Raw genomic sequence first — 71,491 nt, forward strand, 5'->3', positions numbered from 1 at the left:
AGAAATAGTGGAAGGTCCCACTTTTTTATGTTAGAAAAATAAAAAATTAGAATAGGGTTATTTTAATTGAAGGACAAAATTACCATTTAAATTTTATACTTAACATCGTCCACTTAAAAGTGCTGGGTATATATTTTAAAAACACAAGGGGTCGCACTGTGTTTAGGGCAAACCTCAGGGAGTCACAGTGTAATTTTTCCTAAAAAAATTGATGAATTGACATGACATCTAATAAGCAATAGGTTTCACAAACAACTACTTGGTCAGTTAGTTGGTGGCTTGTCGATTGGAGTACATGCTCCCTAGAAGGTCAAGGGATCGATTCTCCTGATTTGTATATTATATAGGGATGTAAACTGATCGGATTCGGCTCAGATAGTACTATTTTTGCATCCACATCCGTTTAGCTTTCGGACAGATTCAGATAGTACTAAACGGATACAGACACGGATACCGAAACGAATTTTGACTATTCATTTACACCCCAAATGATTATTATACCAAAAAAAGGCACCCCTCCCACCCTTCCCCCTTGATAGTTGGTAAAAAGATCCATTAGATATTGATTTGAATCATTAAGATAAGGATTGAGTCAATTTGGCTTCACAATGTAAGTTGTTCTTGTTCTACTTCAAATTGCGAAATGCGCATCGGAAATATCACTTTGTGATATGTTTTAACCAATAATAAACTTGATATGTATATGACTTAACATGGTTTCTTACAACAACCCATTAAAAACCATCCAGATTTTCAAATTTGGGGTTGGTTACTCTTACAGAATTTGGTCCTGATTCATGGTTAGGTTGCACCATTAACCTTAATCGCATGGCCAACAATCCTGGAAAGTGTTGCAAATTTGAAGTAGCATATACCTTTGAAACAAATTCGTTCGTTCATTTGTTTGACCTTGATAGGCTAGTGTGCAAGATCGTCATTTTCATCATGTTTAATTGCAAGTTTAGGCTATGTTTGGAAGCCAAAAAAAAAAAGAAAAAAGAAAAACATAAAATTATGATGATGTGATAATCGATTGGGAAAAAGAACTGTTAGGGAGTTTGCATCCTATGCCCAAATACATTGATGTGGGGGAGAGGGGGGCAAAAGGATCGGCCCACCCCCATGAAATACGTAAATGGCACCCCAGTTGATGCCCCTATGCACGCAGGAGCCGTGCTCCAAGACAAAGAACACTTCGCCTAATCGATTTATGTATTTTCTTTCTCTCCTTAATTTCACAATTTTTTCTTGGCTTTCAAATATAGGCTTAGTGAGACGGAAGAACACATCCTAAAAGACAAGACTTCTTTTTACCCTTTTTCACATTGAGTTTGATGAAAAAAAGAACTATCAACAGAGTTCGTCATTGGACAGGAAGAACAAAGTCTACCTACGTTACGTTTCTTGGTCTTTCTTTGATTAGTAGATCTTTAACTTGTTGGGATCCCGGAGGCTATCTCTTTTTTTTGATAGCTAAAATAAAATCCCCCTCTATTAATCCTTATGGTTCCGTTTGGTTGCAAGGAGAATTAAAGGAAAGGGAAGGAAAATTTTCATACTTAAAAAATGAATTTTTATAATCATTATCCCATGTGCCACCATGTGACAATATCAATAACTCCAAATTATTTCATATTTGGTTATTAAATTCCCTTTTACTTTGCATCCAATTCCCTTTGATTTAAAATGTAAAATAAATATTATATGTAAAATGTATCTTTACTATATATAGTAAAAAAATTAAACAATTTATACAATCACATGGGATAATGATTACAAAAAATTTTTTTTTTTTGTTTGAAAATTTTCTTTCCATTTCTTTTAATTCCCCTTTAACCAAACAGAACCTATGTAAATACCTTTTTCAACAATCAATAAAATATTTTACCAAAATTTTGAACATTACAAAAAAAGAACAATCTTAAAATAAAGAGGCCCAACTGATACATGAAGTTATCCAAAATCCCAGAGTTAGACGTGAACTATTCACAAAACCCCCTCCATGTGATACCCTTCTTTTGGCTGGACTTACACTTATATATCATTAATGACAAGATTGATGGCTGGTGTTATGCTTAAGCTGGTTTTTTGTTCTGACAAAAGAGTGGAAGAAAGGATGCCTTAAGACATAAGGTGAAGATATGAGGATCAATTGATCAAACACGTGACTTTTTAGGAGCCTGTACTCTACCATCAATGCACCAATCAATTACAACAAGAAAAGAAAAGAACAAAGAATGACTTAACCGGTATATAAAGAATGACTTAACGCATATATGAAGTCATCTAAAGTGCGATTATTCTCCACAACAAGAAAGAAGAAAGGGTTAAAAATTATCTTCCTTTGGAACTCAAAAGAGTTTTGTCAAAATATTTTTTTTTGAGTAAAACAAAGAATGTTGTCATTAAAAAGAAAAGAAAAGAGAAAGAATTATTTTAAGGATTAGTACTTCACGTCAACTTTTTAATTATAAAAAAGTACTTTAAAAATTTTAAAAAAAAAAATTGAAATGGAGAGCTTTAGCCAAAAAGATATGAAACCGAGACTCCCTCCCTTTGAGATCCCTATTCTTGCTGAATTCCCTCCTCTCGAAGGAATATGCAGTGTTCCCTTTTAGCTGATTTCATACCCCTCGAAGGAATGTGCAGTGTTCCTTACCTGTACTTGCATGGCTATTATATTCCTACCATGGATTTAGTAATCCGATATGGTATCGGTCTCAACCGATTCATACAATATCAATTTGAATTGGCTTGTATCAATTTTGATCGGACAAATTTGTCTCTATTTTTCAATAAAAATCTAATTTACAACTTTGATTCATATCGATCGACCGAGATGTCGATACAATTATACAAATCGGCTGATGTAATACCGATTACTAAATGGGACCACTCAGATAGGGGTTGGATTTCAATCTGACGGTTGAAGATTTGATAGCATCAAACCTTAAGTAAACGTTGCAGAGAGATTCTAATTGCACGTGTTTGTACTGGAACGCTTTGCGGGGATATCGCCGGTCCCACTATGGCCTGTGCGGGTGGGATCCGAACATTGCTTTCCAGAACAAGCGCCCATACAGCTACCACACTTATGGGTAACAGCTAAGGTCAGCTTTCATAAATATAGATACGGGATCCCTACCTTCCAAGGTCGGCAGGTCCCGTGCAACATATACTTAACATCTGATTTACCAAAAATAAAGAAGTTACTTACCATTTCTTCCCTTTCGGAAGACAACAGTAAGAAAGGGGGTGTCAATGTGGAACCGAAATAAAAAACAGAATCCAGATCCGGATTGAATAACTTGAATCGATTCCGACCAAATAAAATCTGGTTAACTCTTGGATTTGAAAGATGAATTTATAATTTGGTTCGATTCGGATTCGGATTCAGATCTAGCTACTAAATCAGCGGTTCTAACCAAATTACCCTCCTCGTTAAAACCCTAATAGCGTTTACCTTTTAGTTTCTTACTGTCTTAAGGTTTAAGCCTACGAACCTCTTGTCTGTTACGCTGAAGCTACAGTTTCAATTTCAATAGAAACCAAGAGCTGTAAACGAGGTGGCTAATGATTTTGCAAAATCGGGGTTGTTCGATTAAGACTGTGCTTTAGAGATGATATTCCATCATGAATATTTATTTATCCACTTAGGTATAAAGTGGTCTCTAGTCTACATGAACCATAGCAGCCATTGTGTGTTTTGTTCTTAGCCCTTGTATGATGTACTGTTGCTGTTTTGTAACATTATTCTTTGTTTTTGGTAAACTTCTTGTATAATAATTCATGAGACTCAAATGTATCTAAATAAGAACTAGATAAAGTAACCATATAAGATCGGAATAAAAGAAGGGAAAATTACATGATTAGCTATTTTTGGGTTTTCATTTACAAAACTATCCATCCTATGTTTGAGTTAACAAAATAGACAAAAACAAGTTAAAGTTTACAAAAACTGGACAAAATAGTGTCTCTCCTTTCCACACTTATTTTTTTAGATATTTTTACCCTTATCATTGCCTTCTCGCACAGATATCCTCCGTTCCCTGTAACCCTACCCTTGTTCCAGCCACCGCCATTCTCTGCTACCCCAAGTAACAGAGAGAAAAAAAAGAGATTTTTTCAGAGAAGACCTGCAGATGAAGGAAGGAGAGTCACTGTTTTATCTAGTTTTGTAAAATTAAACTTATTTTTGTCTATTTTTATTAACTCAAACATAGGGTGGATAGTTTTGTAAATGAAAACCCAAAAGTAGCTAATCATGTAATTTTCCCATAAAAAAACGGCATTGTAACTAGATTCCAACCAAATCGGTCAGATTCGATTAGAGTTTTCAATTCTAGAACTGATCACGGACTTGATTCGAATCTGTATCCCGTTCCCATTACTTGGAATGAACCGAATACCCGGTTCCGGACACACTTACCAGAGAGCATCATTGATGTCTCCATGGATACGTCCCATACATAGATTCCCTTTCCCTTAAAACAATTAATGTTGTAATTATATGTTCCTGCTCCGCATTCCATGGTATTAAAACTCCACTATGTTCAGGTCAGGATTAGGCGCACCTCAACATCACAGCGAAAACACCGAAACCCCGAGACCGGTGTTATGGCTACCTTATCTAATTTTAAATAATGTTAAATGATTAAAATGCCCTTCCATGGGAAGCATGTCAGCGCTCAGCAGTCAGATCCCACTAACGTCACAAGGCCCACCCACGACTGTAAATAGTGCCTAACCAGACATCCGACTTCCAAGCCCAAAAGTCAGCACAATCAGAAAATCTCCGACCGTCAGATCTCTAAATTCCTTGTACATGGGAATGAATCGAACGGTCAATGTCTTTTGTTTGAAAGCCGTTGGTTCCATTAATAATGAAAAATGGAGTTGCTAAAAAAAAGGGTTAGAGAAGAGAAGATGGAGATTGGGAGAATTGGAGAGGAAGGTGACTGTACCTGTGACCCACAACGTTGCTTTGCAGCAATGTTCTTTCTTCGTCTGCTTTAAGCCTTTAACATCTCCCGTATTCCCGAGAAAAAACCAGAGCAGAAACAAATTTGAAAGTCTCTAAAATTTCAGATCCTTCCCCAGTTTCTCGAATCTTTGTTTTCACAGAGAAAACTGCTTTACAGCGCCGGAAAATCGGTTTTGCGGTTCGGGATCTCTTCTGATTCTCTTCTTCTTGGGGTAAAACTTCTCTTTCTGAGCGTCGGCAAACCGGTGTTGTTTGCTATCAAGGTCGCTCGATATGACTTCAGGAGGGCTTGTCAGCATTGAACCTCAAGAGCTTAAGTTCCCCTGTAAGTTTTATCTCTCCTTTTTTTCATTATCTGTTTGCTTCGCTCCCCCCGCCCCCCTCTCTTTCTCCGGGGTTTGAGAGATTCGCATTTCTAGATCTATTTTTCATCGCTAGGGTTTGAGGTTTTTGATTATTTTTTTTGTTTTCCATATTGAAAAGTCGAACTGAAGAAGCAGATCTCATGTTCACTTCAATTATCGAATAAGACGGATAACTATGTTGCTTTCAAGGTAATCCGTTTTAACCATTTTTATCATCTCCCCTATTGATTTTTGTTTATTCCTGTTGTGTTTTTTCTCTTTCTCTCTCTCTATTTATTTCATTATTTGCGAGCAAGCCTTTTGTAAAAAAAAAAAATGTAATTTTGATAAGGGGGATTGGAAATTATGAATATCTCTTGTGTTATTGTATTGTTTGGATGCTCAAATTTAAAATTGGCACTCACAGGTGAAGACGACGAATCCAAAGAAATATTGTGTTCGGCCAAACACCGGAATTGTCTTGCCTCGATCCACTTCCGATGTGATAGGTCTTTATCTGATTACTCTCTCTTTTCTCTCTTGTAATTTTGTGAATGACGATCAAGTCTGTTTTTTAAGAATGGTTGACGTTTTGATGATCAGTTACGATGCAAGCACAGCGGGAAGCTCCCCCGGACATGCAATGTAAGGACAAGTTTCTTCTTCAGTGCGTAGTCGCAGGTCCTGGAGCTACTGTAAAGGACATTACACCGGAAATGGTAAGAAAACGTTGCATATGATTTTCTTCCTTATGGGTTGGTGGGAATTATATTGTATGGTTTATAACTTAATCTTGTGTCTTTTTAAAAATTTCTTTTTTTCTGCAATTGGTTTTCCCTTTAGTTCAACAAAGAGTCAGGTAATCAGGTCGAGGAGTCCAAATTGAAAGTTGTTTATGTTTCTCCACCTCAACCACCATCGCCTGTTCCAGAAGGATCTGAAGAAGGTTCTTCACCTAGAGCTTCTGTCTCAGATAATGGAAATGTGAATGCTCCTGAATTTGCTGCTGTAAGTATCTTACCAGTGTTGATATTTAATACACTGTAAATTAGATTAAGATAACGGCAGGATTTGATGGGAAATGTACCATACCTCAAAAGAGTTAACTTCAATTAACTGAAAGAGATTGATGACCTGCCTCCATAATTGTGGTTCAGGTTTCAAGGGCACATGTTGAGCCTCAAGCTCATATTTCAAGAGGGTACGGCGAGTCTCAAGACAAGGCTTCGGAGGTGAGTTTTCACTGTGTGCTTTTCATTCTCTTTCTTCTGGGTATTGAACTTATTTTGGGAAGATCAGTTATTCAACATGCTGGGTCTTCAAATTTGTTAGGTATGGATCACTTTTTATTATAGGAAAGACTTGATGCGTATGAGCACTCCATATTTGTATGTAGATAAGATATTCTTTTGCGTGTTTTGACTTTTGGCTCAATATGGTCTTGGAAAGGTTATCATAATGAATTTCGAAGTTTCGTGTATTTGGGTTCTGTTAATGAATTATTTTGAAAAAGTGTATTTGAAATTTTATAAGCGTTAAGTGGAGTTGTATTTTTGTCCATCTCTATATGCAATTTTCATTTACATTCTGTCTTCTCTTTTCCATTTTATGTTTACAGGACCATCTGAATTCAATTATTTATGGGAAAATATACCATCTTTTTTGTTCATCCTTTGTAGTTCAGACACTTTACCTAGTCCATTGATGGAAGTCTAGAAATATTTGTTGTGAATGATCCTATATTTGCTGGGATAAGCTAGTAATTCTTGAGTTGATTACATCTACATGTAGGGTTGGCTAAATGAAATTTAATTGCATCCAGTGATGCATGTTTAGGGTATCTTGTTTACTGCATTCCCAACATATGTTCTATGAATGATTCAGAATTGTGCATGGCATTTAAAATTTTGGGCTAACACGATTTAAAGAAATTTTTTGCCTACCTTACAAGGAAGTAACTATTATTAATTTTTGGTCCATACTGACATGTGTTAGACACCAACATGTGTCCACACCAACAAAAACTTCATATGTTTCTTTTGTTTGAAGAAAAGGAAGAAGAATGGACAAAAACTTCATGTGGATCTTTTGTGAGAGAGAGAGAGAGAGAGAGAGTATTATGTGTAGTATCAACAAGAATACCATGAAAGAAGAAAGAAGAAAATTATGTGTACTATCATGAAGAAGAAAGAAACACAATCATAGTATGTGAATTTATTATTTATTCTATGTCTCGTGGACTCTTCAAATAGGAGCTATATTTGTTAATTGAGCTGAACTGGATAATCAAGCTATTGTTGCATATTTCATAAGGGTCATATAATATCGTAACCTTTAGGACAGAGCAGGACACTGGGTTAATCTACCCATTGCCATCCCTTGGAAATTCCTATCTGGGTATATCTGTATTACTGTATATCATTTATCTTGATACCCCTGAATTATTTACAACCAGTGGCCTCAAAAATGATTATCTCCTTAGTTATCTCGGGCACTCTACATGCTGGCTTGGCATTGTGGTAAAAACTTTAACTTTTCTCTCTTGAAAGGCTCCAAGAGACCTCAGGTAGGTTCCAAAGCTTGGGTCTTTTTCAACGAAAGCCAATTCTGGCCATGGATGAATTATGTGTGCAAATTCTTTGGCAGAACCCAATTCATTCCTACTGCCTTAGAAGGTTCTGTATCTACTTGCGGCTGATCTGTCTTCTCTGGCTAAATGATTGATGTATTTCGGCATGCTTGTCTTTATATCCACAAACATTTTTTGTTGTTCCAAGTTCTGGTATTAATCCACTTGGCACTTGTTCACATAAATAGGTGCTCAGTATGTTGAATTATTCTTTTTATAACACTGAAATATGTTTGTTGTGGTTAATGCATTCCAACGCTTATTAGCATATTCATACTGTATTTACAGGCAAAGGCTCTGATTTCAAAATTGACTGAGGAGAAAAACTCAACAATTCAACATAATAACAAGCTTCGTCAGGAACTGGTGAGGGAATTTGTATGCCGACTTCATCTTTTAGGCTTCCCAAATTTTCAGTGATTTTTCTGACTTAAAGTTCTTTATTTAATGTTGTTTGAAATGTTTGGATGAAGATTGTTATATGCCTGTAGGTTTGTACATTTTTAATCTGTATAAATTTGCTATTGATGTTTTCTTGCTAATTCTATGCTCATCGCCTCTTTATGCCTTCTCATATATTGCTTCTAAATTGTTAAATTAGATTTTATCCTCTCTTCTGTGTGTGTGTGTGTGTGTGTTTTAAGGGAGAGGGTTCACCATGATGCCATCGTGGGGAGGAATCTGCACGCCACACCAATGGTGGTGCAGAGAATTGTATCATCTACATGGGGCCCACATGGGTCGGAACAGGAGAAAGTGTCAGTGTGGGCCCCATGAATCATTATGTGAGAGGGTGTATGATGAAATCTGCACTTTGCCATTATGAGCTTCTTTTTTCCTTTTTTATATATCACTTTCATGTCAAACAGAATTGCAGATTTAGGTTTAATATGATGCAACAGGTAATGAATTGTAATTTATTTAGGGAAAAGGTTCTTTGAGCCACCTGGGCTGGCCGTAGGGCTGTAAATGGATAACCGAAAATCCGAATTCGATCTGCATCCGTATCCGTTTAGGGGCATCCGTATTCGATTAGAGATATCCGAAAAAAAATCCGAATACTTCGATAAAAATCCGAATCCGAATACCTAATTAGAAAAAATTAAGTAAATAATGATCTTGAGGGTTTTTGAAGGTTCAACAGGTTCTAGAATATGAGGAGAAGAGAATCATGATCTAAAACTATGGATTGAGAGTGAATTGTATCCACTAGGGGGAGGAAGGTTCGGATTACACAAGGCAGAGGTGTAAACGGATGGTTGAAAATCCGAATTCGATCCGCATCCGAATCCGTTTAGAGGTATCTGTATTCAACCAGGAAATATCCGAATCCGATTACATCCGAGCCGAATCCAATCTGTTTACAGGCCTAGGGCTGGGTATGGTAGCACCTCTGTGTCTATCTCTTTCCTCCTCACATGAAGTCATCTCGCTGCCCTCCAATGTGCGATACTGTTTTATCACAATTCACTGGTGTGTTCCTCTATGCTGCTTGCTCAGAGAACCCAGTCCCATTTATTTAATAGTTGGTAGCTGTGATCAGATTTTTGATATATTATGTTTTTTGCCTATGCTCTTTTCACCCTCCCTACTGATTATTAATTACATACATGGTTGTGACATTGTATAGAGATCCTAATACAGTCAAGTTATTGACATCTAGATCTGAATTTGGGAAAGGTCCCACTTGGATAGAGCTACTATAAGAACCGGGGGCGGGGGAGACACTTAGGCTTTGTTGATTTAGCAAAGTGCCAATGCTTTTGGGACTTGGAGGAAAGCCTTCTGCTACTTTTTTCTCATTATGGTTATAGCTTGTGTAGCAGTAGTTTTTTTTAATAGTTATTTTATCTTTTGTTGTTGAGGCGTCTTACAGAAAGCACTTTTCTCATGGTAAACAACCATGATATCAACCAAAACAACCTGAGGAAGTCCTTGGCCAAAGTGAGAAAGCATTTTCCACATGTGATGAAACATAGTTTCAGGGGTGTGGTGGGGAGGGAGCTGCCTTCTTCCTTTGTACCTGTGATTTGTAGGAGAATTACCCCCTTTGAGAATTGAGATTTCTCATACATCTACTGTCGTGGTGCTGGACATGGCTATAATTTTTTCTCAATAATTGACAATTTTGTTCCCCAGACTAACTACTATAATTTTAACATTATTGCAGTTCTGTTTTTACTTCTGCCCTTGATTTCTTTTAAAATGTTTTCCTTTTATTTCTCAATTTTGTTTTCTTTCTTTTAATTATACTTTATAATGCAGCTAAATATTTGTGTGCATGTGCCCAAGGTTTTAGGTCTCGGTTTCACCCCTGGTTTAGCTAGGCCTCAAAACCAAGTTCTGCCGAGATCTCGGCGAGTTGGTGTATTTTTCCCCGTCTTTACTTGGTTGTGGGTTTCGGTGGCAATATGGCCAAGATTGGTCCTGAAACTTGACAGCCACTCTATTTTAGGCCTTCTAAACACATTGGAAACATTAGTTTTTACAAATTCAAACCTAAAATGGTACTTTGACTTCGGACCCTAGGTTGGTAGTCTACGGTGTATGTGGGTCTACCCTAGGCTATTCCACACAATATTTAAAACACATATAATTGAAGTAGAGGTATAAAACAACTTAATTAAGCATTAGGAATTAAAAAAATCAAACCATCAACCATTTAAGCATTAGGCATCATATTCATAATCATACATGGTGACGCTTTGAGGTTTGTTAATAATTGTTAGAAACTTGGAAAGAGATAGATTAAACAAATACAAGTGTAAGTGTGTAACAAGTCTTACCATTTGAGAGTAGCTAGTACCGAATCGAGTGTCAGGCCGGAACATCAAAACGACTATGTTGTTGTCGAATCAAGCTCTGCTTTGATTGAATCACAAACGTTGGCCATGACATATTATGTTTTCTTGGAGGTGCCCTGAGTGGTTATGTTGGGAATGATCGTAGAGAATATGAGGGTGTCCATGGTGGTTACGATCTTGGGGAGAGGAACGAGGAGGGGATATCAATCCTAGAATTTGCAGTAGCTTATGATCTTTTCATTGTGAACACTTTCTTTGAAAAAAGAGAGGAGCATTTAGTTACCTATAAAAGTGGGGATCATACCAGCCAAATAGACTTCTTCCTAACAAGAAGGGCAGATAGAATGGTGTGTAAGGATTGTAAGGTTATCCCTGGGGAGAGCCAAACTACCCAACATAGACTGGTGGTCCTGGATATGTGCCTCAGTGCACGGAAACGTAGGAGGGAACCTATGTACCCTAAGATAAGGTGATAGAGATTAAAAGGGGAGTCCCTAAGGACATTTACTGATGATGTGGTCAAACAAGGACAGTGGGACTTTGAGGGAGACACCAATGCAATGTGGATTGAGATGATGACTTGTATTGAGAGGGTCGCCAAAGAGGTGCTAGGGGAAGCGAAGGGTAGTTGTTAGGCCCCTAGGGAGACCTGGTGGTGGAACGATGAGGTTCATGCAACCATTAAGACCAAGAAAGATTGTTTTAAGACATGGCAAAGAACTAAAGAAATAGAAGATAAAAAGAGGTATAATGATGCCAGAAACAAAGCTAGGAACATTGTGGGGATAGCTAGGGCGAAGAAATATGAGGATCTCTATATCAATCTAAACAAAAAAAGAAGGGGAAGAAGCTATTTATAAGATAGCTAAGATGAGAGAAAGGAAGAGTAGAGATTTCGACCAGGTGAGGTGTATCAAGGGTGATGAAGGAAGAGTGTTGGTAAGGGATGAAGACATTGTGAAGAGATGGGATTATATTTGTGACCTACAAGACACTATATGTCAAGATATGTACGAAAAGTTAGTGTGGTGGAAGTTAAAGAAGCCTTAAGAAAGATGAAAACAGGCAAGACACCAAACCCAGATGAGATTCCGATTGAAGTGTGGAAAACCCCAAGAGATTGTGGGGTATATTGGTTAACCAATTTGTTTAACAAGATTATGAACACAAGGAAGATGCCAGATGATTGGAGAAGTATTGTAGTCTCGATCTGCAAAAATGAAGGTGATATCCAAAGCTGCAAGAACTAGACTCATAAAGCTAATGAGTCACACTATGAAACTTTGTGAGAAGGTTATTGAAGCTTGTTTGAGAAGAGAAACTCATATCTCAGTGAACCAATTTGCTTTATGTCAGGTAGATCCATGCTAGAAGCTATTTACTTATTGAGGAGGCTTATGGAAAGATATAGAGATAGCAAGAAGGATTTCCATATGGTCTTTATTGACCTAGAAAAAGCCTATGACCAAGTCCTTAGAAATTTAATCCAGCATGTACTAGTTAAGAGAGGGGTGTCGAGTAAATATGTGGGTGCAATTAAAGATATGTATGAGGGCGTGGTGACTAGTGTGACATCTGTGGGAGGTCAGGGCAAGAAATTCCCAATTACGATTGGGCTACATCAGGGATCAGCCTTAAGCCCTTATCTATTTACGCTCATCATGGATGACCTAACCAAGAGCATTCAAGACGAGGTCCCGTGGTGTACTGGTGTATGCTCTTCGCCGATGATATCGTTTTGGTGGATGCGACAAAAGCAAGGATTAACGCTAAAATAGAGCTATGGAGATCAACCTTGGAAACTAGAGGCTTTAAGATTAGTAAAACGAAGACGAAGTATATGATGTGTAATTTTAGTCATACTATGATTGATACTGACATGGTGCGAATTGAGGAAAGAGAGATACCGCAAAGTGACTATTTTAGATATCAAGGGTCAACCATAAATAAAGAAGGTGACATAGAGGATGATGTTTCACAGAGGATTAAAGTGGGATGGATGAAGTGGAGAGGAGTGTCCGGAGTGCCGTGAAGGTGACATAGAGGATGATGAATTTTAAAGGACTGTTGTACGACCGGCCATGATGTATGGGGCAGAGTTGAGGATATTAAGATGGATGTGCAAAAAAACTAGGAAGGATAAGGTAAGGAATGATCATATTAGAGCTGACTTGGGAGTTGCCCCGATCAATGACAAGCTTCGAGAGAGTCGTTTGAGGTGGTATGGTCAATGGAGGCCTAAGGACGCCCCAGTAAGGAGGAGTGATTTGATCCCAATTGAAGGAGGTAAAAGAGTTAGGGGCAGACCTAAAATGACCATAGGAGAAGTTGTGAGGAAGGACATGCATAGTCTAGGTCTTGTACCAAGTATGACCTCTGATAGAGCCTATTGGAGGGCAAGGATCCATGTACCAGACCCCGTTTAGCTGAGATTCTCCTGACTTGTTGAGTTGTGCCTCTTTCCTCTTACTTTCCTCTTTCTTTCTTCCTTTTATTTTCCATCTTTCATTTGACATTTTCCATTTTTCATTTCTCATACATTTCCCATCTCTTCTTTCCCCTTTTGTGTTTTGGCCTCAGTTCCCTTACTTTATTTTGTTTGGATCCATGTAGCCGACCCCATTAAGTTGGGATAAGGCTGAGTTTGTTGTTGTTGTTGAGATGCAATGCAACTCCCTCTTTTGATGTTGAAGCTTCAATCTTGAATCTCCAAGCTTTAATTTTCAGTTGAGGTGAGATTTGCCTAAAAAAAAAGGCACCAAAACCATCACCTCCAAGTGTTTTTCCTTCTCAGCAGACCGGGAGAGGCAACATTTTGAGTTAAGGTCAAAATCTCGCCGAGAGGGTGCCTTTTTTATAGTTTGGTTTGGTCAAGATCAAGATATACCACGAGATCTCGGTGAGATACCAATATCTCGACCAAGATCTTGCACAAATCCTGTATCGCCTACCTTCTCGTCTCGAGACTTCACGAGACCGACATATTTTCGAGATTTCATACTATGCATGTGGCACATTTAGTTTCCTTACTATTGACTTGCTTTTCAAGGTGTGTTATATAATATTGTAAAACAGGCAAAAATCCATCTCCAAATCCACAAATTGTGGTGTCTCATCGTGTCTTGAATACAGCCCAATTTAGAACTTTGAGTGAGTTGTTATAATATGTGAACGTATTTATTTTCCTTGTTTGCATCTCATTGAAAATGGTTTCAAAAAATGAAAATTATGCTGTAGTTGCCTATGCATTCATTATTCAACAAGGAAGGTGCCAAATGATATCCTGTTTCTTTGCCTTGCGTGCTGCATGTTTGCTTGACTTTTGAACTCATACTTAGGCCCCTCTGACAAATAAGCTCAGTAAGCACTGCCTTAAGTTGTCGTAGGTGATGGATGCATAAATAGTTGGCATATTGTAGAGGTCACCAAGGGGGTTGTATTCTTCATTTTGGATGTTAAAGTGATGAGTTTCTGTGTCTGTGCTCGGAGAGATCACTCTTCCTCTTGAAATTGCGTTATTTGAATTGAGAAATAGACAACTTTGGTAATTGAACTTGTACATGAGTATGTGATGTCAGCTGGAGTGCGAAAGAAAGGAACATTGGCCAATTAATAACAGTTCCAAGCTCCTATTCATTATTTTTGGAGGTTGAAGAATGTTTCCATCTTTATTTGATTTATTGTTGTTTTGAGTGAGATTTTTCAATTCAAGAGTGAAAGAAAGGAATTCATAATTGCTCAGAGGGCATATCTGGTACATTGACCTTTTGATAAGAGTTACGGGTCCATGTTCACCATTTTGGAATGTCCCCTAGTTAACTTGTGTGGTGGAAAGTAATGAATTGAAGATAGAGCATATATATCATTGTCGATGTGAGTAGTGTTATGACAAAGAAAATGTGGTGTCCCTTGAGAGTTGAGAATTTGTTGGTTAATTGCTGGCTGGTTGGATTGGGTTTTTCCTTTGGAAATTAATCTGATCTCTGATTGATACATTGCAAGGACGTAAAAATATGATACTGATGAATTTAATGATTGATAGGGGTTGTGTTATGAATCAAAATAAAAGAGTGCAGGGAACTGAGAGTATTATATGATTATCTTGTGTGTGTGTGTGGGGGGGGGGGGGGGGTTAATAGTTGCCATGACTTGAGTTATTTGCTAATGTAGAGTATGTTAGTTGTTGGTTATTATATGCTGGTCTTGTAGTGAGCAAACTGCGCAAATTGTATGAAAAGAATGTAATGGAAGAATGTGGCATTTAATAAAAAAAAATATTGATTGGTTCTTTGTTATGTCTTTTTGTTCAATGCACAGAGAGGTCAAGGATGGTTCTTAACATTCAATGATTCTATTGTGCAGGAACTCTTGAGGCGGCAGGGCAGCAAGAGCGGTGGTGGTGTCCCATTCCTGTATGTTGTGATTGTTGGCTTGCTGGGAATTCTTTTGGGTTATCTTTTGAGGAAGACATGACCAACTATTGAGTGTTAAATCTTTTGTCATCATTTTCCCCCAATTTGTTATTTCCTTCTCCCTCGAAACCATAAAAGAAGAACCCAGAAGAAAAGTGAAAATGACAGGTGAAGGCGTTTTTAGTTGTATTAACAGTCTTTGTGGCCTTAGAAAAACATGATGAAGCAGAGTTTATGGGGTTTATAATTGTTAATTGTTAAGCAGGAACTGCGACAAGGAATTGTGTGGCTAACTACTGCTTTGTTAACTTCCTATCTTTTGTAACTCTAGAAAAATTCATGTTTCTTGTTCTTAGTTTTTTTTTTTTTCTTCAAAAATTTCCTTGGTTAGCACTTGCATTTGAAGTAGTCAGTCACATCTTGAGAATGGAAGCAGAGCGGTTGAAGAGCTGCAAATGAGGATGTGGGGGGAGTATAGTTTTGGGAATTGGGAAATGCCTGGAAAATGTGTGAAGGCATTTATTTATATTTTTTGATGAAGAACATTGAAAACTATTATAGAAAATCTGAAAGGGGGAGCATTTCCCCGGGAAAGCAAAGTTTACAAGAAAAGGAGGCAGGTGCACCCTACAAACTTGGGATAACCCCAAAACTGAGGCCCAAGTAAGCTGGAACTTCACAACAGAAAGAATGGAAGCAAGAACAAAATATCCTTGACAATGGTCCTACCAGGCCAATCTAAAGAGGAAGCTTCAATATTTAGTGCACAAACTACAGCTTGTAGTCAGAAAAAATACCAAGAGCAGAGAGACAAGCTTATAACCGAAATAATTCTATAACGAATAGCTTCAGCTTCTATGGTAGTAGCAGAAAAATTAACACCAATCTTGCATTTGGCAGCCACAAACAATCCTGAGCAGGTCTTGATGTCTGTGGGATGATTCCTCTGCGAAAGTCGTATGGTTCTGAACTCTATTCATAGTTTGAACATGCTTTTAAAGGCTGAGTTATTCCTATCTTTATAAAAGAAGTTTGAGAAAAGTTTGTTCAAATGGCCAACAGGAAAGGAATTTCTGAGGGAATGTTTTATTTTTGCCGAAAGGCTACGTTTGGATGCTAAGAAAATAAACAAAATAAAAGACTGAGACAAAAAATAAGGGTGTCAATTTGTTTGGTTTCAGTTATTCGATTTGGTTTAAGAAACAAGTGTAGAAACCAAAACTGAACCGTATCGATAATAGGAATACATTTTCAAAACCAAAATCGAATTGATTTGGTTTCGGTTTTTATTCGATTTTGTATTCAGCTTCTTAGTGGGTTTTGATTAGGGATGTGAATGGATAGCCGAAAATCCGTGTCCGATCCGTGTTCAAATCCGTTTAGGGGTGTCCGAATCCGGAGTTTAAGTTTGTGAAAAATATCTGAATCCGTCCGAAAGATAATCGGATTTGGATAGTTCCATTTCGGATTGGATAATATCCGGATAATTTACTATCTGACTGTAAAATGCGGTTAATGTAATATTTTTGTAAAAATATATGATATATTACTATATTACCCTTATTCTACACATTTTTATAAGGATATTTTGGTAATCGGAGTCGGAAATCCATGATCGATATTGATCAGATTCATTTACTAATCGGATAGTTTATCAGATCAGATAATATCCGGATATCAGATAAACTCCCGAATTTGGATATGGTATTAGTTTTTAAAACTCCGTCGGATATCGAATCGGATACGGATATGTCATTTGATAAATGGATTCGGATAGTAGTAAATCAGAGTCCAATCCGATCTGTTTACATCCCTAGTTTTAATTTGGTTTCATATTTGGTTTAGGTCCAATTTTAAATGTTTGGGCAAACTTTTTTACATCTTCACCAATAAAAAACTCTTATTTGTTAGGATCATAGTCCACCAAACTTTTCACAAACACTAAAATGGAAAAGAATTAATCATCTACATTTAATTATAAAAAAAATATATATATAATTTTATACGGTTTGAAAATTGGTAATTCGGTTCAGTTTAACAGTTTTAGGCATGAAATCAAAATCGAACCCAGCCAAACCTAGAAAAGATTCCAGCTTTGGAAACAAAAAACGAAGCGATTTACTACGGTTCGTTTTAAACGGCCGGTTTTGATTTCGGTTCTAAATTGACACCCTTAGACAAAAATAATGACAATACAATTATTGATTTATGTGTATATCTTTCTCAAAATCAATTTTTTTTTTTTGAATTGTTTCTTTTCTTTTCTTGACATCCAAACATAGCCTAAAGGAAGAGCGATATAGAAATTCTGATACATATTTTTGGGGAATGGCCTCTTGTCAAACTTCGAAGGCTATTCAATTAAATACTCTTCTGTGCATTGACATGAATCTCAGTATATGTCCATACATGTTTACCATGCCAAATTTTTTTTTTTTTTGGATAGAAGAAGAAATATATCAAAGTCAAGATAAGATACTGTTTAGAAAGTCAGAACTTGAAGCAAACACCCTGATATAGCTCCAAGAAGGAAGATGAAGAAGAAGAAACCCTGAACTTAGGATTTGAATAGGGAGCCGTAGGTTAGGATTTATATTTTTCCCATCCTTAGTTATTTTTCTGTTTTTTAGATTGAACCGGTTTAGAATTGGTTGCATCCAATTGGTTCAATGGGTTTAATGGGTCTAATTTAAGTGAAGAGCTCCTATTGGTTAATAAGTTCTTATATCCTATTGGCTAATATGGAATCTTCTTTTAAATTAGTTGTTTTAAGTTAAAGTCTTTTAATTTAAGTTAATAAGGGTAGTTAGGACGTTTTATTGTTTTAAAGTAAGTAAATTAGAGTAGAACTCTTCCTTCCACGATTTTAGAAGGAAGAGACCTTAATTTGTACTAGGATTTGGCTTAGGCCTTTATTATAAATATATTGGATCGTGGGAGGCTCCCCGACATATTGATATTTGAAAAAAAAAGACTGCTATTGTTGCTGGCCGATTGCTGCTGCTGCTCCTTGCTCTTCAAAAGTGTTTGCATCCTTGTGGGTACATCAAGGTGGAAGGATGGGTGGAATCTTGTGACTCCTTACGCCGTGACGACTGGGAGGGTCTCTCATTCGAAGGTGGTCTCATCCTTCTTCAATCAAGTTGTAAGTTTGAACCTTAATCTCTGTTTTTCATTCATCCTCCCTCCCCATCATTCCCCTTTTGTTTTATTTGAAGCCTATCGGTTTTCCTTAAACCCTAGATCATCTAGGTTATCTTGAACACTCACCCCTCATCTGAATTCAATCAGATTCAGGCCACAGCCCCCTTACACTCTTGCCTACACTCGATTCCAGCTGCTGCCCCTTCCCATCACTCTAAACCCCAATTCCTCATTAATCACCATAAACCCAAGAAACCCTAATTTCTGTTTAGGCATATTCAACCATCAGAAATTCCCCATATTGCAGCCGAATCTTCCCCCTAATCCCTCTAACACTCGACCTCAACCCCAGCCCCTGAATCCTACTTTAAACCCTAGTTTCGACTATTTTCCTTAATTTTAAAACTCAAAACCGTAACCCTAATTTTTGCTGGAATTTAAAACCAATCCAAATTCAGATATTTTTATATCATAATGACCCCCTAAACCTGCAGATTAAAACCATATAAACCCCATTCCCAAATTCCCATCCTAAAGCCTAATTTTGCCTAAAACAACCCCTAATCAGCCTAAACAGCAGGTTTAACCAGAGCTTGATTCTACTTGGCTCCTAATGGGAATATCTCCTATTCTAAGACTACATTATTTTGGTATCAGAGCCATGGATGAACATGGCAACCCGGTGCTGCCACAACCCTCCGACCCTATGGCAGCAATTTTAGAGATGTTTCAAAAATTTACTGCTGACTAGAAGACCTTGTTTGAAGACTTTAGAGCTGAACATAGAGCTATGGCTGAAAGGCTGCAAGTAATTGAGCATAGACAGCCTACACTTAATGGGGACAGTAATGTACCCATAGAAGAAGATAGGTACCAACTCCATTCAGTGGTACAGAGGCTGCATGACAGAGATGGGAGCCCCAGAGATGACTACAGGGGTTATAGAGATGGACACATAGGTCACAGGGACAGATTCAGAGCTGACCGAGATGGCAGGGATGATAGAGATCATTACAGAGATCGTCGGGACAGACCTAGATATGCCCGTGAACCTTCTTGGGAACACAGAGACCACCACCGAGGCTACAGAGATAGAGATAGAGAAGACTGGGATAGAGACAGAGTTCGGCAGCCTACTTTTGAAGAGTATATGAGGTTCTACTTCACTGGAGACCAGGGTACTAATCGACAACATACAGGCAACCAAAAGGTGAAGCTTGAGCTGAAAGAATTCGATGGTAACTCTGACCCCCAGGTGTTTTATGATTGGCTTGCTACAATAGAAGACTATTTCGACTGGTATGATTTATCTGAAGAAGGGAAAATAAAGTTAGTCCGTGCTAAGCTTGTCAGACCTGCACGTGAGTGGTGGAGAACTGTTGGAAGAGAGATGGACTTCAATGGTATTGCACCCAGCATTTGGGAAGACATGAAATATGACCTGAGCAGGCAATACTTGCCAAGGCACTTCAGGTCTCAAATGCAGGATAAATTCAACTCCCTCCGCCAAGGAACCATGACTGTAACTGAGTACATGAGGCAATTCAATGCCCTTTCTTCCCACACTGGCATTAGGGAGGAAGGCATCCAAATGCTTTCCAGGTTCAGATTGGGTCTATCAAGTGAGATCAACAGGACAAATGGAGTGGTTGACGTGGTAGATGTTCGCGATTATTTTGAGAAGGCCTTGAAGGCAGAGGAGTTATTAGTTTCATGTAAACAGTCGAGTTCTACTTCCAAGCCGGCCTACATCAACAATAACACCTCCAAACAAGGTTCCTCTACAAGCAACACCTCTTGCCCTGCTGTTCCCCCATGTGTGGGTGACAAGGGCAAGGCTCCTATGGGCCGAAATAACCCTTTCACTTGTTACTACTGTCAAGACAAATGACACATTGCTAGGGACTGCCCACATAAGAAGAAGCCCATCAACGTGGCTGAAAAGGAAGAAGGAAAAGGAGAAGACGACGACCAAGGCGCAAATTGCATTCACCCACTCCCTCCTGATGATGAGTATGATGTGGCTAATTATCTTGATGATGATGAGTTACGAGGTGTTCATGTGGTATATCAAAAGGCTGCTGTCCATCCAGAACTGCAACCTTCTTCATCCTCCAAAGAGCTGCTGTCCGCATACAAGATTGTACCATCTGCTGAAGATAAAATCAAGCAACTCGATCTTGATTTGGAAGACCATTCTGTGATCTCCAGTCATTCATCAGGGATGAATGCTTTCAAGACGGGGAGAGTTGATGCAGCTCCAAGAAGGAAGAAGAAGAAGAAGAAACCCTGAACTTAGGGTTTGAATAGGGAGCCGTAGGTTAGGATTTATATTTTTTCCATACTTACTTATTTTTTTATTTTTTAGATTGAACCGGTTTAGAATTGGTTGCATCCAATTGGTTCAATGGGTCTAATGGGTCTAATTTAAGTGAAGAGCTCCTATTGGTTAATAGGTTCTTATATCCTATTGGCTAATATGGAATCTTCTTTTAAATTAGTTGTTTTAAGTTAAAGTCTTTTAATTTTAGTTAATAAGGGTAGTTAGGACGTTTTATTGTTTTAAAGTAAGTAAATTAGAGTAGAACTCTTCCTTCCACGATTTTAGAAGGAAGAGACCTTAATTTGTACTAGGATTTGACTTAGGCCTTTATTATAAATATATTGGATCGTGGGAGGCTCCCCGACATATTGATATTTGAAAAAAAAAGACTGTTATTGCTGCTGGCCGATTGCTGCTGCTGTTCCTTGCTCTTCAAGAGTGTTTGCATCCTTGTGGGTACATCAAGGTGGAAAGGTGGGTGGAATCCTGCGACTCCTTGTGCCGTGACGGCTGGGAGGGTCTCTCATTCGAAGGTGGTTTCATCCTTCTTCAATCAAGCTGTAAGTTTGAACCTTAATCTCTGTTTTTCATTGATCCTCCCTCCCCATCATTCCCCTTTTGTTTTATTTGAAGCCTAAACCCTAGATCATCTAAGTTATCTTGAACACTCATCCCTCATCTGAATTCGATCAGATTCAGGCCACAACCCCCTCACACCCCTGCCTACACTCGATCCCAATTGCTGCCCCTTCCCATCACTCTAAACCCTAATTCCCCATTAATCACTATAAACCCAAGAAACCCTAATTTCTGTTTAGGCATATTCAGCTATAAAAAATTCCCCATATTACAGCAGAACCTTCCCCCTAATCCCTCTAACACTCGACCTCAACCCCAGCCCCTGAATCCTACTTTAAACCCTAGTTTCGGCTATTTTCCTTAATTTTAAAACCCTAACCCTAATTTCTGCAGGAATTTAAAACCAATCCAAATTCAAATATTTTTATATCATAATGACCCCCTAAACCTGCAGATTAAAACCATATAAACCCCATTCCCAAATTCCCATCCTAAACCCTAATTTTGCCCTAAAATAGTCCCTAATCAACCCAAACAGCAAGCTTAACCAGAGCTTGATTCTACTTGGCTCCTAGTGGGAATATCTTCTATTCTAGGACTACATTACACCCCCTTGTTAATTTAATTTCGAAGATGGTTCTCCAGATTGCTCAAAATTCCATACGGCAGTGGCCCCAAAAAATATCTTGATTTGCCTTCTGAATTTGGAACATCTATCTAAGTTGAACCTATTTTGAGACATCCAAGAGAAAACCTCTAAGCGAATGCAGGGCTGGAAGAGTAAATTGTTGTCTTATGCCTGAAAGGAGGTGATGATTAAATCTGTTGCCCTTTCGATGAATACATTTGTGGCATCTCACTTCAAGCTCCCGGAGGCTCATCATAAGGCTATTAGGCAGACTGCTACTCATTTTTTCTGGAGTGAAAATGAATTGAAAAACAAGATCAGCTGGATATCTTGGAAACGCTTGTGCAAGTCCAAGGAAAATGGGGGCATTGGCTTTCGACGTCCATTGATGCATAATAAAGCCCTTCTTGGCAAGTTGGCCTGGTGTCTCTGGAAAGACCCCTCCTCTTACTGGGCTACTTTTATGAAGCAGTTGTACTATCCTAACACTAGTGTTCTTGAAGCAAGAGTAGGTTCTAACCCCTCTTGGGCTTGGCGCAGTGTGATTGAGGGACGTAAGGTGCTTTTGGTTGGTCTTGTATGGGTTGTTGGTGATGGTAAGAGTATCAAGATTTGGGAGGATGCTTGGCTCCCCTCTTCTCCAACCCTTTGGCTACAACATTCCAATAATAGAGAGCAAAGGGGCGAATTTGTTTCCGATTTGATTGATCATGAGAATAGAACTTGGAAAGTGGATATGGTGAATTCCCTCTTCCATCCTGTCGACAGGGAGGCTATCTTCAAAATCCAACTTACTCTATTCCCTTTCCAGGACTACAGGGTATGGGGAGGAGCTAAGAATGGTATTTACACTACAAAGTCAGGGTATCATTTTATTTGCAATCAACAGGATATTGTACTCAATAACCTTCCCTCTTCTTCTAACGATGGGTTGAGAAACCATATTCCCAGTTGCGTATGGAAATTGATCTGGAACTGCCACTCCTTATCCAAGATTAGAAATTTTTTTATGGAGAGCTTGTGCAAATGGTATTGCTACTGGTGCAGCCTTGGTTAAGTGAAAATGCTAAATCAATCCTGAATGCCTTGGGTGTGGAGCCGAGGAAGAGAAGACCATATCATCCTCGATTGCCCATTTGCTCGGGCTACTTGGTTTGGGTCTCGTCTTTCATACATCCCCGCTTCTCCCTCTCCGAGCCTTACCCAAGTTATTAGCAGCTGGAGTTCTCTTCTCTTAGTAAAAACTCAGCCTGGAAAAGAAGTCATAGGTCTGTCATCCTTTATTTGCTGGAATCTCTGGAAGGCTCGTAATAACCTGGCCTTTAATGGTAAGCGATGCTCTCCAAAGGATGTTTTGTTCTCTACTAAGAAGAAATTTATGGAGTTTTCCAATCATCGAGCTGTTGAGGGTGATCTAAGCAAGCTGCAAATGGCCCAGGCCCCAATTTGTGGAGCTAATATGTTATGGGTGCCTCCTCCTGAGCATAGTAATAAATTAAATTCACACGCTTCTATGACAGAGGGGAAAAGTGGTACTGGCTTTGTTCTGTGGAACCACAGTGGAGAGCCTTTGAGTGCTTGTTCTGATCCTATTTTCTTTGGCTCGATCTTGCAAGGTGAAGCCTTAGCTATGAAGGCGGGCATTCTTCAAGGCTTAGCAGAAGGTTATGACAATCTTTTGGTAGAATCGAATAACCAAGTTTTGGTTTCCTTTCTCAGGGATGCTTCCTCCGCAACAGCTTTTCTTGAGATTTCGCCACTTGTTGAAGACATCAAGTTGTTAATAACTTACCTTTTGTCTTGTTCTTTTCACTATGTGCCCTAGGAGATTAACAACGTGGCTGACTCCTTGGCTAAGAGGGCGGTTTCCGTTGTGTGTCAGACTACCTGGCCCATATCCACTCCTTGGTTTTTTGACCTTTGCACTTCGGATGCCTTGTGTTTTTCACACGCTAATAATATATAGTTCTCCTCTTACCCCAAAAAAAAAAAAAAAAAAAAAACCATGTTCCCCAATATTACAAAATTGAATTGTTGAAGAAAGTAATTCCAGCTGTTCAAAAATATATAGAGAGTTTCAAAAATAATGAGAGGTGAGGATCTTTGATTATGATTTTCAATTCCTACGAAACATTCCAAACTGTTAGACCATCCATGAGAGAAAACGAAAGTTAAACCTTTTAGAAGTTCTCTGGCTTCTGTTTCAATACAACTGTATGTGCAAGTTCAACCAAAACAAAATTCCTGTTTGTCAAAACACCAAAAGTCCATCCTGACTTGTTCAACTTTCTGTTATGGTGACCTTTACATATTAAAATAGTAAACATTTTTTTTTTTTGGGGTAAACATTAGAGATAGAATAGTAGGTATATGGTAAGGATTAGATGCATTGATGAAATTATCCATTTCCTCATAGTGAAAAGGAGATAAATGCATATCAACAATCCATTTGTTTGTATTGTCCATGATTGTCTTTGGATTGGATGTTGTTCCCATCATGGTAACTTGGGCTCTATATGGTAACACTTCTGTTTTTTTTAGTGTTTTTGGATCCGGCATACTGTTATGTGTATCTGTGTTTTTTGGACGTTCTGTGTTTTTTGGGCGTTTCTGGGTTCTGAAATTCAGTATGGTAACCCTAAAAAAAAAAAGTTTCTAAAATTTAGAAGGAACAAAAATCTGAATGGGTTGCACTTAATAGAATCGTTTCTGTTGTTTACCAAAAATTACATAATTGGCACTTACACCATGGCTTTTATATTTATGGTTTTTTAAGTAAAAAAAAAGAGCAAACATCACAATTAAAAACTACTTAAATTGTTTAGGTAGTACAACCATGAGTTTAAACAAGTTATTATAACTAAATTCTAGAGTTGAAAAAAACATCATAAGTTCCACCATTGTTTCCCATCACTATGAGCAAATAAAAGAAAAAAAAAATTATCCGTAAGTAACATCTTCCAACAAAGCTTTTGCTCGGCCACAAATTTTTATCTGGAAAAGAGCATCAAAGCTTTTGCTAGAACCATCTGAGGTTGGTTATATGGATTCTGATCCAGCTCTACAAATCATCCAAGCCATATTCTCTAATAGTGGAAGTCCTAATCATATTACCTCAAGATAAAAAGGGGGATGTGTATGACAACCAAAAGTCGAAAAATTTTCTTTGTAGAAGCAGCTCAAGCAAGTCGTATTCATTTCCTATAGACATGCCAAGCAACTTGGTGCAAAGTCGTATTCATACTGCACATTCTTGAAGAATGCTGATCTTTAAGTACTTGCTCAAATTATAAAGACAAAACAAAAAAGCAAAAAAAAAACCCTTTCTTGAACAATATGAAGTAATTTTATATTAATTTTGAATGATGACAAGAAGTACATGGTATACAATGAGTCTAATATAAATCATATACTAAAATCTCTCCAAAATGGGGTTCAACCAGTACACCACTGTTACAACTACTTGTGTTTTCAGGTATTTTCTTCCACCCTCATAGATGGTAGGAAACTGATATGGTAAGCATTACATCCTCCCGTCAAAAATAAAATAATAAGCTCATATGCTTCTATTTTGCGGCTGTAAGATATCCTGTTTTTCTGCTAAATAACCAAGAAATTTATGCTGAAACAACATAACTGTGCAGTATGTCATTGAATATCCATGGACTCAGAGGTGATTGCCATTATTTCTACTGTTCTTCATGGACTTTGCTTTCTCCCTCCGAGGAGTCCATGCTAGATGACCTACAAGTGAAATAGAAAATTGCAATCATCATAGAATCAATAAGCACCACAAATGAATGCATAACCACCAGCTGAGGTCCTTCCCATATCCTGGAGGATCCATCTCCATAGCTCAGAGTCTTCACTCTATGCTCAAACAAACCCTCCACAAATGTCTTCCCCATTGTTGATCCAAGAAATATCACAAGACCAACTTGAGTCTGGCCTTGCATTAGGATGCTAGATCTAAGCAAAGCCTCTGGGCCAGATATATCTTCCAAAACAGAGATGACAATAGAAAGGTTAACAGATGATAAAGGTGAGTACTCAATTTTATATTCTAGGAGTTTCATTAGCTTGAGTTGAGAAATTGAATTCCACGCTATAAACTTTCCTGGAATCCTGATATACATCTCTAATGCATAAAATGTTATGATTAGGCTGCACAAGCAAATATGGCATAATCAAGTAATCTGCATTTTCTAGTGTCCTAGTGTGGACTACTCTTGCTAAAGAAATTTAAGATTTGAGAAGGATTTTATCAAAATACAAATTAATCTCTGAAACTTATAGTCGGGTAAGTGAGCCAATCTAAAATAGGACCTGGCAAACTAGCAAAACTAGCAGTAAAATTTGGTTTAGACCTCACAACAGCCCTTTTGGTACTTCGATCTGAAACTTTAGATGGGCAAGTGGCCTTTCAGTTCGTAAACTGAATGGTCCAGGGATGGAGGAGATTCTGTTATCTCCCTTTGAATTAAACAACTGCTAAAAACAGGGAAGTAGTTTGTCAGTACGAATATTCAACAGAAGGAAGAAGAAAAGAGGAGAGAAAAGAAGAAGAAGTGAGAGAGCAAGGAGGGAGATTGCACAAGCAGCCCTGTAGGCTTCAATGGAATCAATTTTCTATTCCATCAAGTCTGTCCAATGATTTGTTTACAAGCAGATTTATAACAACAAAATAAAAAATTTCCTAATTGTAGTCCATGTACTGAAATAACAGTAAAATCTAACTCTATATCTGACCAAAAAAGCGCAGAGGTCCAAGTCCATCTCAATATGATCGATTTCAACAACTAATGTCATAGGATTTTTTATAGCTCAGGGGATTATACCCTTGGATCAAAATTTCAGAACTAAATCCTCTGTGCTTAGGGGATTATCCAGAACAAAGTATAAAACAGATCGCATGGAATAGGGAGAGAGTACCCACAAAGGGTTGATTCACCCACACCCACAGAAGCAGAAGAAAAGAACACAAGAAGAGAAATGGAACCAGATCACAGGGAAGAGGGCGAGAGTACCTTCGAAGAGTCGATTCACCCTCTTGCCCAGTCGTTGGCTTCAATTTCAACAAACCTTCGAAGATTCGATTCACTCACAGCCACAGATCTTCGATCGCGCAAAGGTCCTTTGAAGAGCTTCGACCCTCCCACAATACTGTACTGGCTTCGATCGCGGAGTACCTCCAAAGAAGAAGACGGTAGGACTGGCTTCGATCGCAGAGGATCTCCAAAGAAGAAGACGGTGGTTGAAGGCTTTTTTTTTAATGGATTTTATGTTTTGAAGTGCAAATCCCTGAAATACCCCTCATAACTTAAAACGATATTGTGTTTCTCCGACTTTTCGAAGAAGCGTTTCTACAAATGTGAAACACCAATTTGCAAATGTATGCTAAAATTGTGTCAAATGCCCGATTCGTTTTAAAAAAACAAAGAGTCAAACCGGATATACCATTCAGATTTTAACGTGTTTCTGTGTTTTTTTTGGTAAAAGATTTTAACGTGTTTCGATACCAAAAGACAGGAACATTGAACACCCACTTGCGAAGGACTTTATGAGATGAAGTGGATCGATATAGATTGATAAGAAACTGTTGGGTGGAGATTGGATTGTGTTGACATGTTAAAAGGCCAAGAGGTTCAGAAGCCTAGATTCTAGAGGGAATAGGGCAATCAAACAGAGCATGCCAAATTGTTTCCTGTTGAGAATTGCAAAGGGGGCTATCTTTCCCCATTTTGCTAGATGAGAATTGACTGCAATGGCATCATGGCAAATTCTCCATAGGAATATGATAAATTTTGAATGGATTTTTAACTTCCATAAGAAATTCCACCACTGAGATGGTACTTGACTAGGTCTGGCAGACACACCAGGTAAATGGTTTTGAAGATGTTTAGATGCCAATTTTGTGGAGAAAATCCCAGATGAAAGAGAGTTTGCATCACTATTGATCAGGTCCATGTGATAGAGGGATTTTGGAGATGGCTTGAACAGTGTGGTAGGGGAAGTTTATGTTTAGGGGAAGATTTGTATTCCAATGAGCTGAATTGATGAACTGGGATACTTAGTTGGGTGTGGGTCAGATTACAAGTTGAAGAAGATGGATTCAAAATGTCATGTTAGAACCAATGATTAGTCCAAAAGAAAGTGTCATGGCCTGATCCCAATTTCCAAGTGACCAGGGTTTTTAGCTGTTGTTCCAGGTCTAGGAACATCTTCTTTTAATAGTATATGGGTCAAACAGAATAGAGATCTGTTACGGGAATCTTTGGCAACAACTTCCATGTGAGAAAGAGAGAGTTCCTTCAAGGTTTCAATTTGGAAGTCCATAGAAGGTATTAAGAACCTTTCATTCTCTCATATGACAGAGACAAACTACTATTACTGGTTAACAGAGTTAAAAGTCTTGCCTGATATCTTCACATGTCATTCTGGGCAAATTATGCTGAGAGAACATTTCCCTTAAAATTTTTATTTGAAAAAAAAGTGAAAACCAAGAAAGGGAAGAGAGTAGAGAACATGAAAAGTCATTAATAACAAATTAGAACTGTTAACAGATAGAATTGAAGATTTAATCTAACAATTCTCAACTGGTTCTACTGTTCATTCTGCCTTACTTACATGGCTCGCACTTTCATGGCCAAATCTACCACTGAATACAAAGCAGCTCCTTCCCTTCAGCCTCTGAAGCGCCATTGGAAATAAAATAGATTAGATCCCATCAAATTAAATACACCCAATTTCCAATTCCAGTCTATTCATAATTACTACAATCTCAGATCATCACTTATTTGACTCCACTTTGATGTTAGGTTTTGGAATGATTTGAAATAGGTTAACAGTCTACGAGAGAAGAATTAGAGGGTTGAGATCTCTGAAGTAAAGATTCAGCCACCATTGTTACTGTTACGGCGGCCATTACCGACGACAACCCTTCTACCATGCTTGAGCTGAGAGAGCTCCATCTGGGTCTTCATGAAGAAACGCGTTCTTTGAAGCTCTAACTCCCTAGTCAACTCCATCCTCTGCCTCTCCATCTCCATCACCTGCTCCAGTTTCGACCTCTCCACCTTCTCATACACCTCACCAAACTTGAGAATCGCCCGACTCAACTCCTTCATCGGCGAATCCGACTGCACTCCTGTTTTTCCCGTTCGAACCACCGGTGGATCTCTCTCGAACCGCCACCTCTTTCCGTTCACATTAGTCATCCGCGGCGGAAAACTATCGGAGGAATCGCCCGAGTTACTCGAATCTCGCTGCTGCTGCTTCACCTGAAACTGCCTTGACGATCTGACGCCCCTAACGGCGGGGATCTTCGGTAAAGGCCCCGATGGTTGCGCATGGCGATTGTGTTTATGGTCCTCATCGTTGTCTTCGTTCTTCCTGGACGCTGGGCCGATGAGCTCGTCAATGCGATCGAAGAATACCCACTTGGTTTGTACTCCAGAAGCGATCTTGGCCTTCTCGATCTTGTACTTTTTCTTCAACGTATCGATTCGGTTCTTGCACTGGATATCTGTCTTGGCGGGTTTGGTGTAGTCTTCGCGGCTAGTGACAACGTCGGCAACCTCTTTCCAGTGTTTCTGCTTCAAGTTTCCTCGGCTGAGCTCGATGTAGCGTTCACCCCAGGCGTCGATTAGCGTAGATGTGGCGCCTTCGCTCCAACAGTCCTCGCGGCCGCCTCCGGTGCCGGAGATCCGGGGTTGTATTGGGAGGGCTAGGGTTAGAGATTGATGGGTAGAAGGCGCCACCGCCGCCACCGTTACTGGCTGTGAAGACGACGGCGGTGGCGGCGATGACTGCCGATCGTTTTGGTTGTCAGACGAAGACTGCGATTTCGGGTGGGATTCGTTATCCTCTTCGTCTTCCATCGGCGAAAGAGGACTCAATTTTTCCGGTGATTCTGCAGAGGAAAAGGGGGAGAGGAAGAGGGAAAGAAGGGGAAGACTACGGTGACACCGTGAAGGGTTTACACTTTGCCGACCGGTGAGGAAGGGTTTTCATTTATTTATTTATGTATTGATTTAAATTTTGTTTTTTTGGGTTTTTTTCGTTTCGAGGGAGTGTCAGAGAGGGGCCCTTGACGGCGACCGATTGGCATCGGGAAGTGGTGGGGACACGTGTAGGGTGGTGGATTGGGAAAGATTCTATATAGAAAGATGTGATTAGGTAAAGTGGGGAGACTGCACACCGGGATGTAGGGCAGGCGAGCTACATGCTGACCGGTGTGTTTGGCTTAGTTGCCGCCGTAACTTGTGTGTTCCAGGCTTCCAGCTTTCCATGCCTTTTCGTTGGGCTTGGGCTTGTACTTGGGCTTTCTTGATTTTGACGCGTGGACCTCTCTACACAAATCGTTTTGAAATCTAGGAATGAGTAGGACTCGGTGATAGAACTCAGTTAGACTCATCCTCCTGACTCGTCTAATTCAACCAAAGGATAAAGAACTATGTTACACCAGCGCTCCCATGTGTTTATCTCTCTCTCCTTCTTATGTGAAAAGACATCTCTACCACTTGTTTGATGGAGGAGAAAGATAGACACCTGACGCACTTACGATATGGTAACAGCCAAGTATCGATATCAATCACCTTCAAAACCATAAGTATTAATCATATCGGGTGATCCAATAACGATACCTCAAATCATGCTCCCTGCCTGGCCATTCTCGATCCTCCAAAAGAGCCCAAACACAAATGTATGAACATATCTGAGATTTGAACCAAAGAAAGCCCCAATTACAGCCAAGCCCATGGGCCTGCTGAACTCAACCCAGTAAAGATGGAGCAGAACGGGCTTCCCTAAACTTCATTTTGTACGATTAAAAAGCTAAGATCACTCTTTGAGTCTTTGTATTTCTTTTCTAGTGAACAATTAACGGAGCCTTGAGTGGATTGTTCTAAACTAGGGGTGTCAATAAGTAACCATACCAACTACCGAATCCGGATCCGGACTGAATACCTAGTTCCTATCCAGATCGAATTTAATATGGTTAAGTTCCGGATCTGAAAATGTCTTTATAATTCATTTCGGATCGGATCTGGATCTATCCAACTAACCAACGGATCTATCCGAATCCGGACCGAATACCCGCCTTAAAATTAACTTAAATCCGAATATTTTATTAGGTTTAAAAGACTCTAATTGACTGTTACGTGGCTAACTTAACCCTTCAATTTTCACTTTTTTCTCTAGTCTTTACTACATCTAACCTGGGGTAAGCAAACTGCAAACTGCTTCATCTTACAAGTTTCTTATGGAGAAGCAAACATTGATTTGTTTCGTGAATATCAAAACCGAACGGGAACCGAATGGCATAACCGAATTTAAATTGGATATAGTAACCGGATGTAATAACCAGATAAGAACCAAATACAAGAACCGGATTGTAACCAGATCCGAACTGGAACCGTCCAGGAACAGATAGAGTATTCAATTTTAGAATCGTTCCAGGTTGGTCCTGATCTGGATCCCACTGCCACTTCTTGGAACCGAATCGGATCCTAACCGAATACTTTGTTCCGTACCCAATTAACACCATTATTCTAAACTCATTATCACAAGTGGGGGTTGGGAATTAAAACTTTGTGCTTAGTTCTGGAAGTTTCATTTGCACTCATGTTTATTTATGATGTGTTTGGTTTGCATTCTTGGAATGCATTCTACGTCAATTTTGCATTCTCGGACGATAAAAATAGTTGTTTTCATCATCCGAGAATGCAAAATCGACCTTGTTTTTATCGTCCTAGAATGCAAAATAGACCAAGAATGCATTCCAAGAATACATATCAAACACAATTGTTTTATTGTCTGAGAATGCAAAATCGACCAAGAATGCATTCCAAGAATACATATCAAACACAACCTTGATATTCTTACTTTTCTTCTTGACGATAGAAAGTGCATGGAAATTAATCAGAAGGGACTAATGAGGCGACAAGAGTAAAATTTTAAAAAAAAAAATTCCCTGCCATGAAATATGTTCAGTTTAATTCATTATTTAGAGTTTATGAACTATATTTTAATCCTCTTGCTCATCAAATTTTTTTGCACCATAAGTTATCAATTTAAGATTTCATTGTAATTCAAGTCCGAAAACAAATCAATCAAACTGATACTGAAAAAATCAAAATAAATTGAAACCGTATCGAACTAAAACTAAAATCAACCGAAAACCAAAGTTTTTTGATGGTTTGGTTTTGGTTTCACTCATTCCCGACCATTTGACATCCTTATAAATTACCCTTGGTTGCACGTGCACCTATAAAATAGTCAGTTTTGAAGTTTGACATGTGAGTATGACACATTAATATAAAGAGAAATTTATAGATTTATATGGAAAGTTTTTGTTTAGCTTAAAGTATTCGTTTGGTCTATATGGTTTTTGAATAGAAAGTAGACTCCCCCACAACAATCAAAATATTGCATCACTAACCAGAAAAATTTGAAATCTATTTAACTTTAGAAACTAAAAGATCCTCTAGACAAGCGAGATTAGAAAAACTTCTTCCAAGTTATAAGATGTTAAACCAGCAACTTAGTTAACTGTTGATAATATAATAAAGAGGATCTATTGTATTATTAACATCTATTTATCTTCAAGGTTTTTTTGATTTTCAGAATATGGTAATATGTTTACATGGTTTGTATGCTTAGTTGTGCCATGTAGGAAGATGATGTGGCAAATTTCAGCTGTTGGATACCTAGGAATGGTTTGGATTAACCATGTGTCAAATTTTTTTCTTCATATTCAATCATTTATTTTCCCATATTAGCATCGTTGCCCTCCATGTATGTCCATGCACCCCTTAGTGATCCATACACCCTTGTAATAGTCCAAGTTCTTTTAATTTATTGTTTTTTCATGTTATAAACTCCAATTTTTTTGGACAAAGTGCACACGCCAAGATACCACGTGGCAAATATTATATTTAGACTACATAAGGTTATGTGGTCTGTGCAGATCACGAGACCTTGACCCAATTCTTGTGTAGAGTACAAGATCTAAAACCGATGCAAAAAAGAACAGAAATCACAAACAAACATTCAGACAATGTACACAATGATTTATATGTTCGACAAGATTGCCTATGTTCATAGTGAGATGAGATCTGCTTCATTATCAATCGAATAGTATAAATTTGTAACGATGGTATTTTCATTGTAATTAATCTGAGAGAGGTGTGAGGACGAGCAACCACGAAGTCTTGGGTCCTTCGGGCCCTATGACTTCTTAATAGTCCTTCAAAATCATCCCACAAATGCAAGTGACGAAATACAAGACAGCGTACCCTCAACAACCTGACCATTTCACACCAGTCCAAAAAGAACTACTGTATTTATGAATGAGAACTAGCCCAAATATGAGAGGGTCGAGGCTTCGATAAGTGCTAAACCTGATTGAGCAATTTTCACTTTGGAGACTACCAATGAATCCACCTAGCCGGCCCAGATTTGCCTAGCCCCCTTAATTTTGTTATTAATTTGTATTCAAAATATTTGGCCTGCCACAGAGAACATTTTTTTGGGAGAGGGTTTGTGGCGGGGCCGGAAAGGAGGTGTTGGTGGTAGTAGCAATGGTAGTGGTGGTGGTGGCGACGGTGATGGTGGTGGAAATGGCGGTGGTACATGATGGTGAGATCATCAAGAGAAGAAGAATGTGATGTTTTTATTTTTAACATGAAATTATTGGTTTTGTCCATCAAATTAACCATGTGTTTATTAATTTCAATTTCAAAATTAGAGTTGAAATAATTCCTAAGTTAAGTTATTTCAAATTTTTATTTCACTAAAATAAATTGTAAAAATCAAACCAAACAAGATTTGACCGAATTGGGCGGCTATATTTTGCAAAGAATCGGAAGGAATCTGTGAAATAAAATAAAAAAAACCCCTAAAGTCAATGGACCAAGGAGACCAATGAACTTACCCTCTTGGCCTCTTGGCCTCTTGGGTTCCAAGAAAGTAATTAACAAACAACCACCCTTTTGGTCTAGTACTATTTATTTGAGTTATCTTGAGTTAATTAGTTGGGTAGCAATCCTATAAAAGGACTCTTGAACAACAAAGGTTTTGTTCCATCGATCGATTTTTGAGTGAACTGATCAAAATTGATTTCATTGTTAGCATTACGGAGTGCTTCTTCTTCTTCTTCTTTGGTTGTGATCCTCCTCAAAAAATTGTTTAATCTAATCCCAATTGTACCGTTTCCATCTTCACGGTTGTGAGTTGTTTTCGTACATTCACATTTATGAGTGTAAGCTGGTCTCGTTTCCTACTAGTCGTGCCTTCAACACCAATTCTCATTATGATGATGATTTTGAGAGCAATCATCTTTCTGGGGTACAGTAGTTGTAACCTCCAATTTTTTTCTTCTAATTTCTCACATTTCCCACCATTAATCGGTATCGTTATCTAATTGGTTTTATTAATTCATTAAATTCTTCACAGATTGAGATATTTTTATCCATACACTGATATGAGATCGGCTAGGAAATGGTATCGGTGGGTGTCAATATCAATTTGGATCGGCCGATACGATCACTTGTCATCTCCCATCTTTGATGCATACAACTTTTTTTCCTATCAAAATTATCTTTTGATAAATAGTAGTCATTTATTTTTATTTTTTTAAATACAATTGAAGTTATCCAATGTTAGGGGTAGCTATGGGAAAGTTACCCATCTTTTGATGCCTAAAGCTTTTATTTCCAATCAAAATGAAATATTTCAAGAATAATAAAATCCATTCTATAGTTCAATTTTTGAGAATAGATTCTCTATATTTTTTGGGAGAGGGTTTATGGTGGAAAGGGGGCGGTGGTGGTAGTGGGGCTGGTGGTAGTAGCAATGGCAGTGGCGGCGGTGGATCATGGCGGTGGCAGTGGCGACGATGATGATGGTGGCAATGGTGGTAGTATGCGGTGACAAGACCATCAAGAGAAGAAGAATGTCCAGTGGTGTTTTATTTTTAACATGAAATTATTGTTGTTTTTTTTTTTTTTTTTGGGAGACAGGAGGGGTATCATGAAATTATTGTTTTGTCCATCAAATTTTCTGTGTTTCTTAAAAGGTAAGAGTGATGAATTTTTAATTGGAAAATTTATACATACCACCCTTGAGGTTTGACGAAAGGATAATTTTACCCCACAGTTTTGAAAAATTCTGTATACCCCCCTAAGGTTTGCAAACAGTAACAAATAAGCCCATTTCGTCAGTTCATGACTAACAATGTTAAAAATAAGAGGTGAACTGACAAAATTACCCTTGCAAAAAAAGAAAAAAAACCTGCAACTCATCTTCCCCAAATCGATCCCTGGGGAAGAAGAGTTGCAGGTTTCAAAACCCTTTCAACCCAGAGATGCAGAGATCTCTTCTGATCGCTTACTAGGATTTCTTTTTCTTGTTTTGAACTGTAAGCTTCTCTTTCTCTGTGTCTCTAGATGAAACAATATTCAACCCAATAATCACGCAAGCAAGAGTCAAGCTATATTTATCTCAGATTCTTGCTTGGTTCATAGAATCTATTGCAGAGCACAATCCCAGTAAGGTAAAGATCTTCCTACTTTTCAGCTTAAATAATCTTTCGTCATCTCGTTCAATAAAATCACACAGAAAGAGAAGAGAGGTCAGGTCAGGTGAGGGACAAGAAGAAGAACAAAAATAAATGACTCATACAAAATTTGCAGTTCGCTTAGAATGCTTTTGGTTTTAGGGTTTCAAATTGGAAAAAAATCCCAAATCAAATAGTAGTTTCGAAAACCCTAGTTCGTCACATTTTCATGTTTGGCTCCGTACTTCAATTTCTTACATATACATAGTCATCAATCGCATTGAAAGCCAAACAAAATCCAACAAGGGAGACCCAATTAATGATGTTCATCGTTTTTATTTTTAATGAAAAACAATTATTATAACTAAAAACTTGAAATCTTTAGGATGAGTTATGAGATTCAATAATGGAGATTGGACGCAGCAAGGCAAAATCAAGAGAACAACAAACAAGAACAAGATGACAAACTAACAAAAGAAGAAATTCAATGGATATTGGTCATTCTCTAAAGGCGAAAAGAAGATCCACAACACAACAGAGACACTGAAAAATAGCATCATAAAAGGATCATGTCAGAAATTGCAGAGAAAAGAAAATCTCTAGACCGGTTCTTCTTATTTCAGAAAGCGAACGATGGAGAGACAAAGAAGGAAAAAAGATAATGAGAGAACAGACCTTGATGATCGGAGACAAAGACGGGGATGTGTGAGAGTCCAGTCCTCCCTTGCGTTGAAGCTCTGGTGATGGATTGTACCCTTTCTTTAGTTATACGAGTTTGAACCAGAATCAAGATCTAACATAACCGATTCAGGGGAGTTTGAAAATCAGATCAAATAGTCATCAATCGCTCTGAAAGGATTTTGATTTGGGATTTTTTCCCAATTTGAAACCCTATATTCCTTAAGGGCTGAAAGGGTTTTGGAACCTGCAACTCATCTTCCCCAATCGATTTGGGGAAGATGAGTTGCAGGTTTTTTTTTTTTTTTCTTTTGCAAGGGTAATTTTGTCAGTTCACCTCTTATTTTTAACACTGTTAGTCATAAAGTGACAGAATAGACTTATTTGTTACTGTTTGTAAACTTCAAGAGGGTACGCAAAAATTTTCAAAACTGAGGGTTAAAATTATCTTTTCGTTAAACCTTAGGGGTGATATGTGTAAATTACCCTTTTTAATTTCACTATTGAAGTTCAAAATTTTTATTTCAGTAAAATAAATTACAAAAACCAAACCAAACAATTTCTAAAAGGGAAAATTACATTGCCACCTCCAGAGGTTTGTGTTAAATACAAAACAACCCCCTATATTTTTAAATTATACAGCCAGAACCCCTGAGATTCCACTCCGTTAGTTAAGTGTTACAATGTTGGTTAAAGTTTCCCTCAAATGATTAATATACCCTTTTCAGGGTATGAGTTTATCATTCTACCCATAGGACATCACTTAATTAAGGTGTTTTTCCATATTTACCCCCATTTGTTTGAAACACTAATTTTTTTTCCAATTTTACATTTAATATAAACTTAATGGGACCCACCCATCACCGTCCCTTCTTCTTCTTCTTCCTCTTCCTCCTCTGCAAACCCACTGGCCCCAACACCTGCTGCAACTCAATCCCACCCACCGCTACCCCCTTCTGCAACCCAACCCCACCACATCCCATCCTCCCGTCTTTGCTATGAAACTAAAACTAAGAAGAAAGAAGAAGGAGAAGAGGAGGAAGAAAGTTTCAGACAGAGAGAGAGAGGATCGCTTCCCAGTTTTCTGTTTTGGGCATAAGTGAACATGTAGTTCATTGAAACTCAGTCATTACGGCTTCAATCGACACAAGAACTTGGGCGAAAGTAGGGCTAAAGAAGAGGAAGGTGCTGGGGCTACTGCGGTTGCAGAGGAGGAAGGGGGGGTCGGAGCAGGTGCTGGGCCAGTGGGGTTGCAGAGGAGGAAGAAGAAGGAGAAGAAGAAGAAGGGCCGGTTATGGGATGGATCCATTAAGTTTATTTTAAGTGTAAAATTGGAAAAAAAAAATTAATGTTTCAAACAAGTGAAGTAAATATGGAAAAACACCTTCATTAAGTAATAAGGATGCTTTATGGGCAAAATGGTAAATTCACTTCAAAAAAGATATATTAGTCATTTGAAGACAAACTTAACTAGTACCATGACATCTGACTAACGGACTACGAATTTAGCTGTATAATTTAAAAATACAGGGGTCTCTCAGTATTTAGTATAAACCTCAGGGAGTGACAGTGTAATTTCCCCTTTCTAAAAATAAAAATGAACGCATGAAATTATGATAAAAATCATATCAAATCTCAGGCTTATACGGTTATTGAATAGAAAGTGGAGGAAACCTGCAACAACACTCAAAATCCCTCCACCTGCAGGCAAAGCGGAAGAACTGAAAAAACCACTGCCAGGCAAAGAATCGGAAGGAATCAGTGAAAAAACCAAAACCTTGTTAAAATCAATGGACCAAGGAAACCATGAGCGATGATGATGAACTTACCCTTCTCCTTTTCTTGGGCTCCAAGAAAGTGATCTCACCCTCTCATCTCGGTCTATTGATTCTCCATTTCCTCCACTGGTTCCCCTATTCTATTCCTTCGTTCTTCACCTTTGTTCTTTCTATTCGATCTTTGAATTGATCCAAAGATGGCTTCATCTGCTTCGGTCCCTGCCGTAGTAGAACCGTTGTTTCCTACTACTCGTCGTCGTGCCTTCAACATCATCAATTCTCACTTTGATGAAATGGCTTCACGGAGAGCTTCTGCTTCTGCTTCGGTCCTTAACAAATTGTTCAATCCAATCTGCCCTGTCGTAGTAGTAGTACCGTTGTTTCCTACTACTACTACACGTCGTCGTGCCTTCAACACCACCAATTCTCACTTGATGATTTTGAGAGCAACTTCAACTTGAGCATCGACCACCACTCTTGTGGTAGTAACTTATAATAATAGTTCCAAATTTTGTTTTCTTCTAATTTCTTCCATTAATCGATATCTAATTGGTTGGTTATGTGCTAATTCATTAAATTCTTGGGGTCACAGATGAGTTGGATCCGTCGTCGTCCTCACTGAGTAGTAGAAACAGGATATTTGAAATGAAATATGGCGAGAATGGGCTCTCCATAATGATCGAAATGGAGTTTGTAGGGAAGGAGGACGTGAAGGTTTCGGTGGAACAGAATAAGATATTCAGCACAGGTGGAATATGGATCGAACTTGGTAAGGAGCTCTACAAGAAGAAGAATCAGATCAAGGTAGAGATGAAGAATGGAGTGCTGAGGATGATTATTCCCAAAGTGAAAGAGGAAGAGGAGGAGGAGAAGAAGGAGAGGAAGGACGTCCACCATGTCCAGATCACTCATCTTTAGTACTTTAGTGTTAGAATTTTAGTTCTAATAAAATTTCATATGGACATAATTAAATTCTTAAACCAGGTTAATTAAGGTTTTGGTCTAATAAAATGGGATCATTAAGTTATATTAGAAGTCTAATGTGGAATGGTTTAGTATGGGCCAGATGGATTCCTATTGGGATTGTGATGAGTCAGACCCTATACGGATTACTATATAAGGAGAGCTAGGTCCCCCCTTCAATCCAACACAACTTATTATTCTTAATTGCTATTTAGGAGTGCATTCTTGAAAGAGAGGGAGATATTCAGTGTTCGTCGTCCCTACGCATTCGGTATTCTCATCAGGCCAGTTACGTTGAGAATAGAGGAGAAGCACCTAGATCTTTGTTCTTTATTTTTCGCTGCAATCATCATCACTATGGATGCGAAACAAGGTTGATGGTTCTATCCCTATTTTCTATTATTTATTTGATTGTGTTCTTGAAAGCCCTATGGAGATCCTTGACTTTTGAGATTTTGTCCCTATTTGGATTGATTTATTCTAACACTTAGTACTTACTGAAAGAAGAAGGAATGGAGTCTCTCTGTTTCTACTTGCTAGTGGTTGTAATAGTTAGTTTAGTACACGGCTAGTTCATGGCTCATTTCTGGTGGTGTTTTAGGGGAAGTTATATATTTTTCCCCCTTTCTTCTTACCTAGGCATAATAGCTACAGCAATATTAGAGATAAAATAGTATAAGTTTTCTTTTATGTTTTATAGACTGAAAATGAAAATGAGACGGGGATGAGTTTGATGCCAACATTCAGTTCTGCTGCAATGCCATGTTCTTATTATCTTTTTGTTCGATCGAAATCTGTTCTACCTCGGCATTATTGGTCATAATATAATCATCGTTCAAGTCATTCTGCAACTATATATCTCTGATTAGCTTAATTAGTAGGACAGGACTACTACTGTAATGGCAGCTGGGGTTGTTTTGAGAAGCAAAGAAATTCTTTAGTTGGGTTTATTAGATTAGATGGTTGAGAATTGTTCTCAAGGAGTTGTTTCTACTTGAGATGTTGCTGGAGACTGGAATCTCACTAGAATTGGAGTGAGCATGCATCATAGTAAGTTCATAGAAATAGACTCTCTCTCTCCAATGTCAGCTTTTAACTATGGTTTCGTGGCTATCATAGTCAAGCCCATTTCCTATGTTACCAGAACACTTCAAATTATGAGAGCCGAAACTGAGTGATAATCTAAGCCAATTAGAACATGCAAGAAAATGCAGTTTTTGCTTCATTCGAGGGAAATATTAGTGTGGAAGGGTAGAGGCATATTATTCCTTTTCTTCCCATTCATACTCATCTTCAAATCCAAGAGATCAGGGGCCACACAGAATGGCCATTTCAATTTAAATTACAGCTCTGATCTTGATTGTTTTCGGATAGATTCCCAGTTCCCATACTTACAGAGAGAGACAGAGAGAGATAGATGGTTGGATATTTTTAAGCCCATTTACAACAAAAGAAAGAGAGGCCCAATCACATGGTTCCAATTCCCAACAATCAAGAGCAACAAATAATGAAGAGTGAGTGAAGATCATAGACCTTCCAAACCCTTATGATCTGGCCAGTTCTAGATTTTCATGAGAACATAATTTTAAGTAGGAATGATACTTCCTAAATCATTAAAATTATGGATGAGGAAAGTAACAATAGGAGACAAAAGATATAGGAAAATTATCCTCTCCAATTCCCTAAAGCTTGGTAGTGTTAGGTGAAGATGACGACATGTGGTAGTTCAGACATCCAACGGTCTGAGCTCATTGACTATGTTGAGCTTGGACCGTCGGATGTCCGAGCTGCCACGTGTTAGCATCTCTACCTAATACTGTCGCACTGCCGAGCTTTAGGGAATTGGAGAGGATAATAAGCCGTTTCTTTTGACCAAGTTACTAAACATTGTTTCCTTGTTTCAGTTCTAATTCATTACTATTTTTGACATTCTTTGTCTTGTTTGTGTTATTTACTTGAAGAACAGGTCCTTAGGAATTATAAATAAAATCCATGCCAAGGCCAGGGTATTTTTTTTTGGATGGACGGTATAGTTTTCAAAGTTATTTAGGCATGTCATTAATATGACTTATAAATAGAGATGTAAATGGATCGGATTCGGCTTGGATAGTGTTATATTCGCATCCGCATCCGATTAGCTTTCGGACGGATTCGGATAGTGCTAAACGGATACGGATCGAATATTTTATCTGTTTACATGTAATTATGTAAATATAGCTTTTCGGATAACTATAGCCTATCCGTATCCGTATCCGTTTCATTTTCACTTTCGGACGGATTCAGATAGTGCTAAACGGATACGGACACGGATATGGATACGGATTTCGACTACTCATTTACATCCCTACTTATAAATGACAAATACCCACTATATAAAATGGCATTTAGCAATCTTAATAGTGCTTCTCTGATTTCCAAGGGTTTGTACTTAGTGAAGTGATTGATAGAAATTTTGCACTTCTTTTTGGCTATGTGCATCTTTAATTTAAAGGGCTTAGATTCTAAATTCTCTCTGAATAACTAAAATTTCATCTACAGCAAATGTGTTCAAGGTACAACAAGCATTCGATAGAGAGTATACTTCTCGTAGTTGATAGATAGAATTAAAAAGAGAAAAGGCTCATTACTGCATAACCAACCATATCAAAGTCTTGAAAAATCATACAATAAATTCTATTGCCAACACAAGATTTTCTGTTAGAAAATGGTTTTTTGCTTTCAAGAATCCATTTGTTGTTCTCTATAGAAATTTTTTCTGACATATTCCTTACCCTCAAGGGCTACTAAGGATCATCAGATTCAAATGTTAATAAGCTTAAAACCCTTACAAGCTCATTTTCACCATCCCCGACAATGTCCAAGTTTGCTAGAGCAGTGGCGACTCGGGTAGCTCGATCAGGGTAACTATAATTCAAAGGAAGCCAAGATAAGGGCAAATTTAAATCAAGAATAAAATTTCTCATTGGCCCCCTTGGTCGAGAGGCTACACGATAAGGTAGTAATTTTTTATTTATTTATTTCTTTTAAAAAAAAAAAAAAAAACTAGAGAGACGTTGGACCAAACAAATAATGATGGCGTAGCTTCAACTTGCAGGAACACACACCGTTGGATTATCCTCGAGATCCATCCATCATGTACGTCTCAATGGTCAGGATTCTCACTACTCTCATCATAAAAAGGAAAATACAGGTCAACAGGTTCATGACTCAGAGTCTGCGCCGCAGGGACGCCGCAGGGACAGAGAGAGAAAGAAGATGCCGTCACATCACAGCAGGTGATGATGGGTATTGATGGGTTTTGATAGAAGAGAACAGACGAAGAGTACTTACAAAATTCCCAGCCAGCATGCGTTGTAACCCATCTGACTTCTATTGGGACACGTGTAAAGATCTTGACACAATAGCCAAGGCAGCCTTCCTGATCACGGGACTTCCTACCTAGTTCCCTCCCCCACCCCCCCCATTAAAGAGGAGAGAAAAAGAGAGAGAGAGAAAGTGGGACCCATTGAGAAGTCACCTAAGTCCCCACCACCACTGTTACCATCTACTCCTAATTTCAAAGAATTTGGCAAAGAATGACTTTTAGTCTTAGGCAGGGATTGACGTATTGGTATCGATATCGGTCGAATACCGATCTAGATCGGCCAGAAATTGAAAAAAATACCAATTTTAAGGATTGCTCCGTATCGCCTTGGATCGGTCCAAAATAATAATAATAAAATCTAAAATATTTTAAAAAAAAAAAAAAAATCCAGAAAATTTGAAAAAAAAATCAAAATAGAAGGGAAAAAAGTGGGAAAAAACTTACTTTTAGTAAAATAATGAACTAAATACCAAAAAATACAATAAACCTATTACAGATCGGTAGATGTGATTAGAGCATAAAAACTCATAATGAAATCTTGGTGAATCTGTCATTTCCATTCTTTTTAACACTCTGACTTTCATTTCAACTTGGCCAGCGAACATAGAAAAAAACAAGGCCAAAAAAAAAAAAAAAAAAATGAAAACAAACTTGGCCACTTCCTCTAGAGGTTATTAGTTTGTCAATAAAGATAACATGGCTGAATCTCAGCTGTGCAACATGGGTATATGAAATTAAAAAAGATCATTTTTAATATAGAGTTGTCTCTATTTTCTAACCTTGATTCTCTTGTTAAAAACTCTACTCCAGTGTCCATTGGCCTATACTTGAAGAAAGATATATACAATAGTAGGCATCTCCAATCATCTGGATACATTAGTTACCAAGACCTCAGGGGGCCTAGGGCTGTTTAGTATGCATTCTTGGAATGCATTCTAGGTGGATTTTGCATTCTCAGAAGATAAATCCAACTACATTTTTATCATCGTACTAGTCCATTCCTGGCATTCTAGGTGGATTTTGCATTCTCAGAAGATAAATCCAACTACATTTTTATCGTCGTACTAGTCCATTCCTGATAGCTGCACTAGCAGCTATCCACATAGTTCAAGATATTCATTGAGATATTTTTATCCATACACTGATATGAGATCGGCTAGGAATTGGTATTGATGGGTGTTAATATCGATTTGGATCGACCGATACAATCACTTGTCATCTCCCATCTCTTGATGAATAAAACTTCTTTCCTATCAAAATTATCTTTTGATAAATAGTAGTCATTTAATATTACAAAAGAAAGGGTAAATTATACGTCACCCTCTGGTTTTCAAACGAAACTTAGATCACCCCCTGGTTTTTGAAAAAACTCAAATCACCCACTCTACAGTAACGGTGTTAGTCTGTTGTTAGTTATTGGTGTGAAAGGACTATTTTCTTGTACTAAAACATTATAATTAAATTTACAATACACTGCTAAAAGGTAGTTTAGGGATTTAAATTTATTTAACTAGGTGACATCATCACTTAACGTTAGGGACTAATTTGTCGTATTGGGGTCTAAACCAGGGGGTGATTTGAGTTTTTTCAAAAAATAGGGGGTGATCTGAGTTTTGTTTGAAAACTAGGGGCTGACGTGTAATTTACCCAAAAAAAAAATACACTTGAAGTTACCCAATGTGAGGGGTAGCTACACAGTCACACAGATGGGAAAGTTACCCATCTTTTGATGCATAAAGTTTTCTTTCCAATCAATATGAAATATTTCAAGAATAAAAAAATCCATTTGGTAGTTCAATTTTTGAGAATAGATTCTTTATATTTTTTGGGAGAGGGATTGTGGTAGAGCCGAAAATCGGGTGACAGTGGGATTAGTGTTAGTAGCAATGACAAGGGGGTGATGGTGGCGTTGGTGGCAGTAGCAATGGCAGTGGTGGTAGTGGGCAATGGTGGTACTGGTGGTGACGGTAATAGTGGCGGCATTGGCGGTGGTGGTGGTGAGACCACCAAGAGAAGAAGAATGTGGTGTTTTATTTTTTAACATGAAATTATTGATTTGTCCATCAAATTAACCATATGTTCATTAAAGGGTAAGAGCGAAGAATTTAAATTTCAAAATTGGGGTTGAAAAAATTCTATTTCACTAAAATAAATTACAAAAGTCAAACTAAACAATTTCTAAAAATAAAAATCACCCCATAAAGTTGAAATAGAAATCATTAAAAAATCAGACCTTATGCGCTTGATCCATACGGTTATTGAATAGAAAGTGGATTCCTTGCTAGGCTACGGTTCGATTAGATTCATGGAGGAGTTAATTGCAGATTTGAACTCAGTCACGTTTTATAGATTCTTGGACTTAATTAATGTGGTTGGAGAGGATCTGGACTCTTAACAAGTTAAACCATCCTCTGAGTCAGTACCTTTTATTCTCCATTAATTCGTCTATCGCTTCTGCTATTTTATTCTTCCTTTGTTCTTTCTATTCGATTTTTGAAGGGGTTGATAAAAAAAATGGCTTCATCGTTGGCATTACGGAGAGCTTCTGCTTCTGCTTCGCTCCTCCTTTACAAATTCAAATTGTTTTTCAATCCAATCCGCCCTGTCGCAGTAGTACCATTGTTTCCTACTACTACTACTACTACTACTACTACTACTACTACTACTACTCGGTCATGCTTTCAACATCAATTCTCACTATGATGATTTTGAGAGCAACGTCAACGTGGACAGCGGCCATCAATCCTTATATAGCGATGGAGGTTGTAGTAACTTCCATTTTTATTTTTATTTTTTCTAATTTCTCACTACAAATTCCCACACTAGGTAGACCTACGTACCATTAATCGATCGGTATCTAGCTAATTGGTTGTTTATGTACACTAATTACTAATTCATTTAATTCTGGGGTTCACAGCAGTAACGTTCGATATGTTTTCAACGAAATTGGGAGAGTGTTTACACCCCAATTTCACAAATTGGGATTCGGTTATATGTGCCATAGGGCCGTGCACTGCACGCTGCCATGAAGGAATTATCACTTTTAAATTTGGTTTGACAAAGTGGAAAGGTGGGACCCGCCACAAATATGGATGGTGGGAGGTTACAAACCCCACATGGCCACATGGCACCAAGTAGTTATCAGTAGTTATGATAACTACCAAGTAGGCGCATTTAATCTATAAAAGGGAGAAGTCTCCATTGAAGAAGAAGAACATCACTCAACGGATCAACAAAACCCATCTGCACTTTATCTTTATTTTATTATTTCCAATCTTTATCTTTCAGGATGTAATCTTTCATCCCTTCTGTAATTTTTGCTGGAGTTGGGTTCCAGCCACCAATGTCTCATTGGCTTGTGTTTCAAGGGACATTCATGTAGGCCTTGCTTGGAGAACAACTCTAGCAACCATGTCTTTTGGCCCGTGTTTCAGAAGACAACCATCATCAGAATCAAGTTTGCAAGCTTCGACAGATCATCGCTAAGCAAGATGTGGGAACTTCAATGGATACGCTACTGGCAACAAGAGATTTGGTGTGGTTAGTGTAGTTTAACACCAAGTTGTACATGTTCAATAGTCCGTAGACGGCAAGTGTAAGTGTCTTCAATGGCTATGTAATTGTCAAACAACAATTTGATTCCCAATCTTCTTCCTTGCTTTCACCCAGAAGACCTTAGAGCTACTCAGGCATGGAAGGATCCCCTTCTCGTCTTGGTTCGAAGTCAGAACGGGTCGTTCCTACATGAATGCCGCTAGAAATACAAGCCAATGAGGCATTGGTGGCTGGAACCCAACTCCAGCAAAAATTACAGAAGGGATGAAAGATTACATCCTGAAAGATAAAAACTGAAAAAAATAAAGATAAAGTGCAGATGGGTTTTGTTGATCCGTTGAGTGATGTTGGGTGCCAACATCACTCAATGGATCAACACGACACAATCTACATTTTATCTTTATTTTTATCATTTTCAGTCTTTATCTTTCAGGATGTAATCATTCATCCCTTTTGTAGTTTTTGCTGGAGTTGAGTTCCAGCCACCAATGCCTCATTGGCTTGTGTTTCAAGGGGCATTCATGTAGGCCTTGCATGAAGAATAACTCCAGCAACCATGTCTTTTGGCCCGTGTTTCAGAAGACAACCATCATCAGAATCAAGTTTGCAAGCTTCGACAGATCATTGCTAAGCAAGACGTGGGAACTTCAACGGATACGCTACTGACAACAAGAGATTTGGTGTGGTTAGCGTAGTTTAACACCAAGTTGTACATGTTCAACAGTCCGTAGACAGCAAGTGTAAGTGTCTTCAATGGCTATGTAATTGTCAAGCAACAATTTGATTTTCAATCTTCTTCTTTGCTTTGTCCATCGCGATTTGCTTTTACTTAAAAGACCTTAGAGCTACTCAGGCACGGAAGGATCCCCTTCTCGTCTTGGTTAGAAGTCAGAACAGGCCATTTTTGACCTCGTTGAACAGGCCGTTTCGTCAGTCGGAACAGGCTATTTCGTCAATCAGAACAGGCCGTTTCATCAGTCGGAACAGGCCATTTCGTCGATCAGAACAGCCATTTCGTCAGTCAGAACAGACCGTTTTCGCCAGTCGGAATAGGCCGTTTTGTATCGGTCTGAAGTTAGAATGGATTGTTTCATCCTGGTCAGAAGCTAAGACTGGCCGTTTCCAGTTCCGTTTGGGCCTGTGTCAAAGGCCCTGGCATGCCTGCGCTATTTCCACCACATGCGTTGTGCCCCTGTGGGTAGGTGTTGGATTTTTCACCAACACATTTGGGCACGCCAGGTGGGACTTCAGAAAGCAAAATCGTGATGGTTCGAGGAAGAAGATATGCCGATGAAGGAACCCATTCCTGCATCAAGCAAACCAGGGGCAGCAATACCCATTCCTGACAGGGGCATCGTATTTCGGTCAAGAGGCCAAATTGGAGACCGATAAAAACATATCCACAATCCCATTCGAACTCGTGTGGGCTCGTTCAAATGGGATTGTGATGGGCATTGTTTACACCCCAATTTCACAAATTGGGATTCGGTTATATGTGCCATAGGGCCGTACGCTGCATGCTGCCATGAAGGAGTTATCACTTTTAAATTTGATTTGACAAAGTGAAAAGATGGGACCCACCACAATTATGGATGGTGGGAGGTTACAAACCCCACATGGCACCAAGTAGTTATCAGTAGTTATGATAACTACCAAGTAGAAGTATTTAATCTATAAAAGGGAGAAGTCTCCATTGAAGAAGAGGACATCACCCAACATCACTCAACGGATCAACACAACACAATCTGCACTTTATCTTTACTTTTATCATTTCCAATCTTTATCTTTCAGGATGTAATCATTCATCCCTTCTGTAATTTTTACCGGAGTTGGGTTCCAGCCACCAATGCCTCATTGGCTTGTGTTTCAAGGGGCATTCATGTAGGCCTTGCTTGGAGAATAACTCCAGCAACCATGTCTTTTGGCCCGTGTTTCAGAAGACAACCATCATCAGAATCAAGTTTGCAAGCTTCGACAGATCATCGCTAAGCAAGATGTGGGAACTTCAACGGATACGCTACTGGCAACAAAAGATTTGGTGTGGTTAGCGAAATTTAACACCAAGTTGTATATGTTCAACAGTCCGTAGACGACAAGTGTAAGTGTCTTCAATGGCTATGTAATTGTCAAGCAACAATTTGATTCCCAATCTTCTTCTTTGCTTTGTCCATCGCGATTTGCTTTTACTTAAAAAACCTTAGAGCTACTCAGGCATGGAAGGATCCTCTTCTCGTCCTGGTTCGAAGTCAAAATGGCCGTTTTCGATCTCTTAGAAACGGTCATTTTCGTCAAGCAGGACAGGCCATTTTGTCTTGGTCTGGCTGAAAGGTAGAATAGGTCGTTCCGTCAATCAGGACAGGCAGTTTCGTCTCAGTCTGAAATTAGAACGGACCGTTTTGTCCTGGTCGAAAGCTAAGACTGGCCGTTTTCAGTTCCGTTTGGGCCTGCGTCAAAGGCCCTGGCACGCCCGCGCTATTTCCACCACGTGCGCTGTGCCCCTGTGGGTAGGTGTTGGATTTTTCACCAACAGAGAGAGAGGAGGATGCTATGTGAAATATGACGAGAATGGTGGGCTCCACATAAGTATTGGCATGCCTAGCGTAGGGAAGGAGGACGTGATGGTTTGGGTGGAGCAGAATAAGTTGCACATCACAGGAGGAGGAACAAGGTACTACAGCAATATCTCTTTTTCTAACAACACTTACAACCTCTACAAGATAGATGATCAGTCGATCAAGGCACAGATGGAGAATGGATTGCTCAAGATCATTATTCCTAAACTGAAAACGAATCTGGAGGAGGAGGAGGAGGAGAGGAAGGACGTCCACTACCATGTCTAGACCGAATCATCTTCTCATCTTTAGTTTATTAGTACTGAATGGAAAGAAGACTCTCTCTCTCTCTCTCTCTCTGTTCGTGATCTGTTTCTGTTTCTATTTCTGCTTTTGTGTCCTTCAATTCCTTTCCTATTCTTCTTTGTTTTCCATTTTTTTTCTTCTCCACTCATATGATGATCAAATTATTTTTTCTATTAGAAAGTAGAGTTTTGTTAATTTATTTTAATATCATTTTCAATTTATATTTGAACAAATATAATATAGTTAACCTAAGACATTGTGTACTTATTTTATGTTTCAAGTATGATGTAATAATTATTATTTATTAAATTAATTATTATATTATTAATTAATCCAATTGATGCATGGGCTAGTATTCGAGCAAGTGGTACCGGATTCTATTCGGTTTTTCCGATTTTTTATTCGGTTTAGAACTGTGGTTTGCAATGCAAATCAAAACTGAACTGAGAAAAGAACCTATAAAATCAAAACTAGATCATTTTTATGCGGTGAATTCGGTTCGATCATAAATAGTTGGTTTAGGTTCCATTTTGACACCCTTAGGAGAGGGTTTGTGGCGGGCTAGAAAGGGGGTGGGGGTGGTGGTGGCGTTGGTGGTAGTAGCAATGGCAATGGTGGTGGTGGGCGATGGTGACGACGGTGATGATGGTGGCATGGTGGTGGTGAGACCATCAAGAGAAGAAGAATGTGGTGTTTAATTTTTAACATGAAATTATTGCTTCTTTTTTTTTTTTTTTTTTTTTTTGGATAAGTACATGAAATTATTGCTTTGTTGATCAAATTAACCATATGTTCATTAAAGGGTAAATGTGATGAATTTCAATTTCAAAATTGAAAATTTTTTTTTGGTGGAAAAAAGAAGAGATAAAATTAAGCATTAAGATAATATACATTGTGCATAGCCTGACCATATTTGGCCAGATTCCTAGCTATAATTAAACATAAGGGATGTCCTATAGAGTGGTAAGAAATATCCTCAGACGTATCGGCTATATTAACGAGAAAACTGGATATATTTTTTTGGGTAGAAAAATTGAAAGTTGAAAGTTGAAACAACTCCTCCTACGGCTCTCTTTGGTATCATTTGTATTTTTTAGTTTTTACCTATTTAACAAAAATCATTTGTGAAAACCATTTTTGGTCAAAAGATAAAAATTGTTTGGTAACCAATAGACATAGTACATTGTGTACTAAAAAATAGGTTTGATATGCCTATAAATCTTCCTATTTGAAATGTCTTATCGATTTCAACGGTTCCAACCATGATTACCACTCGATGAATACAACAAGTTCTCAAAATTTTACAGCTAATATAGAATTAAACAGATCCAATAAAACCCAATTCCGAATCCTCATAATACCCCAACTCAAATCCTAGAAACTATAAAGCAATCACTTCAAGGTAAAAACAATTCGAAAGGACTGAAAAATATTATTGAATGATCTACAAAGAATCTGAATCTATTGACCAGAAAAATAAAGAGACAAACAAATACAAATATGGGAACTTTTTTGGGGGTAGAGAGGAAACGGATTCAAATCCCATACCCAGTATCAACTCCAATATCTTCCAACTCCACCACCACCATTTCCTTCGATTTGCAAACCGATTGCAGAACCTGCTAAACCTAATGATAGTAAAATAAAAGGGTCTTCCTCTTCCTTTTGTCCCCTTTCCCCGGAAGACGTAAGACAGTAGACAAGATGGTGGGAAAATTGAAAAGGATTTTATAATTTTACCGAAAGGAAAAGGAAAAGATGACAAGAGATTAGAGATCAATACTTAGAAAAACTCCCGAAAGCTGGAGTTCAGAGGGAGAGAACTCGGATCCAGAGTCGAAACTCTCGAGTTCTTTTAGGATTGCGTTTAGGATTGGAACGAGAAGAGAAGAGGGTTGAGAGATGAGGGACGGAGAGTGAGAGAGTGAGAGAGTGAGAGAGGAGAGTTTTGGGAAGTGTAAATGTCTTTGTTGGCCTTTTACATTTTTAACTTAAAAAAAGAACCGTTCCAAACACGTGTATATTAGAATTCTTTAGTTGAACACACAAATAGCGAAAACATTTTTTGGTTTTTGTATTTTTTTTCCAATCCTTCTTAAATAGAAACAGACTCCATAAATGATACCAAATACAATCAAAAACATTTTTTTGATGAAAAATAAAAACACACCAAAGACGCCTTAAGTTATTTCAAAATTTTGTTACAGAAAAAAAAAAAAGTTATTTCAAAATTTCTATTTCACTAAAATAAAGTGCAAAAATCAAACCAAACAATTTCTAAAAAGAAAAATCATCCCACCTTTCTTGGATTCCAAGAAAATAAATAACAAACCACCCTCTCGGTCAAAAACCTTCTATTTTCCATTCCTCTCCTCTCTCTCTCTCTCTCTCTCTCTCGCTTCAGCTACCTTTGTTCCGTCGAAGACGTTTACAGAAGCAGCAAAGCTTTTTAACTCCAATCTATCTCCATCTATTTTTGAATTGATCAAATGGCTTCCTCGTTGGCATTACGGATAGCTTCTACTTCTATTTCGGTGGTCCTCCTCAACGTCAATTAGTTGTTCAATCAAATCCGCTGTGTCGCGTCTGTACCGTATGGAACTCGTTCCAACCTCCATAGCAATTCTAAGATCCGTGATGTTGATACCCGCCTTGAAGGAATTTCCCACTTTCCTGTCTTGGGTAGTATTTGTAACTTATAGTTCTTCCCCATTTTTATTATTTTTTTTTTGATCTAATTTCTCACTACAATTTCCCACTACCAGTAATCGGATGGTATCTAATATTGGTTCTGTTAATTCATTAAATTTCTTCACAGATATGTTCGATCCGCAATCACTGACTAGGACCTTGAACCTGAATCTGATGGATTTAGGGATGGGGACTGGAAAAAGGGAATGGATTGATGGAAGAACGAGGGGAGGATGGGATCTGACGGATTTAGGGACGGGGGCTGGTGGAACAAGGGGAGGTTGGGATGTGATAGAAGAAGAGAAAGGGCTCTACATAAGGATCGACATGCCTGGCGTAGGGAAGGAAGACGTGAAGGTTTCGGTGGAAGAGAATACGATGACCATCACAGGAGAAGGAGACAAAGAATCTGGGTACAGAGAAAGTGGAAGAAGGGGAAGAAGGTATTACAACACGATCGTTATTCCTATGAAGCTCTTCAAGATGGATCAGATCAAGGCAGAGATGAAGAATGGAGTGCTCACGATTGTTATTCTCAAAGTGAAAGAGGAGGAGAGTAAGGACATCCACCATGTCCAGATCGAGTGCTCTTGATCTATAATTTCATTCTAAGTGTTTGGTTGTTCTCAGTTGTCTTGTTAAAAACTCTACTCCAGTGTCCATTGGCTGATACTTGAAGACAGAGATTTACAACTCCCCCCACCCCCTATGATTCTAAGTATCGGTATCGTATCACCCATAGCGGGTGATAAATACCGGTTTTGCTAGTCATTAATATCGATACCGTATCAATAGCACAGTACGGACAAGGGGTAAAATGGTCAGAAAACTCATTTTTTAAAGATATTCAGGAGTAATTTTGTACCATGCCCCCCCCCCCCCCCAAAAAAAAAAAAAAAAAAGGGGGAAGACTGGCTGTGGAGGCAAAGAAGCATAAGTATTGAACAGAAAATAGGCACAGATGGATATTATCCAAACAGCACCTCCACCTTATAAACATATATCACGAAGAACTGCTTAGAGTGAGCACAGATTAAATAGAAAAAAAATCAAGAAGAAACTATTACCAGTAAATGGCTCACAAGTTACCTATTCTTCCCTTGAAAAATACCATAATAAAGTCTTTCAAGTTTCAATACATCTAGGAAAGCAGTTATCCCATTCATAAATCATAAGAAATTGAAGTACCACAAAAGAAATATAAGAAATTGTATTTTTCTGTGTGTGGCAATTGAAGGCTTCTCTCAACCCAGCCTGTATTTGGGTGGGCTTAGGTGAGTAGTTTTAATAAACAAGCTCGGCCTAAACTAAGCCCAGTGAGACAAGGATGGATCTAGGCTTCCATATAAAAGTCCGGCCCAATCCAACAAGGAAACATATGCAGTAGTGACTTTGAACATAAGGGGGTTAAATTCAAACTGAAATCATTTTTACCAAAATCAAATTGAACCGTTTGAGCCAGAAATTGGTAAACCACCAATTCGGGTCAATTTTGATTTTGCCAATTGTGAAAATTAGTAACCAGTTCGCTTTTGACTTTGAACCAATAAACTGTCGGTTCTAAACTGTTTACACCCATTTAGAACTGATAAACCAGTAGACGAATACAAGCCCAATAAAACTGATTAAAGCAACCAACAACTGCCTAGTTCAGTTGGTGAGCCGTGATGCGCTTCATGCCCATGCTCATCAGGAGGTCTCGAGTTCGAATCTCCTGACTGGTACCTTATCCCCTTCCACCCGCCCCCCCGCGCTATACAAAAATATATATATATATATATATATATATATATAAAGCCAAACTGATTAAGAACCATATAACAAAAAATCAACAATAAAGTGAAACCAAACCATTAATAAATCGTATATCCGAAACTGAGCAGTACTCTGTTTCGATTTAGGGATGTGAAACCGATGTTTTCTATGGACCCTAGATGTATTATTTTGATCCAACACTAATAAATACCGCGCACTAAAACCATAATTCTAGCATGAGATGGTAAGTAAATGTACTGAGAAACGATTTGGAACAAAGTTAAGAATATTCCTTACAAGAATGGTGCTGATTTGGAATAAAATTAAGAATATTCCTTTCAAGAATACTACAGATTTGGAACAAGTAGGGAATATTCCTTCCAAGATCATGGGCAAGTCACTTTCAGGAAAGACAAGTGAATCAAATAAAAGATATATAGGTTATGATAACTGATCCTCATTCCTCATGAAGCAGTACTACTTCATCAGTTCCTTCATGGAGCACCAACTAATTAAAAACCATTAAGTAAAAAAAAAAAAGAAAGAAAGATGGAGATCCTGATGAGATTTAAATGGACGCAGCTTCGTCATATGCATATTATGCAACAACACCCGCATCCACTTCAAAAGCTAAGGTTTGTTTGTGAATACCCTTTTTTTTGTCATTCTCTCTCTCTCCCTCTCTCCCTCTCTCCCTCTCTCCCTCGCTCTTTTATGTTAAAGTGTTTGGGGGAAGCGCTTGTTGACGTGGTGGTGGCTGCCAATCGCAGTACAGAACTGGCCTAAGTTCTTGGGAGAGGTCGCATGTTCGATTCACCCTCAATCAGATCTGTGACATTCTAAATTATTAAATAATTTATAATATTTTATTTAAAGAAAATTTATGTATGTTTTCATGATTGGGTTTCTTACTTTTGGTTTCCTTCATTCATACACCCATCATCTTTTAACTTGTAGGTTGTTGTAATGTATTGCATCCATTAACTTGTGTTGATTGTATTTTTACTTCTTTTTCTTCTTTGGCAGTGGGTTACAAATATATATGAGATCCTACTAAATATATTTTTTACCTAATCTTCTCGTATTAATAATCCATGCAACTTGGAATTTGGATGGGCTTGTTTCCAAGGTTTTGAGGAATTGGAATTGGATTGGATGAATTATCCGGTTTGAAGCAGAATCAATGGCACCTGATCCCGATTCCAACTAATCGATTTTCTAATTCTTTATTGAATTGGAGGTGAGTCATGTTTGATCTTCATATTTGCCATTGTTTTTTCTCTTTAGACAATAAAATAGTAGAAATGTGACTTTCCTCTTATAGCATGATCCTCAAGTTATTCAAAAAACTTTAAAAACTAACATATCTTGTGAATTCTTTGCTTCTTCTTTCTGATTCTATTTCTATTAGCAAAGGCATCGACTAACTGGCCAAGCAGTTGTCTTCCCATTGCCCATTGGAACAATTAACAGTAACATTTAGGGGTGCAAGTTTGGCCCTGATGGCTTAAACCCGCCCTGTCCTGCCCTGAGCCCGAACAGACTGGGTTGAGATATCCTAGCTCTGAGAACGGGTCAGGATTGAGAATTTTTGGCCCTGAGTTAAAGCCGGCCCAAGATTGAGATCTTGACTGAGCCTGGCCCGACCCAACCCGACCATTTTGCAGTCCTAGTAACATTAGTATTTTTTTGGGTTTACATCAGGTAGTTGGTGGGATGTACGAATTTGATAAAAAAAAAAAAAAAGTTTTCCACTCAAGCGATCTGATGAGTTTGCCAATTCCGTTATAAAGATTTGGATTTATTCTCTCTTCCTTCCTTCCTCCCTCCCTATGTGTTAGAGGTTGAAAATGCCCTTCTATGTCCTTGGGAGAGTGAGAGAAACAGCTTTGCACTTTCTCTTGCATATTCCCGTACTATTTACATACCTACAGAATACCAACTCTATTCTTTTTAAGATGTGTTTGGTTGACAAGAAATGGGATAGAAATGAAAAAGTTATGATGAAACCAATTATGAATTTCTCTCTCTCTTTTTTTATCAAAAATTTTAACGTATTTTTTCTTTTCTTTTCTTTTCTTGCCAACCAAACACAACCTAATTTGCAAGTTCTATTAAATTGTAAAGGTGTCGGTTCATTTTGATTGTTTTTATGTTTTTCTGCATATATTATTGGACTAGATCGAAACCGATAATTATCGATCCTGTTGGTTTCTATCCACTATCGTTGTCTTTATCAATCTAGTCTTGGTTCTTCACTTATAAAATGAAGAGAAAAAGATCCTTGCTTGGTGGTGCCCCCTACGTCCTCTCATAGGACATCGTGAAATAATGCTCCTACCCCTGGGTGGATACCCAGGCACCTTCTCCCATTGGTCCAAAAACTGTTGTCATGCGACTACTCACCAATCTCATGCCCTAAAAGGAATATCAAAAAATGGATTTTATTGGAGTTCTCTGGTTTTTTTATGGCTTTTTATCAATTTTTCTAGTTGCAGTCCAAACCATGGTTTGAGGAATCGGTATTGGATCCATATCAATATCGGTGGGACAGCAATATCAAATCCTGACCAATCTCGTATCGATAAATCAGTACGAATAAAGGTAAAAATATGAAAAAATCTAATTTTGATCAATCTGATCGATCAGTTCCATTTATTTTGATCTCTCAGTAGTTTCTAAAAATCCAAAACCAACATCAAATAATAGAAAGTTTAGTTGGTTAAATTTGGATCAATTCGATTGGTTTCGGTCTAGGCAATTAGTCCAGCATCATTTTTGACATCCCTAATGAAATTAATAGAAAAAAAAACTTTACTTTATTACGTTGCTTTTGCGCCAAACATAAGAGCACACAAAAATACCATCCTACCAGACCTGCCTCCATTGCGTCTAAGTTGATGTCTTTGCGTGTCCCTTTCATTGCTGGTGCACGCTTCAGGCCAAAAAAATAATTCATTATTTCCACGTGGCAGTCTTGTACGGGTCTTCCATTAAGAGATACAGAGACCGCTCGAGATCGAAAGCTCGATCACAAACCCAATTCTCCACGTTACTCGTTGGCATTTGCAGCCGCAATTTTTGCCTCGTGGACAAGGTATTTCTGGAAATTGAGCCCTGACAAGAATTATACCTTCGGATATTCTCATGCGAGAATCATAATTGGGGGTTGGGACTTGGGATTTGCCCAGTGAGTGCCCCGTTATCAGAATATACTTTGAGTCCTTTCCCACTCATCCAACATATCTGCCTTTTTTAAAATTAAGAAAAAATAGGTATGCCTGATTGACAAAAAAAGTCCCAGAAGATTGCAAATATTACAGAACTACCATTTTCATGGTGACCGTGTTACCCTTTTTAACTAACTCGGCGATTAATCGGTTGATCCAGTGTTACAGCAACTTGACTCGTGGTTGGCTTTAGAAGGGATGGTGAGGTTGAGATTTGAGTGGGACTCATTCATCACGGGGAAAATTTTGGAAATAGAATGTGGGGGTTGTGTGGGTCACTGGGTCCCATCAAAAAGCATTGTTGGAAAATCATCTTCTCACTTGCCAATCGATTTACTAATGGACATACAACATTTACCAAAACTTTTCCTAGAAAATTTCATTCCCCATTCAATTGGAATTGCCATGAACCCTAGAGATCATGAATGGGTTGGAATTGAAATAGACCGATCCTGACTCAATCAATTCAACTGGAATTTGATCACTCCTTAGTGAGGAAAAGGGGAATTTTATTTTTTGAAATCATGGATCGAAGTTAAGCCAAACTGTCCTACACAGACAATGCCCTCTTGACTAAGGAGTCTGGATAGCAATTAAAATTTTATTGTTTTGATTAATTTGAGAGTCGGTTTTGGTTTCCTTGTGGTACTATTTCTCAAAAGTCAAAATAATAATTTAGTGTTTTAAGGAGATTGAGATAATACAGAACCACATTAGTTGGGGATCCTCAAATTCCTGTGGGTGCAGACAAAATTCTATCTACTCCAACAATAAAGAAATGTAGGTAATAAACATTGAGCGCATTGGATAGTTGGGCTCACAAGGATTGAAAGGATAAACAGCCTTGACTCTTCGTTATTACAACAACCAAAGACGTGCTAAAGCTTCTTCCTGCATAGATTCAAGTATTTATCCTTTGGGAGAATGTTCTCTGTGTCGGGGGTGTAGGCTGCGCCCAAACACATAGTGGTGAGCACAATGACAACTCTACCCCCCTGAGTGGCAGGCCCATGTGTCTGGCGTAGCCTGCACTACGGCACAGAGAACATGAGCCCTTATCCTTTATAAGCAATAGCCTCAGTGGAACTTTGGCACTCAAGAGTGATCGACAACAATAGATAACCTCCACTCCAGATAAAGGGGTCTAGGAAGGGTAATACAAGGAATAAGCAGATAACATAACAGGCCAACCTTATAAGGAAAGTACAAAACTGTCTTAGAAACCCACTCGGTCTGGTACAAACCAACATAGAGCGAAATACATATCAAATCGGCAACCTCTTCAAGGGATATGCCTTTGGCGTTGATGTATGCACTTTTTGGCTTTTTACTGAGTTTTACACTCATTTCGAATGCAAAACAACACGCCAAAGATTTGTCACAGTACATTCTGAATTAGAACTAAGATCAGGCTTCACCAATAACAATAAGTATAACTTTAAATAGAATTGATTGAAGGGAAATGATTCATGTAACCGATCTAATTTAGGTGGAAAAAGGTTTAGTTGAGTTGTATCGATCTAAACCAAAGTTAGACCAATAAGGTGTTCGATCAATTTTGGTTCAATCTAGTCGATATGAATTTCTCAAACGGCCCCTTCTCGGTCTAATATTGGTTTGTTATTAATTTGATTTCAATTTTCCATATATATAAAAATTTGTCTTATAATCGATTATGGTTTGAATAGTAGGTAGATCGGTTTTGGTTTTTTATTCTCAAAATGCCAAAACCAAAACTGACTGGTAAGTTATTTGGTTCGATTTGTTCCTACTTTTTTATTCGATCCAATCAATTTTTTATTTGGGTACCATTTTGACACCCCTAGAATGACTAGAATGAGGCTAAGGTAGTATATCTAATCCATTACAACTCTTTGATTTTGATGGATTGAACTATTATAGGTTCTTCCTATTCTTCTTTTGATGACAATAACAATTGACAGTTTCCCTTCACCGATGATTGAAGAAATAAATTTTACGTCAATGGGTCTTGGTTTCTTGGGAAAGGCATCAGGAAAAGTTGAAAAATGTATTATTATTTTTGAAAAAAGAGAGTTTATATTAATATAGGGGTAGAGGAAATACATTAAATCTGAAGTATTTTTTTTAGTGGTATTATTCTACAAAAGCACAGAAAGGGTCGATGGAAGACTATCTATATAAAAGGATATTATATAAAAAGATATCTGTCAGCACAGCTGTTTATTTCTCGCACATGATGAGAGAAGGAACAGCTGCAGAAAGAGTCTCGTAAGTCTCGAATGTCCTCAATGAAGCACATTACTTTCTATGAGGTCTGTTGAAAATATATTATTAACTTCGTCTAATAGAAAACAAAGTATTTATGACGTTAGATGAGAATACTTTTTCTTTAATCGTGGTGGAATAAAACTTCTTTTCTTTTTTCTTGACTCTGATTTGACGACAAATTTTTTTTTATTTTTTAGGATGAGAAGGACACATTGGTTGAGTGTAGGTTAATAATTTTATAAAATACTACTCATTAAAGTGGATAAATTTATTGCCTAATGGAAGTGATTATTGATTGCTTAGAAGATTCTTAAATTGAGGGTCCTTAGCCATTGGCCCATTGACCCCGATTTAGCCAAAATTCATCAAATATGGATCTTAACGAGTACAGCTCGCTCTCTCGCGAAAAGCCATTTTTAAAAAGAACTCTCTTCTCGTTCATGGATTGAGGCACCACCTAAGCTAAAATTCCACTAAGAAAAAGAAAAGATGTACGGAATAATATTAAAAATGGACGCAACTTCTTCATGGGTTTTTAACCACTAACATGGATCATGTACCTCCAGGTGAACATATATCTTACAATCAATTATATGTTTATTTTGCTTTCATAAGTATCCTTCGTTCTCTTGTAAATGACAAAAAAAAAGACAGGTGATTGGGATTAGAATCCTCTGCAGTATCATCGAGTGTATGATGTACATCCTACGGCACAACAGAGGCCATGTGGCACACATGACCTCTGTTGTGCCGCAGAATGTGCACCGTACATCCAGTGGTACTACAGATGATTTTTATCCCAGGTGATTGCTTGATTTGCTTCACATATACATGCACCTACACATACACGTACGCACAGAGGAACCAAACTCACCACCACGGACCCATAGTCTCAGATCGGTGGGACCAATGGGACACCTAATGGCTTAATGTATTATGTATGGTCGGACGGCCAGGCCAAGTTGTTGTCCACCTTCACATTTTCTATTTACGTCATTTCGCACCCATTTCTGGATCTTTATCACCTCCAGTTGGCTGCCCGGCCCAGTTCCCCAGTTTCTCTAACAAAGAGGGGCTGAAATGACCTCTCTACCCATACCCAAACACTCTGCCCGGGTGGGGTCCACCATCCCCCTATTAGAAGAACTGGGGAACTGGGCCAGTCAGCAAACTGGAGGTGATAATTTTCCCCCATTTCTCCACTTCCAGAATCCAGCCAACGGTAACTTTTACTGGGCCACATGTACACCAGGATTTTAGCACGGCCACGTGGTCCCCATAAAAATAAAAAGTGGTTTTTAGGTTATGTGGGCTCCACACCCTTTAAAAGCAGTTCCCCAAAATCCCTCGAAACAAATTTTTTTTCCGCGGCATGACGTCAGGACTCAAGAGACCCAAGGGTAGGAGGCTATTTTCGTCAACTTATGCATTTCCATGGCAACATTGTAAATATAAGGAAGTGGTCCACTCCGCGCATGGTTTTGAAAGGAAGGAAGGGTATTTTAGTCATTTAACTTTTCGAAATGTGGCGAACTTCCGCCTTAAAAGAAATAAGAAATTCTCTGCTTGGCGTTGCGGCCACGGGACGCGGGAGGAAGAGGGATTCGTTCGTTACGCAACTGACTCACCTCACCTCTGTGTGTGAATGAGAAAAAGAGAAGAATAAAGAAATCAAGAAATTCTGTGAGATCATCTGAACAAGGTGTGAATTAGGCTTCTTCTTGCGATTTTTTGTTTATCAAATAGATTTCTTTTCGAGTTCTACTTCTTGTTAATGGAGCTGCGTGAGTTTTGACTTTATTGTCGGTGGATACTGTGTTTAATCATTTTTTTTTTTTTAAGACAATTTGTGTGTCTGTTTTGTGTTCATCTGGGGTAGGAATCAGAATTTGCAGGTATATTATGAAGTAAATTTTTCATATTTTGGGTGAAGTTTTCCATTTTTTTCAGTATTTAGAATGAAAACTAGACCGACTTAGTGGCATTCAACTACTCCGACTTTGAACCAATAATTTATTATGTTTGCAGATATAAATAAAGTTTTAAGTTCAGGATTCGAAGTTGTTAATACGAATACTCGATACAGAGGAAATTCATAGATCAATCTTTTTTCCCTTAGTAATCCATGTAATTAATTGCTTAGATCATATTCCAATGAAATGAAATTCTTCATTTTATGGGGTTAGAGTACAAGATTACAATCTGATTTTCTTTGCAATTTTCCATTTTTGTTCTTGCAGTGTTCTTCTCCTCTCTACAGATTCCTAAGAAAAAAGTTTTAAACGATGGTGGGTTCATCAGGGGACCCAAAACCTGAATCAACTTGTACCAAGCCTCCTGGAATTCGTTTCTTAGAGTACATAAGGAACTCTGCTATACCATTCAGAACTTACCAGGCAATTGTCTTAATTGTGACATTTTTTTCATATGCTACCTATCATGCTACTCGGAAGACCACAAGCATCGTCAAGAGCACCCTTGACCCTGAATCATCCCAAGTGAGCTTGAGCTTCCAAAGATCTGTCTTAAAAGATGGTTGGGCTCCTTTTGATGGATCAGATGGGTCAGCGATGTTAGGGGAACTAGATGTGGCTTTTCTCGCATTTTATTCGTTCGGAATGTATTTTGCTGGACATTTGGGGGATCGGCTGAATTTAAGGATCCTTTTGACTGTGGGAATGATTGGGACTGGTTTATTTACTTCTCTATTTGGGTTTGGGTATTGGTTTAATATCCATAGTTTCTACTACTACTTGATAATTCAGATGATTGCAGGTCTTTTCCAGTCAACTGGATGGCCTTCAGTGGTTGCAGTAGTTGGGAATTGGTTTGGGAAGAAGAAGCGTGGGTTGATTATGGGTATTTGGAATGCTCATACTTCTGTTGGAAACATAGCAGGATCTCTGATTGCTTCAGCTTTATTGAAGTATGGTTGGGGTTGGTCTTTTGTTGTTCCTGGTCTCCTTATTTCTTTTGTTGGTTTGGTAGTGTTTCTATTGTTACCAGTTACTCCAGCTTCTGTTGGAGCTGGAAAAGAAGATGATGAAGTGCAATCTCCTAAGAAAATTGATGAAGGAGTAATAGAACCTTTGTTAGGATCAGAGTCAGATGTGGTTAAGGATAAACCTGTTGGGTTCATAGAAGCATGGAAAATTCCTGGGGTTGCTCCTTTTGCTCTTTGCCTCTTCTTCTCCAAATTGGTAGCTTATACATTTCTCTATTGGCTTCCATTCTACATTAGCCACACAGGTACCAATTTCTCTCTATTTACTTCTGTTTAGTCTCATTTAAGTTGAGAAAAATGGATTTCCTCATTTGACTTTGCTCTGTTATTAATACTACAGCAATCGATGGTAAGTATATGTCCGATGAAACAGCAGGGGACCTATCTACAATGTTTGATGTTGGAGGGGTGCTTGGTGGGATTCTTGCCGGCCACATTTCTGACCACCTTGATGCCAGAGCCATTACAGCAGCAAGCTTCATGTATTGTGCAATCCCGGCGCTTTTCTTTTACCGGAGCTATGGACATGTATCCTTGTATGTGAACATCATCCTCATGTTCATTACAGGCATGTTTGTCAATGGACCCTATGCCCTTATAACAACAGCAGTGTCTGCTGATTTGGGTACTCACAGTTCATTGAACGGTAACTCACGAGCATTGGCAACAGTCACGGCGATCATAGATGGAACAGGCTCAGTAGGAGCTGCCATTGGACCACTTCTTACTGGATACATTGCTGCAAAGAGTTGGAATGCAGTATTCACAATGTTGATGTTGGCTGCTCTGGTAGCAGGACTTCTTCTCACAAAACTAGTGGTGACTGAGGTGAATGCAAAGATTCAGTATTCAAGGTCTCAATGTAGTAGTATCCTGTCAAGGTCTGAAACTACTACCATGCCTGAAGTGTAGTTTCTTAATTTGTGAAGGATGAAGAGGATGATGTGTGTTGTTTATGCTGTGATCATACAGAATGCATAGATATCTGGTTGATTGTCCCCGATGGCGAGCTAGATGAAAGGGTGGAATGAATTGTTTCATAATCTCTCCTTGTGTTTGAAGATAAGAGAGTGAGTGTCCTTTTCCATGATCAAGATTGCCATCATCGAAGAAGGGTCATCTGGTCCTTATTATGTATCTATATATATATATATATCTGTACATTAAACTTTGTAAGTTTATCAACAGGGTTTGGGGTTTGGCATCCAAAAAAATGGCTAATTTAACATAAGATTGTCCTTCTTTTTCTCTCATCTTTCTAGTTAGCTGGTAGCTAATTTCTTAATTAGAGATAGACGCATATCATCTCCACCCCATCTTGATGGATTAGTTTTTTCCCAATGGTGGAAATTCTTTTAGAGACTCAGCATTCACCCAAAATTTAAACTACACCTTTGGAGAGTGAAGGTATTCCTGTTAGGGTCATTCTGAAAAGATGGTTGGATTTGTATACCTATTGCCCGTTCTGTAAAAACCATCAAGAAACTATTTGGCATATCTTCTTTTCTTGTGAGTTTTCCAAAAGAATTTGGGCTGTTGGACCCTTGCGGTTGAGAACTGAACATTTCTCTCATTCTTCAATTGGATCTATTTTTCTTTATCTTTTTAATTCTCTGTCTTCACACAAACACTAACTTGCATGTGAGTTTTTAATGTGATCTCCATCACTTCCTATTTTATTTGGAAGCACACTTGCAAGTGAGTTTTTATTCCTACTTTATTTAGAAGCACACTTGCAAGTGAGTTTTTAGTGAGTTTTTAGTGTGATCTCCATCACTTTCTACTTTATTTAGAACCACACTTGCAAGTGAGTTTTTAGTGTGATCTCCATCACTTCCTACTTCATCAGGAAGCACAGGAATCCAGTTGTCATTTTGGATATTATACTTAATCTGAAGGTGATTTTGGACAATATTAATCGTTGGATCATGGACTTGAGACTATCCCCATTCAATAATGAGGATATGTACCCTTTGATCAATCATTGTGGTAAATCTAATTGCGCTTTGTCTAATTTTGATATTCCTTATTTAACATATCACATTTTGATCTGTGGAGGATATTCTAACAGCTCCCTAAACACATCATGATGGGCTTATGGGGGTTTTTTTAATTTTTTTTGTTGTGATTGAATTGGATAATATTTTGACAAACAATTCTTTTGGGACTAAAGCTAGAGGCCTTCGTACAGGATCAAAATTTGCATATAGCTTAGAGTGAACTAATATTCATATTTGGAATTCTTGTCAAGCTCTGCATGCAGGACATGATTCTAGCGCCTTTTACAAATCCATGGCCTTGGAACTCCAGTCATATACTCTCACAAATTTCTTATCTAGTTCAAAATAGATTTTTTTTTGTAATGATGTGGATAACATGGTTTGTTCTGTTTTTTTTTTTCCAGAAATTAGCCATTAAGGCAAGTAGTTCTAAGTTATCTGTATCAGTTTCTGGAACCTAAGACGATGTAATCTTCCTCATCTAAGTTTCTTTTCGTTTATCACCACAAAAAAAAAAAATTAACAATTTCATACAATAGAGGGTGGGAGTTAATGATGTATCCAGAGTGATCCTATTTTGCAGTAAGATTTTCTTTTCCCACCACACGAGGCTCCCACCACTTTGGGGTTTGGGAAGAGTCATAATATATGCGGCATTACCCCTACTTTCGCAGAGAAGCTGTTTGGCCCGCCTTTTTACAAGAAACAAATGGAGCACAGTTCAACACAATTAAGGAAAGCATGCAAAGAAAAGATAACTACATCCATCAACCAGGTAGAGGGGACCTATCAAACCAACATAAAGATTCCCCCAACCCCAATGGTAATTAATACTATAAATTTGATGCTTGAAGACCCATTTTGGGACTTCTTTATTTTTTATATCTTTCTGCTTTCCCCACTTTTCTTTTCTGTTCAGTTGCTCTTCTGGTTGTTGTTCTCTAGAATCAACATTGACAAAAATGCAATCAAAGCTGATATCCACAACCAAGGCTGGCTGTTGATAGTTGAGCCATTTCATACAATTCTCTTCAACTGTCCACATGTTGGAGCAAATGCCGCTATCTGATCTCCATGGTGGGGGTATTTGGATAAAGGGCACATGAGTCTCAATATCATTCTCATTAGTGAGAGTTGACAGATGGTTTCTCATTTGAGCACCTGTCGAGGACTTGGAGAGGCTCTTGAATGACCCAGGATCAAAAAAATAGTTGTTTTCATTGTCCGAGAATGCAAAATTGACCCAGAATACATTCCAAGAATGCATACCAAACACAGCCTTAAAGAATCATCACGGCAGCAAGAAGCTTGGTACTTCCACTTCCCTTCTTTCTATGATAGGCAATGATTGTTTTGTGTAGATCCCATTTGGTTAGAAGTGAGGTATAATGAAATGAAAAGAAATTATGGAAAGTTTCAATAAGATGTTTTGATGGAAACAAAGTTAAATGTAAAGTGATGTAAAAACATTTGGCATCCACAACATACAGAGCTTAAGAGGTGAAATACATTTTCAATAGGGCAGGTTAACTCATTAGCTCAGTAGTTCATAAACTAGGTCTTTCGCTTATCCAATTTCTGCTTGATGCCATGAATTGCTGGAAGTAGGAACTCCTTAACTCAGTATCTCCTCAGGGAGTCTAGCGTGTATGTGTACGTGTACATGTGTGTATGCGCGTGTATGATGATATCTTCGTTGAGCAGTGAAGTAAAATTATTTTACAATATTTAGCATACTTTTTATTCTTGGTAATGATTATAACAGTTTCCATTTTATTTTCAATTCACTTTATGCTAGTTCTAATCAAATGTGATTTAGAAACAATTTTGCACATACAAGTGTTTGCAGATCTTAAAAAGTGTATTCTACAGTGAATAGGGGCATGATATTTTGGAGTGTAGTTTTTGTAATTTCCATACTGTCTAAATTGGGCTTTTTGGCATTGGCCTTACGCATATGATGGAGCCCATAATGAATTTTTTTTTGGGTGAATCCATTATGAAAATTTTAGTTTTCATGTTTTTCATGTGACATTTTCAATGATCATAGTGTGAAGAGTTCTCACACTTTGTTTCTTGTTATAAACTGCTATTTAAGTTTCACATTTACATTAAAAATAAAAGTTAGAACAAGTTCTTTAAGTTTTTAATCTATGTAAAATCTTACACTAGCTTGAGCATAAGATATAACACAATACAAAAAGATAAATTATCTTAGCAACTTGAGATATTGAAGAAAACTAAACAGCTAATATCCAGATACATTCTCTCTTCATCCTTTACTTTTCTTTTGTTTTTTTTTAACCCTTTCCCCCTATCTATGTTTGATCTCATAGCATGTTTTTCTTTTCCGGTATGAATTTGAGAATGTTTTATTTTTCTTCGATAAAGTTTTCCTATTTCAATTGCTAGTCTTATTTAACACTTATTTAATTGAATATCAATATTAGTCTGATGATAGGACAACGGAATCTTGGAACTCAAATCCTCCATCTTATTACCAATGTGGCAATGTCTGACTATGAGGAACCAAAATGCCCAAAAACTCAAAGAAAACAAGAGTGAATGTGGGAGCGATACTGATTTAATGGCAAAACTAAATTAATAAGATGGTGAACAATGAAAAGATCCTCTAATATGGTTTTGAAGCTTATAATAAGTCGAAATTTCATGCAACTCCAAGTGGCTTACAAAGTATATTAGTGGTTGGGTTGATTGTTTATTAAAGACTGTTTTTCACCTTTTTATGTGGTCTTTAGAATACTGTCAAGGACCAAATTAACAAATGAGCAACTGCATTGATTAAGATAAAATTTTCAAATTCACATTCACATAGTGGAAACTATGAATAAATTGCTGGTTTTTTATTCTAAACGGACTAATTTTCCATTTACATTAAATTCAACTTTTGGAATTGTGATTCTCTGAGGTACAAATTTGCGTGATGATATGACCATGTGATGGGACATGAGAACCCCATCACAAACTCCCACCCCCTATTGTGGGTCAATATTACCCTCCCCATGCCCATTCGAAGGTACTGATTCCCATGGTTAAGGGATTCTCCCTTAGACCTGGGTGTGGGGAAACTTGGGTCATTTGTTTATTATCTGTTTTTGGTATTAATCCTTCTGATTTCAGATTCAGATCTGAGAATAATATTAATCCTACAATCTGTTACATAAACCAGAGCTGTTTCTCTCTGTTAATCTTCTATTCTGGTTGCTTACCCTAAATCTGTTTCTATCATCACTAAACCCATTTCTATAGCAATCGCATATTTAAGTGAATTCTTGGGCCTGTGAGATCTTCTCTAATAAAGGTTTATTGGATAACAGACTCCATAAAACTACCCCACTAATCATGTTGTAGATATTAGGACAATAATGTGAAGAGGCCAAATAGATCTACTGAATAAATGCAACAATTTGAATTCTGGAAACAGCCTCTCTGCGAAAGCAGGGGTAAGGCTGTGTGCATTATGGCCCTCCCCAGATCCTTTCTCTCGGCATATCCACACTACCATTTCCGTCACGGTATCTCTCTCTCTCCCCCCCACCTCTCTCTTCCATCCTGGCAATTGTCATGCTCTCTCTCTCTCTCTCTCTCTCTCTCTCTCTCTCCAATTCACTGCCCGCTCCAATTCCTCACATAGGAGTGGAAATGACCACCCTACCCCCTGCCCGAACAAACTGCCCAAGGTGGGGTAGGGTGGTCATTTCCACTCCTATGTGAGGAATTGGAGGAAATTGGAGCGGGCAGCGAATTGGAGGTGATAATTATTCCTCCTGGACTACTTCCTCTGCCTCTACTCTCATTTTCCTTTTCCTTTTCCTTTTCCTGCTGCTTTCTCTGTTCTTCTGCTTCTTTCTTCCTTGCTAATCTTTCCTCTTCCCTTGCTTTCTCCTTAGCCACTTGTAGAATAAAATTCTGTGTACTTTACCAAGTAAACCAGGACAAAACAGCCAACTTCAATATGTAGGAAATAAATGAAATAGATATTACCTTAAACTCGTTAACGAAGTCCCAGACCATGCCATAACCAATATGTTGCTTTCCTGTCACATGAGATTGTGTTCTCTCTGCAGGATCATTTGCTACAAGGAAAGAACCACATGTCTCACACAATGCCATCTTTTTCTCCTGTGTATGCTTTAAGACTTTCTCATTCTGTGGTTGTTGAGTCAAGATTGTCTTACAAGATTGTTAGAAGTAACATAACCTCAAAGGTTGTACTGAATCATGGAAGCAAAATGAACATTATATATTAGGCATGACTACAGCAAGGACCCATAAATAAGTGACAATCAGGTAAGTATAGGTTCCAATGAATAAGCAACAATCGGATTAGTTTGGAATGAGTAAGAACATAAGATGAGAAAAAGTAAAAATTACTAATGTGCAGCCTCAGATTAGATTGACTTAATGCTAGAGGTTGTTTTGTTCCAGACTTTAATTCAGCAGTAAATGATCTATTAGCATTACCATGTACATCACTGGTTAACGGGAAATTGTGACCAAGTGGTCACGGGTTCGAGTCTGGAAACAGTCTCTCTGGGAAAGCAGAGGTAAGGCTGCGTACATTATGACCCTCCCCAGACCCTGCAGTGGTGGGAGCCTCGTGCACTGGATACGGCCTTTTTATGTACATCATTGTTTAACAGCCTACAAAATCAATTTGGTCACCTTTAGGTCTCACAAGTGGCTTTGCCCTTCAAAGAACTTTGTCAATAATTGTCATTTCCTAACTAAAAATTTTACCAATGAAATAGGAGACTGCAGTCTTGAGAATGAACACTTCTCAAAAGATCAAAGCTAAAACACAGAAGCTATAGATGACAAAAAACTGAATAGCTCAGTCAAGAGCAACATATGTTCAGGTTAACACAATATTTGCTATGAATACATTCTGACTATTTTTTTAATTAAAATAATAAAATGGATATTTTGAATAAAGTCCAACCTTTGATGTCTTAAAGATATGCATCAACACTATTTATAAGAAGAAATAGATTGCATTGAGAAATAGTGAGTGGTAAGCCCCATGAAATCTACTTGATGCTACCCTTGGGAGGGAATTTTTTTCTCCCTTACATTCTATGATCTCACCCAAAAGCTTTTAGATCAGTTACCTCAAAGGAAAAACCTGCAACAGCCAGAACTCCAAAGGTCTTATTAAGCATAGCATGCACGCCAGTAAGGCAATAACTCATATTGGACACACTCATATTATGTCCAATCCTACACCACATGTATAAAGCATGTAATTTACTCCAATGACTTCTTTCAAAATAAACAAATCCATGGCGATGCATTAAGAAATAATATACCCCATTGCCCATGGTGAATATGAATATGAGGAAAAGAAAGAGTGAATTCAAATACATAGTGACAAATTGACGAATCATGAAACTGAGTTCAACTACAAGAATGTTTTCGGAAACATGCTAAACAGAAGTCTATTACCGAGCACAGACACAAACCTAGATGCACAATTCCATCAGATTCCACAACAACAGTTTTATTACAAAAACAAACAAATAAAATTACTTAATTACCTCCCTTTCAGCTTCTGATCATGAATTCTAGGGCACGGTCCTGCTGCATAATCATAATAAGCACTGGTGAAAAATCCAATTGCCTAAATTGATTTGAAGTGATTTTTTTCCAAAAGCTAGCAGCAAAGTTAAGACGTACCAAGATCACTTCGAGTATTGACAAACAAATCATGAGGACAAAACCAAACCATGTAAAAACCAGACCTCTTCAGTAAGATTCCACTTCTCTCTCAATCCCCAGCTGGCCCCTCCTCTAACTCCGACCCTTCTACTCTATCCAACTCTGTTCATCCTGGCTCTCCCCCCCCCCCCCTTCCCTAGCCTGACCAACTTAAACCCTTTTAACCAAAACTACCCAGACTCTCGGGTTTCTCCAAATGATCCACCTCCCAACCCAAACCCGATAGTCCTTCCTTCTTTACCTGATTTGGTCTCTTCTCGCCCATGCACCCTTATCACTGCTATTTCTTCTCTTCCATCTCCCAACCCCTCTCCCTATGCTTTACACTCTTATAATCGAAAGCACAGGAGCTCTTCCCAAGCTCGGAGACCCTTCCCCAGCCCCCTTGGGCTTGAGTTGCACCCTACCTGATCTTCCAATGAATCATGGTGGTTTTCAAAACACCCCTTCAAAGCACACCATCGTTCGCTCTCACATCAAGCTCCTTCGTGCTAGCTTCTGTTACCTATTAGAAACTCACACTAAAGAGCCAAAGGCCTAAAAATTCTCCATTCCATTGCCCCTATCTGGTTTCTATTATCCAATTACTCTTCTCATCCTAATGGCCGTATTTGGGTAATTTGGGACCCCTCAAAAATCACTATCATTTTCCTCTCCTCTCAGTTTCTTCATCTCAACTTCTCGGATTGCCACGGCCACTCCGATTTCCTTTTCATTGTTATTTATGCCTCCAACAGCCCTGTTGAAAGAATTTCCCTTTGGAATGATCTTTGGTCTTTAGCTGGCCAAATTGATTCCCTCTCGTGGAGATTGCGAAGCAACTTCAATGTAGTTCTCTATGATCGTGAGAAGCAAGGAGGAGATCATTTGGACTTAGATTTTGTGGATGCTTTTAATTGTTGCATTGAGGACATTGGGGTTAGTGATCTCAGATGGTCGGGTCCTAAATTCTCCTGGAACAACAAAGGGGCTGGTAACTCCCGTATTGCTTACAAACTTAACAGAGTGATGGAAAATGAAGCTTGGCTCTTGTAAGGATCTGCCACGAAAGAGCGATGTCTCACTGGGTTTTTTCCTTCCAGAAATGGTCCTCCCTTTGAGGACTAGGGTAAAGAGGGGGTTTCTATAAAGAAAGGGTTGCACAATCATTGGGGGTTTGGGATCATGCAATATATAAAATGGAGTCGCCACCTAGGATTAGAGCCTAGGACCCGATCGGTGTAGCCCTATAAAGGGCTACATGATTCCATATGGTCTGCTCAGATAAGCTGTCAGGTTACGAGAGTGGGAAGCTGTTAGGCACCCACCTCGCCCGGTTGAACCGATCTTTCCACTAGATGCTTGATTTTGAATGTTCTCCCATGATGACTTAATTTATACTAACATGTATGATAATAAATATATAAATAATGATTAAAAAAAACTGCAAAAATAGCGAAAATATGCTTAAACGGTCTGCATTATGCCAAAATAAATTACCAGAATAAAAATGTGTACCTGATGGTAAAATCTACCAAAAACACGAAAAAATGTGCAATGGGTCACCACCCGGCTCAAGTGGAGATGGACAGACTACCTGACTCTCTCTTTTCGAGTAGAATAACGGCTTATCAAAAATATGTTGCTAGGGCTTTCTAGACTCCGGTAAGGCTTCCGCGCTGTATTGCCGAATCACCTACAGGGTTTCCTGGACCCCGGCAGGGTTTCCACGCCTTATCACCAATAGGGCCCTCGAGAGCTAAAACAAACGGAAACTAAAGCCTAAAAAAAGAACGAACTTCTCTAGGGACCAAAACCTCCCTCTTTTTCTCTCTCTAAATTTCCAGATTTCAAGGACTTCTCAGGATTTTCCAGAGCTCCTCTGGACTCTCCAAACTGTCAAACTGTGTTTTTTAAAGGAAGAGGGGCCCTCTATCCAGGAAAACTGGGTGGAGTCAACCCAAGTTGGGTGGCGCCATCCAACCTTAGGCGGCTCCGCCCAGCCTAGGGTAGTGCCATCCAGCTCCCAGCAGGCCATTGACCTTCCGGGCAGTGCCACTGGGCTCCGGGCGATGCCACCGATCCTCAGAGCGGCGCTGTCGACTTTCTACGGTTTTTCATTCAAATTCTGGGAGACGCCAACCGGGTCTGGATCGGTACGGTCATTTTTTCTTGTGTCTGGGTTTTTTATCATGGGTTTATGGGTGACCTGAGAGAGTCATCATCTGTCCCTTAGCGCTGA

General features: G+C 38.4%; 6 protein-coding genes across 7 annotated transcripts; 4 read left to right on the top strand and 2 right to left on the bottom strand.

Annotated features, from left to right (window-relative positions):
* The first annotated feature begins 4,925 nt into the window (after positions 1-4,925).
* On the top strand, positions 4,926-15,481 carry LOC122648169 (vesicle-associated protein 1-2-like). Of its 2 annotated transcripts, none has more exons than XM_043841419.1 (8): positions 4,926-5,309; positions 5,468-5,538; positions 5,756-5,837; positions 5,932-6,047; positions 6,172-6,336; positions 6,486-6,560; positions 8,246-8,323; positions 15,124-15,481. In XM_043841419.1, exons 1-8 carry the CDS (start codon positions 5,258-5,260, stop codon positions 15,232-15,234), a joined length of 750 nt encoding a protein of 249 aa, XP_043697354.1. In that variant the 5' UTR covers positions 4,926-5,257; the 3' UTR covers positions 15,235-15,481. The 2 variants fall into 2 exon arrangements, with proteins under 2 accessions (XP_043697354.1, XP_043697360.1); XM_043841425.1 differs by having other exon boundaries at positions 6,172-6,312.
* A 13,069-nt stretch (positions 15,482-28,550) lies between these two features.
* Positions 28,551-42,315, bottom strand: LOC122648822 (trihelix transcription factor ASIL2-like). The gene is made up of 2 exons (XM_043842063.1): positions 42,302-42,315; positions 28,551-29,774 (listed from the first exon to the last, which is right to left on the bottom strand). Exon 2 carries the CDS (start codon positions 29,725-29,727, stop codon positions 28,741-28,743), a length of 987 nt encoding a protein of 328 aa, XP_043697998.1. The 5' UTR covers positions 29,728-29,774; positions 42,302-42,315; the 3' UTR covers positions 28,551-28,740.
* Positions 34,703-38,779, top strand: LOC122653913 (heat shock 22 kDa protein, mitochondrial-like). Its single transcript, XM_043847876.1, has 2 exons — positions 34,703-34,769; positions 38,454-38,779. The coding sequence occupies exons 1-2, from the start codon at positions 34,703-34,705 to the stop codon at positions 38,777-38,779; spliced, it is 393 nt and encodes a 130-aa protein (XP_043703811.1).
* A 9,058-nt stretch (positions 42,316-51,373) lies between the features above and the next one.
* Positions 51,374-51,886, top strand: LOC122653922 (23.6 kDa heat shock protein, mitochondrial-like). Its single transcript, XM_043847888.1, has one exon. It carries the CDS (start codon positions 51,374-51,376, stop codon positions 51,884-51,886), a length of 513 nt encoding a protein of 170 aa, XP_043703823.1.
* An 8,682-nt stretch (positions 51,887-60,568) lies between these two features.
* Positions 60,569-62,653, top strand: LOC122649162 (putative glycerol-3-phosphate transporter 1). Its single transcript, XM_043842536.1, has 3 exons — positions 60,569-60,620; positions 60,793-61,776; positions 61,872-62,653. The coding sequence occupies exons 2-3, from the start codon at positions 60,813-60,815 to the stop codon at positions 62,441-62,443; spliced, it is 1,536 nt and encodes a 511-aa protein (XP_043698471.1). The 5' UTR covers positions 60,569-60,620; positions 60,793-60,812; the 3' UTR covers positions 62,444-62,653.
* A 3,633-nt stretch (positions 62,654-66,286) lies between these two features.
* LOC122653930 (luc7-like protein 3) lies at positions 66,287-68,866 on the bottom strand. Its single transcript, XM_043847898.1, has 5 exons — positions 68,862-68,866; positions 68,664-68,772; positions 67,537-67,725; positions 67,329-67,461; positions 66,287-66,324 (listed from the first exon to the last, which is right to left on the bottom strand). The coding sequence occupies exons 1-5, from the start codon at positions 68,864-68,866 to the stop codon at positions 66,287-66,289; spliced, it is 474 nt and encodes a 157-aa protein (XP_043703833.1).
* Between the last annotated feature and the right edge of the window lie 2,625 nt (positions 68,867-71,491).

The sequence above is a fragment of the Telopea speciosissima genome, chromosome 1, assembly GCF_018873765.1.
Source record: "Telopea speciosissima isolate NSW1024214 ecotype Mountain lineage chromosome 1, Tspe_v1, whole genome shotgun sequence".
Lineage (NCBI taxonomy): Eukaryota > Viridiplantae > Streptophyta > Magnoliopsida > Proteales > Proteaceae > Telopea > Telopea speciosissima.

Bases quoted from the DNA above. Each gene is read 5' to 3' on its own strand.
- LOC122653922 (XM_043847888.1), top strand. From the start codon at position 51,374: ATGGTATCTAATATTGGTTCTGTTAATTCATTAAATTTCTTCACAGAT.
- LOC122648169 (XM_043841419.1), top strand. From the start codon at position 5,258: ATGACTTCAGGAGGGCTTGTCAGCATTGAACCTCAAGAGCTTAAGTTC. The intron at 5,310-5,467 runs GTAAGTTTTATC...CATATTGAAAAG, and splicing joins TCAAGAGCTTAAGTTCCCCT to TCGAACTGAAGAAGCAGATC. The intron at 6,561-8,245 runs GTGAGTTTTCAC...CTGTATTTACAG, and splicing joins CTCAAGACAAGGCTTCGGAG to GCAAAGGCTCTGATTTCAAA.
- LOC122653930 (XM_043847898.1), bottom strand. The intron at 67,726-68,663 runs GTAACTGATCTA...CAATCTTGTAAG, and splicing joins TTGCAGGTTTTTCCTTTGAG to ACAATCTTGACTCAACAACC. The intron at 66,325-67,328 runs GTAGTCCAGGAG...TAATCAATGCAG, and splicing joins TGAGAGTAGAGGCAGAGGAA to TTGCTCATTTGTTAATTTGG.
- LOC122653913 (XM_043847876.1), top strand. From the start codon at position 34,703: ATGGCAGTGGCGGCGGTGGATCATGGCGGTGGCAGTGGCGACGATGAT. The intron at 34,770-38,453 runs GTATGCGGTGAC...TTGGGGTCACAG, and splicing joins TGATGGTGGCAATGGTGGTA to ATGAGTTGGATCCGTCGTCG.
- LOC122648822 (XM_043842063.1), bottom strand. From the start codon at position 29,727: ATGGAAGACGAAGAGGATAACGAATCCCACCCGAAATCGCAGTCTTCG.
- LOC122649162 (XM_043842536.1), top strand. From the start codon at position 60,813: ATGGTGGGTTCATCAGGGGACCCAAAACCTGAATCAACTTGTACCAAG. The intron at 61,777-61,871 runs GTACCAATTTCT...TTAATACTACAG, and splicing joins ATTCTACATTAGCCACACAG to CAATCGATGGTAAGTATATG.